The 72,089-nt window shown below is 35.3% G+C and overlaps 2 protein-coding genes and 1 pseudogene across 2 annotated transcripts; all 3 read left to right on the top strand.

Annotated features, from left to right (window-relative positions):
• Window positions 1–30,710: 30,710 nt before the first annotated feature.
• Window positions 30,711–31,684, top strand: LOC120223761 (annotated as a pseudogene).
• Window positions 31,685–38,696: 7,012 nt separating this feature from the next.
• On the top strand, window positions 38,697–45,302 carry LOC120223760 (olfactory receptor 5AC1-like). Its single transcript, XM_039221985.1, has 3 exons — window positions 38,697–38,771; window positions 39,489–39,585; window positions 44,362–45,302. The coding sequence occupies exons 1-3, from the start codon at window positions 38,697–38,699 to the stop codon at window positions 45,300–45,302; spliced, it is 1,113 nt and encodes a 370-aa protein (XP_039077916.1).
• A 20,028-nt stretch (window positions 45,303–65,330) lies between these two features.
• On the top strand, window positions 65,331–66,260 carry LOC120223764 (olfactory receptor 5H2-like). Its single transcript, XM_039221990.1, has one exon. It carries the CDS (start codon window positions 65,331–65,333, stop codon window positions 66,258–66,260), a length of 930 nt encoding a protein of 309 aa, XP_039077921.1.
• The last annotated feature ends 5,829 nt before the right edge of the window (window positions 66,261–72,089 follow it).

Below are 72,089 nucleotides of genomic sequence, written 5' to 3'. Positions count from 1 at the left end.
TTTCAATTTCAGAAAAATTTTAAAAATCAAACAATTCTCTTTCATTTGACAAAGGCTCCAATACATATTTGAGATAATCACTCCAGTGTAGCCATATACTTGGTTAGATAAGATATAGATTTAGGGGTGGCTGGGTGGCTCAGTTGGTTAAGCGTCCAACTTCAGCTCAGGTCATGATCTCACCACTCTTGGGTTCAAGCCCCGCATCGGGTTCTGTGCTGACAACTAGCTCAGAGCCTGGAGGCTGCTTCAGATTCTGTGTCTCCCTCTCTCTCTGCCCCTCCCCTGCTCACACTGTCTCTTTCTCCTTCAAAACTGAATAAATGTTCAAAAAATTAAAAAAAATATATAGATTTAATCCCTATAAAGAGGATACTAGTTCATTACTTTGAAAATACATTCTATCATAATTTATCTCTGAGAAAAAGAAGACACATAGGCATTAAGAATTGTGGTGACACATATGACTAATCTGAAATGGTTAATCTATCCAGCTCAAACATAAGGCCTTGACCAATCCATAAAATTTGGGAGAATAACTTGAACTGGGACCACAACAGACTTTACAGATAGTATGGAATAAATTACAGTCATTTCAGACCCTCTAGATAAGAAGAGGGCTATTTACATGTTGGTGAGTGTGTATTCTGCACTTGAGCATTTTATTAAGCCCTAGATTGAGTTACTAAAAGACATATGAATTTTAATGGAGTTTGGGGGGGGGAAGCTTTTAGAGACTTATAAACTGAGCCCAAACAATCTCTCTGAAATCATATCATCCTAAGTCACAAGTGATTTCAGAGGTGTCTGTTATGCAATTGAAGTCTCTGGCAAACATCAACAGTACCGCACAAATGGCATCCATTGGGGATATTGTAAATTACTTGATGTGCAATAAGGAACAGCCCTTTTGAAATCTAAGTACAGATCTGTTATTAGGCTCTGGTGGAAATAGTTCCCTCAATGGAAAGACAGCAGATAATTGTAAAACTTGAGATAACCACTGTATATGAGCAAAGCCAAAGAAATGTCCCCTAGAATGAGACAATTCAACAAAGCTTACTAATTAAATAAAAAGAGTACGTATAGGAATAGCCACTGGTGCTGGTTTAGTAAAGTTGAGGACACCTTTGTCAGGTTGCTGAGATATAAAGATAGGAATGAGAGGTGAAGATTTTCTATGCTTAAAAAAATAACATATATATATGTGTGTGTGTGTATATATATATATATATAAAATAATTTCCACAATAAGCTTATTTAACATCCAATACCACGTATAGTTACAATTTTTTTCTTGTGGTGACAATTTTTAAGCTATACTCTCTTAGCAACTTTCAATTATACAATACAATATTGTTAACTATAGTCACCATGCTGTACACCACATCTCAGGACTTCTTTATTTTATAACCAGAAGTTTATACCTTTTGCCTCCCCTCACTCATTCTGTCCATAAATTTGTGATTTTTTAAAGGAATCTCCATACAGTTTTCTGTAGTGCTACACTAACTTACATTTCCATCAGAAGTGCCGTGTTCTTTTTTCTCCACATCTTCGCCAACACTTGTTTTTTGGATAATCACCATTCCAACAGATCTGAGATGACATTGCATGTGGCCTTGATTTGCATATCTCTGGATGATTAATGATGCTGAGCATCTTTTCATGTAGGTATTGGCCATTTGTATGTCTTCTTTGGATCAATGTATATGTTCTCTGTCCATTTTTAAATTGAATTATTTGGGTTTTTTTGCTACTGAGTTATATGAGCTTTAAAAATATATTTTGGATATTAATCCCTTATCAGATATACGATTTGCAAATATCTTTGTTTTTGAATATCGCCTTTGCTATTATAGTCAACAATAAAATCATTGTTAAGACTGATGTCAAGGGGCCTGCCCTCTATGTTTTCTTCTAGGAGTTTTATGGTCTTAGGTCTTACATTCAAGTCTTCATTCTGTTTTGAGCTAATTTTTGTGTATGGCATGAGATAGTGGTCTTGTTTCATTCTTTTGCACATGGATGTTCAGTTTTCCCCATACCATTTATTGAAGAGACTGTCCTTCTCCTATTGCATATTCTTGGCTCCCTTATTTTAAATTAATTGACTGTAAATGCATGGTTCTTAATACTTTTTAATATGCCAACTTCTACAATATTGATGGACAATAACAGACATACTAAAAGTCCAACAAACACCAGGACCTATATCATCCTTTACCCCCATTATTCATTATTACTTATAATTCTTGTAGATGGTGACTAGAAGCAATCAACTGTGTATATAATTTTTACTATGCTAAATTTACCTTTTCCTCTGGTCAGTCCATTTCCAGATGTATTATATAAATTAGACAGTTTAGGGACAATTTCCCAAAGTATCTCTTCATCCAGAGGTTAATGTCTAGATAATTTACATTTTAATTTAGGTTTATATGTGAGTCGACAAATCCTGAATTAGTGTGGAAATGAGGTTAAAATAATGTTTAACAAACAGTTAATATTATGTCAGTCAATATTATGATGCCATAGTTAATATTGAATTCCAGTTAATATTCTTAATGCTATAAAAGTTTCCATTTTGTTAAAATCCCATGTATTGTTTTTTCATTTTTTATTTACTATTATTATATTTTTTGAAGAGACAGAGTTTCAGTGGGGGACAAGGGCAGAAGGAGAAAGATAGAATCTTAAACAGGCTCCACACTCAGTATGGAGCCTGACATAGGGCTCAATCCCACAATCCTGGGATCATGGCCTAAGCCAGTATTAAGAGTCAGATGCTGGAGCGCCAGGGTGGCTCAGTTGGTTAAGCATCCGGCTTCTGCTCAAGTCATGATCTCACGGTTCGTGGGTTCCAGCCCCGTGCTGGGCGCTGTGCTGACAGCTAGCTCGAAGCCTGAAGCCTGCTTCAGATTCTCTGTCTCCCTCTCTCTTTGACCCTCCCCTGCTCATGCTGTCTCTCTCTCTCTCTCTCAGAAATAAATAAAACATTAAAAAAAAAAAAAGAGTCAGATACTCAATTGACTGAGCCACCCAGGTTTCCTTTATATATCATTTTTTTTAAGTGGTCACTGCATATTATTCCACTGGAGACACCTATGCCTTACTCTAACGTCAGGGAGATTTTGTTCTGTGTTTTTTCCTAGAAGTTTTAGTTTTAACATTCACCTGTAAGAGTTAATCCAATTTACTTTTTGTTTATGGGATGAGTTAGTGTTGAGGTGTTTTTTTTTTTTAATATATAGATATCCATGTTTAAAAGTTCTATTTTTTAAAACTATCTCTTCTTCCATTGAGTTATATTGGTACTCTTGAAAAAAAAATCAACTGACCATATAATATCAGAGTTCTCCAGAGAAGCAAAGCAAATAAAGTAATTTATTTTAAGGAACTGGCTTATGTAATTGTGGCGTTTATCAAGTTTGAAACTCATAGGGCAGGCCGCCATGCTGGACACTCAGGCAGTATTTCTACATTACAGTCTTGATAAGAATTTATCTCCAGGAAACTGCAGTTTCTGCCCTTAAGGGCTTCAACTGACTGGATGAGTCTCATTCACATCATTGAGAGTAATCTTCTTTACTTAAAAGTCAGCTGATTGCAAAAGTTAATTACATCTGCAAAATACTTTCATAGCAACATCTAGACTAACATTTACCTGACCATCACGGGGCTCACCACATATGTTCTTCTGTACCTCAGCGGCTGTGTGCGGCCTACTGTCTGCTGTCTGCAACAGCTGTTTCATATATGTGTCCAGGTTTCTATCTGTGCATTAGTGGAAGTGAAAGTCCTACCTCTTCACTGAGGAAAAACCGAAATACAAGACTCTGTTTTCTATCATGTCTTATCTCTGACTAAAATCTCCTGGTACTTCTTTTCTGCCTACATAATAGAATCTACATTCCTTAGCAGAGTGTGGAGATATGTAAAGTAACTAAGCAAATATTCTGCATTCTTGCATTAAACAGATAATTTACTTGTTTCTATGACTTTGCTCCTATTGATCCCTTCTTTCTCAAATGGAAAGCCTTTTTCATCTTTCATTTCTAAAGTGTAGCCTTTAGAATTTAAGAAGCTTTACCATCCCAATCAGTTGCTACTTGCAGCTTTAATCTTTTTTACTTATGCCAATCTATGAGTTCATTCAATCATTCATGTATTTTTTAAGAAAACTTAATAAATATCTAATAAATAAATTTAACCATAGTTATTATTTTCAAAGAGCTGACAGTCTAGAGAAAGAAATGCATTTGTAAAATGTTGACTGTATTAGAGAATGAAAGTACCATAAAAGAAGTACTAAGAATAGAGCTGGTATAAAGGAGATACTATTCAAGTCTATTTTATGGTAATAATGGAGGAGATCAGAGAGAACCTTCTAGAAGAGTTGGCACTGATACAGGACTAGAAGCATCAGAGTTAGCAGGAATTCGCAAGGGACTCATGCCAGAGTGAGAGAGCATAATATATAAAAAAATGCTTCAAGTTTGAATCTTGTGTATAAATCTAAATGGAAAATAAGGTGGTGGAGGATGGTGGTACCATAGATAGAACTGGAAATGTAAGAAGGGATTACACAATGGAAAACCACTTATGTCATGATAATGAGTTGGGCTTTATTATAGGTAAAGGGGGTACTAATGAAAGGTGATGAGAAAAATAAAGATATTATATTTTGCAAGTTTAATTCTGGTGACAGCATGAAAAACAGATTGAAAACATGGCAAGATTAAACACAAAGAGAAAAATAAGGTTATAATAATAAATTATTAAAAATTTATTTTCCTGAATTTCTAGAAATATTGTTCAACTGCATATATCTATATCTATATATTGCTATTGAAAAGATCTGATGCTAACCTGATTTTCTTTCTTTTATCTGGAAGCCCAGAGGTTATTCCCTTTACTTTAAAATTTAATAGTTTTAATATGCTATGTCTCAAATAGATCATCTAATTTTCCAAGGCATATAATAAGCTAATTAATAATATATGAATATATTTTCATTTCTGTAAAGTTTCCTTAGAATATAATTTTCATAATTCTATTTAATTGATTTTTTTCTTCTTCAGGGACTCATTATATATATGTTGGATTTTATTTGAATATCAGCTATATCAATAATTTTTTTCTCTGATCATTTTTCTTTCTTTTTACTTTTACTTTTCTCTCTTGGCTTTTTTCACAAGTTTTCTGAATGTTTCTCTTATACATTTATGTGTAAAAACTGACCAAAATTTAGTGACTACCAACAATCTAATTACTATCTCTCACAATTCTGTGGTTTGAGAAGGCTCAAATGGGTAGTTATATGGCTCCATATAATGTCAGCTGTTCTGCAGTAATCTATAGGCGTAATTGCTCTGGATTTTCCAGCGTGGCTCATTCATAAATCTGGTCCATTGGTGAAGATGGCTAGAACTCTGGGCTCAGCTAATGTACTAGAGTCTTTGGGCCTCTGTCTCTCCATGTGATCTCTCAGGATCCAAAAGTGAAAGCAACTTCTTAAGCTTGAAATGGCACAGCATTACTTTTGCCACACTTTACTGTTTAAAGAGCATCATCAGGTCAGCCCAGATTTAGTGTAGGTGGGACTACACAAGAGTATGAATACCAGGACATGTAGAACATTAGAGGCTGTCTTTGGAAACTGGTTTCCATATTCAATGTTCTACAATATGTTTTCAAAAAAGTCTATTTGTCTGAGGTGCCTGGGTGGCTCAGTTGGTTAAGCCTTCAACTCCTGATTTAGGCTCAGCTCATAATCTCATAGTTGTGAGATCGAGCCCCCTGTCAGGCTCTGCACTGAGCATGGAGCATGCTTGGGATTTTCTCTTTCCCTTTCTCCCTCTCCTTGCTCACACATGCACACAAGCCCACACACTCTCTCTCTCAAAATAAATAAACTGAAAACAATACATTAAAAAATCTATTTTTCCTTGGCACTTTATAGGTAAGTCTTTATCTAACAATTTTTTTCGTCTTTAATTCTTTCCTGAATCCAATCAACTTCTTTCACATTTTAATTTTGGTCCATATCTGTTCTTAGTTTTAGAATTTTTATTTGAATGTTTTCTTATGTATCTGCATATTTAAGGAAGTTTAATTTGAGTTTGGTATCCTGTGATTCTATGTTATAATCATGTCTTGCTCTACCAGTGTTTTTAGGGGTAAATATAGGAATGCACTAGTTTTTTGTTGTTGTTGTTTTTGTTTTTTTTTTAATCTTATAATAGCTTGCTATGGATATTGTCAAATGCTTTCTGGTCTTTTGAAATGTTATTTTCCAAGACCATCAATTATAGGTATAGACAGACCTGTAGAAGAGGTTTGGATAGTTTACTAGATTTTAGTAGTTCACCACGCCAGTCTTCTATTGGTCTACACTAAAATGAAAGTTTCAAATATCTAGGACCTTTCTTGGAGGAGAGTTTGAAGTATCTTCTGATTTTGTGATTCTCTTTTGTTCCTTTGGGACCCTTTATTCCTTTCTGTCTCCTTTACTATGAGCATGACAGGGCTTCCTCCATCTTCCATATTCCGCCTTCCACAGAGGCGATGCTTTCACTGAGACTGCTTATTTTACTCTTGTACACTTCCAGATACTCTCCCTTTGATACCTCATAGCCTTTGCTCTTACCTCCCAAGTTTCAGGCTGGTTCTTGGAATTTTCATCACTTAGGCTGGATTTTTCAGGCCTCAATTCTGCTTTATTTTTCCCCCTGGCGTCTCCATTTTTTCTATAGTCAGGTCCAGGCTCCAGAGTGGGTTTTGGGTATAATTTACTGCCTACTGTAAATTAAAGTTCATAGGTTTTTTTTTTTCTCTTTCCTAGGCATACTGAAGAAGTGTTTTATGGATATGTTTGTTTTCTTTATTCATTAGTATTTTTTTAAATTTGAGGATGTGTGGCAAGATTTGGATTCTTTCAGTTTCCATTATCTTATTACAACTGTATGGATAAGAAGAATTAAATTATTTTTTAGGAGTCAACCCATTAATTAATTTTAGATGACACAGGGTACAAATAAATCAACTAAATCTATTGTATACCTTTTCCAAAAATTGTCTGCATGAGGTGGTACTATATAAAGGTAAGTCAGATCTACTTTCAGGGTTCAGGAAAGAAACCACTATATTCTGAAAGATAATGATGTTTGGGACATTTTGACCTTCACAGATCCACATATCTTAATATATATCCTTTATAGCAAAATAAAGAGCACCATGAATTTTTTTTATAAAAAACCAAGAAGCATTTATTGAGCACATGCTAAGTCATGATAAATAAAACTTTTTAAAAAATATTATTTATTGTCAAATTGGCTAACATACAGTGTGTACAGTGTGCTTTTGGTTTTGGGGATGGTCTCCTGTGATTCATTGCTTACATGTAACACCCAGTGCTCATCCCAACATGTGCCCTTCTCAATGCACATCACCCATTTTCTCCCCCCCACCCCAATCAACCATCAGTTTATCCTCTATATTTAAGAAACTTTTATGGTTTGCCTCCCTCCCTCTCTGTCTGAAACTATTTTTCTCCCTTCCCTTCCCCCATGGTCTTCTGTTAAGTTTCTCAAGTTCCACATATGAGTGAAAACATATGATGTTTATTTGTCTCTGACTTATTTCACTTAGCATAATACCCTCCAGTTCCATCCATGTTGTTGCAAATGACATGATTTCATTCTTTCTCATTGCCAAGTAGTATTACATTGTATATATAAACCACATCTTCTTTATTCATTCATAAGTGGATGGACATTTAGGCCCTTTCCATAACTTGGCTATTGTTGAAAGTGCTGCTATAAACATCAGGATACATGTGCCCCTATGAATCAGCACTCCTGCATCCTTTGGATAAATTCCTAGTAGTGCTATTGCTGGATCATAGGGTAATTCTATTTTTAATTTTTTGAGGAAACTCCACACTGTTTTCCAGAGGGGCTGCACCAGTTTGCATTCCCACCAAGAGTGCAAGAGAGTTCTCATTTCTCCACATCCTTACCAGAGTCTGTTGTTTCCTGAGTTGTTAATTTTAGCCACTCTGAGGTGTGAGGTGGTATCTCATTGTGATTTTGATTTGTATTTCCCTGAGGATGAGTGATGTTGAGCATCTTTTCATGTGTCTGTTTCATCCTCTGGGGTCTCCATCTTTTCTGTAGTCAGGTCCAGACTCCAGAGTGGGTTTTGGGTATAATTTACTGTCTACTATAAATTAAAGTTCATAGTTTTTTCTCACACTTGCCATCTGGATGTCTTCTTTGGAAAAGTGTCTATTCATGTCTTCTGCCCATTTCTTCACTGCATTATTTGTTTTCTGGGTGTTGTGTTTGGTGTATTCTGTATAGATTTTGGATACTAACCCTTTCTCTGACATGTCATTTGCAAATATTTTTTCCCATTCTGACAGTTGCCTTTTAGTTTTGCTGATTGTTTCCTTTGCAGTGCAGAAGCTTTTTATCTTTATGAAGTCCCAATAGGTCATTTTTGCTTTAAATTCCCTTGCCTTTAGAGACACGTTGAGGGAGAAATTACTGTGGCTGAGGTCAAGGAGGTTGTTGCCTGTCTTCTCTAGGGTTTTGGTGGTTTCCTGTCTCACATTTAAGTCTTTCACCCATTTTGAGTTTATTTTTGTGTATGGTGTAAGAAAGCGGTCTAGTTTCATTTTTCTGCATGTTGCTGTCCAGTTCTCCCAGCAATGTTTGCTAAAGAAACTGTCTTTTTCCCATTGGATATTCTTTCCTGCTTTGTCAAAGATTAGTTGGCCATAAATTTCTGGGTCCAGTTCTGAGTTCTCTTTTCTATTCCGTTGGTCTATGTGTCTGCTTTAGTGCCAATACCACACTGTCTTGATGACTGTAGCTTTGTAGTAGAGGCTAAAGTCTGGGATTGTGATGCCTCCCATTTTGTTTGTCTTTTTCAACATTATTTTGGCTATTCGGGGTCTTTTGCGGTTCCATACAAATTTTAGGATTCTTTGTTCTAGCTTTGAGAGAATGCTGGTGCAATTTTGATTGGGATTGTACTGAACGTGTAGATTGCTTTGGGTAGTATTGACATTTTAACAATATTTATTTTTCCAATCCATGAGCATGGAATGTTTTTCCATTTCTTTGTGTCTTCTTCAATTTTGCTCATAAGTTTTCTTTAGTTTTCAGCATACAGATCTTTTACATCTTTGTAAAAGGTTTATTACTAGGTTTATTCTTAGGTATTTTATGGTTCTTGGTGCAATTGTAAATGGGATCAATTTTTTGATTTCCTTTCTGTTGCTTCACTATTGGTGTAGAGAAATGCAACCAATTTCTATACATTGATTTTGTATCCTGCGACTTTGCTGAATTCCATGAATTCTTTACTGTCTGAACAGAAACGGTGCTAAGCCCAGGGTTTATAATTTCTCACACTTGTGCCAACCATATTCCATTCATAAGGGCCATGGCCAGGGTATAGTACCTTAGCTTTTCTAGGACTTTCCTCTTCATCAGTGGAAACTCGATTAAGAAGTTGTTGAAATACTGTTGCTATATTGAGAGAATTCTGCACACTTTTTGACTAGTATATGTTAATCTAGCTTTGAATTCAAAAGAAATTAAACTTAGATAGTATAATATTAAATACGTCAGGCGCTGTTAAAAAAAAAACAGAACTAAATCACTATGGTGATACTGCTCTTATTGGAGTGGTTAATGGTAAATAAATATAACCTGGTGTCTGTATGATATTAAAGTCAAAATGAAGGACAAAGAAGTCAAACATGTAATCTCTAAGACCACAAAAGTTGAACCTTCAGACAATATAATACTTGGATTCTGCAGCAAGATTGGTCCATGTCATCAATAAGTTCCATAACTATTTATTCACACAAAACAACATATAGGGATATCACTAGCCAGACAACATGTTTGTGTTGGTTATCACTTTGTAACCACAGAGGACTGGTCACCATAAAAGACCCAGGCAATCATGGCTCTTATTTCGGGTAACTTGAAAAGGTGTAAACAAAGAAAGGGAGGATACATGGAATACTTGAAAATTGGCAAATGTAAATACTTTAGGACATATTTCAGATTTCGAGCTACCTAATTAGCTATTAATTGTATGTCATTTTAAAAAATGAATTCCCAGTTAGCTATTTAGTTGTCAATGTGTATGTCTTTTTAGAAATGAATTCTTGGAGCATCAAAGACTATAAATTATCATGTATCTAATGAGGGGACTCAAAGTAAATTTGGAATAAAAGGTAAAACACCTTATATTTCCTAGTTGGGTAAAATATAAAGCTGAATTGTTAAGCCTATTTTTTAAATGGCTCAGAAAATGTTGGAGCAAGTCTTTTGGGATAGTTAACTGCGCTTTGAAGAGGTAACCTTAGCTCAATATCCAAGGTGGGTAATTATGAGAGAAGAGACTAGCTCAGGGAAAAGTCACTTGGTCTTGACCTGAGGAGATACTGGCACAAGGGAGCTTACTTTCAATGTAAATTTACTTAGGACTTTTAGAGAGTAAGGATGAAGCCAACTATCATGATTGAAACACAGCTTATGTTCAAACCTTCTGTTATACCAGTCTTGAGAATGATTACCTTTGCTTCTATGGGGAAAAAGCACTTAACAGGGTGCCATGAGAATGGTAATTATTTCAAATAATGAGAAACTACCCAAGGGAAATTTATAAAAGTTTGGTGACAGGAAATTAGATCACAGTTTCACTAAATAACTTTCCAATTCTCATGTGAGGAGCAATGGGCATGATTAGCAGACATTTCCATCAGTACCCAAATATCTCCTCTAAATGAGTGCTCGGCTGATAATGAAAGATTTGAAGTTTTGAGATTCAAATTACATAGGGTACTGATTAATACAATCCTTATTAATTTCAACTCTTATTAACCCTGATTCAAATAGGTCCTTGTCAGCTACAGATTCTCAATTGCTTCTTCCTTTCTGAGCTCCATCAGTGTCAGGATCCCTGGCCCTTTACAACTGGCTTCTACAGTATATTTAGAAATGACCAGTTCTCAAGTTTTAATATGCACATATTATCAAATTCTTACTGAATTCAGAAACTTTCTCAATTCTTTTGACACACCAGTGTGACTTCCTTTAAATTTTCAAAAATGAACGTCTTTGGAAGATATTTCTGGGAAGCAAGAAAGCAAAACAGCATTTAAAATGGATAGAGTTGGAGGCTCCTGGGTGACTCAGTTTGTGATTCCAAGACTTGATTTCAGCTCAGGTCATGATCTCCCATTCGTGGGATTGAGCTCTGTGTCAGGTTCTGTGCTGACAGCGTGGAGCCTGCCTGGGATTCTCTCTCCTCTCCCTCTCTGCCCCTCCCCAGCTCGCTCTCTCTCAAAATAAATAAATAAACATTTAAAAATGGATACATTTGTAACTTGTTCTGTCAACTCGGAGGAACTACTGTTATTATGTTTTTCTTTATTTCTGCAACTTTCAACAGAGAACAGAGAGAAGAAAAATTAATGAAATATATCACATCACACTTATTCTAGACTGCTGTACATTAACAAAAATCCCTGTGGTGTTGCTTTATTTGATCTTGCTTGCTTTCTATATATTGATTGCTCTGCAACACTTTTAGTTCACATATCTTCTCCCAGGTATACCTAAGAAAAAAGCAAAATCTTGTTCCAAATTTCTCAATTCCTGCTTAGGTAAGTAGTTAAATAAAGCATCCTGCATCCACCCTCCTACCTCCAAAGATGTTTGCCTAATTTATTCTGCCTTGAAATTCTCCTTATTATCTTCCTAGTAGCTTTCTAACATTCCATGAAAATTTTGCTATCTTCATACTTTAATTATCCAATCTATTTTTCTTGCTTTCCATAATGTTCTTTCTTTTTCCTTTGTGGAAAATTTTTTATCTTGAGCATTTTACATTTTTTCCATTCAAGTGAGCATCATTCTATTCAAATTACTTTTCTTTGTACTTCACATTAACTTTAAATTTCTTCAAAAAACATTACATGATGGTAATGGCTTCCTGTGCCACTCATCAGTGCAGAATCCTTAGTAAACACTTTTTTAGGTTCTACTGATATCCAGCATTTTAAGCTCTCTCCCTCTCCCAGAGGGTGTATTTCCCAGAACACTGAAAAGTAGACTTAAAGATTCTTTCTAAATTACTTACATCTATGCATGTTGTTACTCTAACTATATTTATTAGTATTGTATTGGCTAGCTTATTAGCAGAATGAGTAAAAGGACATAAAACTATTCAGTGATGTTTGAAAAATGATTTGTAAATTCTTCTTCTATTTCTTTCTCTCCTTCCATAGACTGGATACAATGTTTCACTGGAAGGAGCATGATGTCAAAATTAGTTTCTAGGGAATTACTTTATAAGAATTTATGGAGGTATTTTTTCTTTCAGTAGTCACTAATAGGATTGAGTTGAATATTCTCATGTGGCACAGCTTAGCATAAGTCCCAGAATACAGAAGACTCATACATATATATTTGGTAAAGAGTACATATGTTCTGATTTGATTTTAAAATATAAATATAAAATTTACATATCTTAAAAACATTTTTTACCATATGGGATATACTATATACAGATTTATTTATTTAGCAAACATTTATATGACACAGTTTAAGGCAGCGTTCCAAATATAATGTTACCTAATTTAATCTTCATAGAACCTTATAAAGTAGGAACTATCTCATCTTAATTTTACATATTAGGAAACTGGTGTATGAAGAGATTAAGTAATTCATCTTAAGAAGTGGCTGAAAATGATTAAAATCTGGCTCCAAGGTCTCTGCCCTTAACCACCATACTATATGTTAATAGGTGTCTAAGAAGTTCATGGTATGAGAAAGAAGAAAATGGGCAAGAAAAAAGAAGCAGAGTCTGAATAAAAGTCCAATAGTGCTCAGGAGGGTAAAGTGGGAGGAAATAATAAAGTAAAAAGAAACTTATAGATGGAGATCAGTCACTTCCTTCCATTCCCCTGCTTCTGTCCTTCAACAGGGTTAGAACTGAGGGGGTAAAGGTCAGGCCCTGTCTATACTTTCTGGATTCCTCTTCTTTTTTTCCCCAAAAGGTTGGGGAGCATTTGCTGGATTTTCTGTAAAATCCCATAAGCTCTTTGCATACATTGTTATTCTTTCCTATTTTATATTTTATGGTGTAAGATGAGTTGGATGCTACCTTGTTTCTATATCACCCATGTGAGTAGGAGCGTTTCAAGAGTTGCTAGTTTACAGGATATGTTACAGCTAGATTATCAGATCCTGATGATAAGCAGTAATACAATTAATGAACAGTCATTCATTGCTAGATTTTGTCTTGTTTGCTTTCTTTTACCACATCTTCCTCTAAAAGAGATAGATCAGTGGTTCTCATTCTTATTTGCAAGAAGAATCACCTGGAGGGGTGTCTGGGTGACTCAGTCGATTAAGTGTCCGACTTCGGCTCAGGTCATGATCTCACAGTTCTGGGTTCGAGTCCCTCAAGATTTAGAGCTAGCTCAGAGCCTGGAGCCTGTTTAGGATTCTGTGTCTCCCTCTCTCTTTGACCTCCCCTGCTCATGCTGTCTCTGTCTCTCAGAAATAAATAAAACATTAAAAAAAAAAAAAAAGAAGAAGAATCACCTGGAGCAACTATAAGAAACAGTAATATCAGGACCCACACCGGTCAAATAAAATCAGAATTGTTAAGGGTTAGGCCCAGTATTGTTTCAAAGTTCACAGGATGGTTCTAATGTCCATCCAGGATTAAGAATTATCCATAATGATCATTTGAGCATAATTTTCCATGGGCCTTTCATTTTTATGACTGCCTTACAAGCACAGGCACTGACCATCTCTGTACTGGACTACCTCTTCATGGATGTTTGCCAAGAAAACAATTTTGGAATACAATGTGATTATGTGTGGAGACTGTGTCTTCATCCAGGGCAAAAAGCAGGCTGACTTACTGCTGATCATAAAAGATTCAGGTTTCCTGAATGCACAAATAATGGTGTAACTGGTCCACTTAACATAGGCCATGAGAACTGAGTTTTGAGGGACTGGTGCAAAGACTGACCATCATACTACTACTGCTGTTGTGAGTAATAAAGCCCTTTGTCTTTTACCTGTTGCCTCATATCTTCTGGAAGCATCCATAAAAATGTAGCTAACTAATCTCAGTTTCTGACAATAGTTACTTCTTGAAGCTTGACAAACCAGTTACTAAATATTGGGTGATTATAATTAAGTCAGAATTTTTCCTGTTTGATGACTTACCCCAAAGTGGAAATTTCACGGGGGATTTATCTAAGTTCCCATGGTACTAGTCTTCATTGTTCTGGATTTTGATGAGTAAAGAGACATAGAATATTCTTTTCTCTTAAAAACAAATAATATTCTTTTATCTGAGGGGAGGAGAAAGTATTCAAGTAGTTGTTAATAGTGAAAATTTACACAAAAGTTGGTGTTCTTGAAAGAAATACATCTATAAAAATGGGTGACACTACCACAACCATCAGAGTCACAGACTATATAAAGCAAGTATGCTTCTTTCTGGTTTGATTATTAGGCCTTCTCAGAGTTCCACATTGTAGCAGGTGTTTCATTTGTTAGACAGTTCTCTATTTTTATTTATATTACAGTGCAGTAAATTAATTCACTGAGTATCACTTAAGGTCTTAAAATGTGTCTATTCTGTACTCTGTTTATCTACAACTAGGCAACATTTGCAATTATTTTCTAATATTTATTTCTTTTTTGGGGGGGGAGAGGGAGAGAGGGAGGGAGACACAGAATATGAACCAGGCTCCAGGCTCTTAGCTTTCAGCACAGAGCCCGACATGGGGCTCAAACTCACAAACCACAAGATCATGATCTGAGCCGATGTCTCACACTCAACTGACTGAGCCACCAAAGTACCCCTGCAATTATTTTATATAACATTGGCAACCATGAGCTTAAGGCAAAAATGACAAATGATAGAGTTTATTCATCTGAGAATGTTCTCATATTTTAGTATGTACATGCTCAGACTCATTTAATTCACCAGATCTTTGATGGGGTTAGAGTTAACATGGCAGAGTAGTATAGTGACCTTGAGCTTGTCTCATTCCTGAAATGCAGATAGATCAACCTCAAACCACTTTGAACACTTAGGAAATTGATCTGAAGAGTAACACAACAATCCGCATAATTTGAATGAGAGATCTTGGTAAGTACATGTTGCAGAGATGTGAACTGGGGGAGAGAAAAGTCAAGGTGCCATGGAGGGTAAGGAGCTGTTTTTGTGGAGGGAGGACAGAGAGAGAAAGAGAAATGAGCTTGTTGGGATCATACAAGGAAAGCACTGCCCCTGAAGGTAGCTGGAGAGAAAGAGTGAAAACACTTGCAAGGGACTGGATAAAAAAATCTGTTCCCCCAACACTGACAGGGAAACTGGAGAGTTTCAATACTGCCAGTTTTCTATGAACAGTGGGTCCAGAGTCTGAAGTTTTGGAGCTCAGTGTCTGGCAATGCTCCAGTGAGGAAGCAGGGTGAATCCCTGGGAATGCGGCATGGTCTGAAGGGACTATGTGTAGCACGGGAGAAATGGTGCCCCTGCTTGGAGTATTTGGCAGAGGCAACACAGCCTCTCAGCAGGCAAAAGTCCAGCGAGCCACAGAGAGCTGCCACATTTACTGATATAGGAACAAAGATGCCAGGTGAGATCAGCAAAACTTGGCGCTGGCTTTGTGTTGTCATTTACCATAAACTCTGAGCCTCTGGCTTTGCACATCATGCAAATGTTTTCTGGGACAAGTTGCTACCCAGCCATTGATCAGCAGGACCCTCATCTGGAGGATCAGGGTGGGGGTGGGGTGGAGCCACAGGGTTCTCTGAAGTGTGGGGTTTTGAAACACAACTCTGTCTGGGATAAAACTCTGGAGGTAGGAGCTGCCTGGCAGACAGACAGCTTGGATAAAGATAGTAAAGGCAGGGAGCAGACAGAAATCTAAGACAAAGAAGGGGTGACTGATCAAACATTTCTGAAGGTGTGAAATCCCTATTCCTAAAACTAGAGAGCAGGGGCGGGAAGAGTAATTTTCACCTTAGCCCATCTGGACTGATCAAATCCAGTGAGTGAAGCAGCACCACCAAGTGGAGAACTGAGTCGTTACACCAAACCCCACCCACCTGTGCCCTCCAGGCACATCTCCCAGAAGACCAGCACAAATTTCTTCCACCCACTTATTCTATGGATCATAGTGTGCTGCACAGTTTCAATTCTAGGGAAAACTGGATCTAGCTTTATCCAGGTTTCTTTTTGTTTGCTTGTTTTCTTTGCTTCTGTATGTGTTTATGTTGGTTTTTTTTTTTTTCTTTTCTATTTCTTTCTTGGATACAGAAGGAGCAAATGTTTAAATTCTATTTTAGTTTTTAAATTTTATTATTAAAAATGTTTTATTTTCATTTCTTTAATTTTTACATTTTGTTCTTTTTTTTTATCAAGCTTTTCTTAACAAGCAAACTGAAACACACCTAGGATCTAGCTTCCTTTATTTGATTTTGTTTTGTGTTGTTTTTAATTTTTTGAGTTTGATTTTTTATTTTATTTTATTAAGTTTTTTCTTCCTCCAAAATGAAAAGATGGAGCAATTCATCCCAAATGAAATAACAAGAAGAAATGATGGCCTGGGATTTAGTCGACACTGATATAGATAAGATGTCTAAACTAGAATTAAACACTACAATTATAATAATACTAGCTGGGGCTGAGAAAAGCATAGGAGACATCAAAGAATCCCTTTCTTCAGAGATAAAACCACTAAAATCTGAGGCTGAAATTAAAAATGCTATAACTGAGATGCAATCTTCAATGGATGCTTGATGGTGAGGATGGATGAAGCAGAACAGCAAATTAGTCATATAGAAGATAAAATTATGGAAAATAATAAAGCTGAAAAAAAAGAGAGAAACAAAAGCAAAAGACCATGGTATGAGACTTAGAGAAATCAGTGACTTATTGAAGAGGAATAACCTTCATATCAGCAGCTCCAGAAGACGAAGAGAGATAAAAAGGGGCAGAAGCTAAAAAAGGAGCTAATTAGCACTGAAAATTTCCCTAATTTGGGGAAGGACACAGGCATCAAAATCCAAGAAGCAAGGAGAAACTCCCATTAACTTCAACAAAAAGCCATCACAAAGGTATATCATAATCAAATTCACAAAATACGCAGATATTCCTGAAAGCAGCAAGGGGAAAAAAGTCATTAACCTACAAGGGAAGCCATATCAGGTTCTCAGCATATGTGTTCACAGAAACTTGGCAGGCAAGACAGGAATTGTGGGATATATTCAACATGCTGAATAGGAAAAAACAGGCAGCCAAGAATCATTTATTTAGCAAGGCTGTCATTCAGAACAGAAGGAGAGACAGTTTCCCAGACAAAAGAAAACTAAAGGAATTTGTGACCACTAAAGAGGCCCTGCAAGAAATTTTAGGGAGGACTCTTTGAGGGAGAAAAAAACAGAACAGAAAAAGACTAAAAGAAACAGAGTAGAAAGACCAGGGAACATCACCAGAAACACCAATTCTATAGGCAACACAATGTTACTAGATTCACATCTTTTAGTAATCACTCCGAATGTAATTGAACTAAATGCTCCAATCAAAAGACATACGGTATCAGAATGGATAAACAGCAACAGCAGCAAGATCCTTCTATATGCCTCCTACAAGGGAGACTCATTATAGACCTAAAGACACCTGCAAACTAAAAGTGAAGGGATGGAGAACTATCTATCATGCTAATGGATGTCAAAAGAAAACTGGAGTAGCCATACTTATACCAGACAAACTAGATTTTAAAACAAGACTATAACTAGAGATGAATAAGGGCGCTTTATCATAATTAAGGGGTCTATCCACCAAGAAGGTCTAACAATTGTGAATATTTATGCCCCCAACATGAAAGCACACAAATATATAAATCAATTAATAACAAACATAAAGAAAAACTCATTAATAATAATTCAGTAATAATAGAGGACTTTAACAACCCACTTACAGCAATGGACAGATCATCTAAGCAGAAAATCAACAAGAAAACAGTGACTTTGAATGACACATTGGACTAGATGAACTTAACAGATATACTCAGAACACTTCATCCTAAATCAGCAAAATACACATTCTTCTTGAGTGCACATGGAACATTCTCCAGAACAGATCACACACTGGGTCACAAATCAGACCTCAACAAGCATAAAAAGATCAGGATAATACCATGCATATTTTCAGATGACAATGCTGTGATACCTGAAATCAACCACAAGAAAAACTTTGGAAAGACCACAAATATTTGGAGATTAAAGAACATCCTACTAACGAATGAATGAATTAACCAAGAAATTAGAGTGAATAAAAAATACATGGAGGCCAATAAAAATGAAAACATGACAGTCCAAAACCTTTGGGGGTGTGGCAAAAGCAGTCATAAGAAGGAAGTATGTACCAATCCAGGCCTTCTTCCTAAAAAAGGAAGAAATGTCTCAAATACTCAACTAACCTTACACTTAAAGGCAGTGGAAAAAGAACAGCAAATTAAGCTCAAAACCAGCAGAAGAAGGGAAATAATAAAGATTAGAACAGAAAACAATAATACTGAAATTTTAAAAAAGAAGAAAAGATCAACAAAACTAGGAGCTGGTTCTTTGAAACATTTAACAAAATTGATAAACTCCTCACCAGACTTACCAAAAATAAAAGTGAAAGGACCCAAATATATATAAAATCATGAATGAAAGAGATCACAACTAACACAGCAGAAATACAAATAATAGTAAGATAATATGAGCAATTATATGCCAACAAATTGGCAATCTGGAAGAAATGGATAAATTCTTAAAAACATATAAAGTACCAAAACTGAAAAAGAAGAAAGAGATAATTTGAGCATACCCATAACAGTAAGGAGATTGAAACAGAAATAAAACATTCTCAAAAAAGAGTCCAGGGTCAGATGGCTTCCCAGGGGAATTCTACTAAACATTGAAAGAAGATGAATACCTATTCTTTTGAACTGCTCCAAAAAAACAGATATGGAAGAACTTCCAAACTCATTCTATGAAACTAGCATTACCTTGATTCCAAAACCAGACAAAGACCACACTAAAAAGGAGAACTACAGACCAAATTCCCTGATGAACATGGATGCAAAAATTCTCAACAAGACACTAGCAAATCAAATCCAATAGTACATTAAAAAATTATTCAACATGATCAAGTGGGATTTATTCCTGGGCTGCAGGAGTGGTTCAATATCCACAAATCAATCAATGTGACATACCACAATAAAAGAAAGGATAAGAACCGTATGAATAGACGGAGAAAAAGCATTTTACAAAATATAGCATCCTTTCTTGATAAAACCCTCAAGAAATTAGGGATAGAAGGAACATACCTCAACATCATACAGGCCAAATAAAAGACCCACAGCTAATATCATCCTCAATGAGGAAAAACTCAGGGCTTCTATCCTAAGATCAGGAACACAACAGGGATATCCACTCTCACCCCTATTGTTTAACATAGTACTGGAAGTCCTAGCCTCAGCAATAAGACAACAAAAAGAAATAAAATACATCCAATTGGCAAGGAAGAAGTCAAACTTTCAGTCTTTGCAGACAACATGATACTCTATGGGGAAACCTGAAAGACTCCACCAAAAAACTGCTAGAGCTGATACCTGAATTCCTCAAAGTCTCTGGATAAAAAATCAATGTACATAAATCTGTTTCATTTCTATACACCAACAATGAGGCAACAGAAAGAAATCAAGGAATTGATTCCATTTACAACTGCACAAAAAACCATAAGATTCTTAGGAATAAGCCTAATCAAAGAGGTAAAAGATTTGTACGCTGAAAACTTTAGAATGCTTTTGAAAGAAACAGAAGAAGACACAAGGAAATGGAAATACATTCCTTATCATGGATTGGAAGAACAAATATTGTTAAAATTCTTATACTACCCAAAGCAACCTGCACATTCAGTGCAATCCCTATTAAAATAACACCAGCATTCTTCACAGAGATGGAACAATTCTAAAATTTGTATTGAACCAGAAGAGACCCTGAGTAGCTAAAGTAATCTTGAAAAAGAAAATCAAAGCTGGAGGAATCACAATTCCAGATGTCAAACTCTATTACACAGGTGTAATAATCAAGACAGTATTGTACTGGACCAAAAATAGACACCTATATCAATGTAACAGAAGAGAGAACCCGGAAATGAACCCACAAATATATGGCCAACTAATCTTGACAAAGCAGGAAAGAATATCCTATAAAAAACAAAGACAGTGTCTTCAGCAAATGGGGCTGGGAAAATTGGACAGTGACATGTAGAAAAATTAAACTGGACTACTTTCTTACACCATACACAAATATAAATTCAAAATGGATGATAGATCTAAATGTAGAAGAGAAAACCATCAAAATCATAGAGGAGAAAACAGGCAGCAACATCTTTGACCTTGGTTGTAGCAACTTCTTATGAGACATGTCTCCTGAGGCAAGGGAGACAAAAAGCAAAAATGAACTATTGGGACCTCATCAAGATAAAAAGCCTCTGCACAGTGAACGAAACTGAAACAAAACTAAAATCAATCTATGGAAGGAGAGAAGATTTACCCATCATAGTTAAAACACTGAAAGCCATACATTAAGAGGAAATATTGAAAGTAGAAAGAGAAGAATACTTCTTCATGTATAAGAGAACCACAAAGATTAGCAGCTGACTCTCATCAGAAACAAAGACTAGAATGCAGTAGGATTACTTACGTAAAATGCCAAGACAAAACCATATATAACTTTCAACCAACTAGCTTCTACCCAGCAAAACTATCTTGTAAAAATTAAGGTAAGATAGAAATATCCATAATAAACAAAAAACGATGGAATTCTTACCTAGTACACCTGCCTTAATAAAGGAAATTGCTGGAGGCCGGCTCTGGCAGGTCCAGGGGTGCCTGAAGGATGGACGGTGTCGGCGAGAGAGAGGGAGAGTGAGAGAGCCCCGAGATTCTTTCTAATCCCCAGGCAGGCATCTCTGTCCTGTTGGTTTTGGTGTCTTTATTTAAAGGTTCAGCAACAACATGAAGTCAGAGAAAGGAATTTCTTACTATGGGAGGCCTTTTGTGCTATCAATTGCAGAATTATCCTGACCAAGGAAATAACAGGATGTTCTTAGTGAAAAACAATAACATAGGTTAAATTGTATATAGATAAGCTAGGAGTCATTCTGTCTGGCTCTCAAGAGGATGAATGTTTCTGAATTGGTTTGTTTGTGGAAACTACCATGGGGGCCCTAAATGTGTCAGTCTTCGCACCTGGGTTTATGTTTTAGCTACTCATATCTATCTTCATCCCAGCTGCCAGTGTAAGGGAGGGTGTTTGTGGAATGTAGGCCTTGAGGAAGGGACTGCTATGCTTCACCAATTAGCAAAGATATATGTAGTAACTATGTTTTGCCCTTATCTATACCTTTAACTTTAAATTAGGCTCTTTGTCTCGGGGCCAGGCTCAATTGTAACTCTTGTGTTCTTAACCCCCTTTATCATCTAAGTCTTGGACCTGCAAGGCCCATAGGAAGAGCCTTTTGACAATCATCCACAGAGCTTTCATCTAAAATCTCTTTTGTAAAGGCAGGAATATGCTCTTCCTTATGAGGTATCTGTGTTCAGAATATTGGTCTCATACGGAATATTGTGAGGCCTGGTCAAAACCAGCAGGCTCATTTCCAACATGAGCCAGTAGAAGCAGAAAGAGATACCAGTTTTTGTTTCTCATGGCAGGAGCTTTGCAAACACTGCCATTTCCTTGCTGTGACTGCCATCCAGAGAGGCCAGTGTGGCTCCCGGCAGGAAATTCTCTAGGATGAAAATAAATAACACCAGACAGTAACTTAAATCCACACAAAATAACAGAGTGACACTTAAGATAACTATGCAGTCATTTCAAAAAGGCAGTATAATTACATTTTTCTTTCCCATTCTTCTGTGAGCTGATTTAAAAAGCAATTTCATAAAATGATATGAATGAAATTGAATTACTGGGACATAACATATAAATGTATTATATTTGACAATAAGAACACAAAGGAATCATGTGGGAACACAGGTGTACTAGAAAAAGGAAATTACACCATACGCTAAACGAAGACAACCAGAAATGGTAGTTAAGAAGGTTAATATAACAAATTCTATAAACATATATTTTTTCTTTCCTTTTTATGTCCTAACATAAGAGTGAGAACATCATATTAAGCAATCATTGTAACAACAGGTCTGTAACATATAGATATGACAGTATGAGTCTTACTTATTTTTTTGGCCTTAAATTAGTAGAAGTCTGAAGTTGATTATGATAAAAGATGAATATTATAAGCCCTAAACCAACCACTAAGAAAATAACTCAAAATATGCTGAAAACCATTAGAGGTATTAAAATGATACATTAGAAAATATCCACTTAATATCAAAAAAATGCAACAAAAGAGGAATAGAGAAAAACAAACACATATCAAAACTAAAAGCAAATGGCAGAAGTAAATCCAACTATATAAATATAACATTAAATGTGAATAGATTAAACAATCTACAAAAGGCAAAGATTGTTGAACATCATCGTCACTATCATCATTATCATAAAAACAATATACAACCACATGCTGTCTATGGGAGATGTACTTTAGATTCAAAGACAGAAATAGTTTCCATTCCTGTAAATAGAGAGAGTAATACTATGCAAATAGCAATAATAAGAAAGCCTGAGTGGCTATACTAATATCAGACCAAAGAGACTTCAAGAGATAAATTAGAAAGATAAATTAGGAGATAGAGTTAAATTAGAAAATATTTTGAGATAAATGAAACAAGAACACATCAAAAGTATGGGATGTAGCTATAAGTAGTACTTAAAGGTGAATTTATAGCTATAAAAGTAGAAAAAAACCTTTTGAAACAAACAGCCTAAACTTCCATCTCAAGAAACTAGAGAAAGGAAAACAAGATAAATCCAAAACAAGCATAAAAAGAGAAATAACAGAGAGAAGACTAGGCATTAATGAAACAGAGAACAGAAAAACAATAGAAAAAAAACCTAGCAAAACTAGGAGTTTGATTCTTTGAAAAGATTTTTTTTTAAAAAGGACATTTCTTAAGTTGGACTTCACCAAGAATAAAAGAGAAGTTAAAAAAAACTAAGATCAGATTATAGTCAGTGATTATTGTAATATAGATGTAACAAGACAGATGGTAGTTACACATGTGGTAAACGTGTATGATACAAGAAGATAGGATTCAGTAGAGAAGGAAAGATTAGGGCCTGAGGTCCCTGGGTGGGAAAAACACCTATTTTGGAACTATGCTGGGAATGTCTTAACCACAGCAAACCCTCTCAGGTGTAAGGTCCCTCTTAAGAATGTAACAGACTCCACCTACTCCCCCTCAGGTTTCCCCTCAGGAATCTGACAAAAGACCTAAGTATGGGCATAGACCACCCCTCATACAATGGAAATTAGCCAATCAGTAATGGACAAACCAGCACCGAGAGCCATCAAGCCAATAAGAGTAGAACCTGAGAAGGAAAAGAGCCAGAGGAAGGGGTGAGGGGCAACCAGAACCTTATAAAACAAGGACCCTTGCCTATAGTCCTTGGGCACTCACTTTCAAATGTCCCCTCTCTGTAAAGAGAGCTTTCCTACTATTCTTCCTTTCAGATCTTATACTCTAATAAACTTTGGCCTGGTGCTCATTTTGTGTACACCTCTTCATTCTTCAAAATGAGACAACGAATCCTGGGTATTGTGGTAAAAAACCCTGCAACAGTAGCATAATGTATAAACTTGTCAAATCACTAAGTTGTACACCTGAAACTAATTTAATATTGTGTGTCAACTATACTCACATTAAAAAAAAGAAGAATACACATTGCAAATGCATAATTATATACAAAAGAGAATATGTATTTGAGAGAAAGAATAAGAAATTAAGATAAATCACAAATACTGATATTATATCTTTGTGGGAGACAGAATAATGGCCCCCAAAGATATCTACAACCCAATTATCAGTAACATATGAATATATTTCTTTATATGGCTAGTGCTCTTTGCATATGTGATTAAAGAGACAGACTCTGAAATAGAGAGATTATCCAGAATTACCCAGAGAGCCCAATCTAATTACATAAATCCTTAAAATCAGAGAAACTTTCCTGGATCTGCTCAGTGAAAGTGATGTGAAAATGGAGAAGTGGTTGGTCATATGCTATACTGCTGACTTTGAAGATGGAGGAAGGGGCCATGAGCCAAGGAATACAGACTTCAGAAGCTAGAAAAGGCAAGGAAACAGATTCTCCCCTAGCACTTCCTGAAGGCACCAGGGGTGACACCCTGATTTTACCCCAGTGATACTGATTTTGTACTTCTGAATCCAGAACCATAGAGAATACATTTGTATTGTATAAGCCATCAAGTTTGTGTTAACACTACAGGAACAATAGAAAACAAGGTATTCTTCTTATATAACAATGATTTTGTAATGTCATTTTTTATAGAAAGAATAGAAAGATAATAAAGTGTTTCTGCTAGCAAAACAACAACAGCAACAACAAAACTAAGATCAGTTATCAAGAAGGGGATATCATTATTGACTGTGCAGAAATAAAAAGAATTATAGAGGAATACTATAACAACTCCATACCTGTAGGTTTGGGTTCCAGCTTTGTCCAGCAAAGCCAAGGACCACAGAAAGGTTTACTCAAGACTCTACAAGTTAAGAGATGTGAGAGGGAGTCTAAGGTAAGTCTCCCTGAGCTGTTCTTATGCTCCTGTACTTATTAGGCATACACTATAGGGAAAACATCGTACCATCTCAGTGGCTACATGCCAGCAAGAAGGTATAGAAAACATACAAAAAAACAAGGCATTCCCAAGATTGCAAAAGAGCATATGCAGAAAGCAGCGTGAAGAACAAGATAAGATATTCCACAGATAACATGGTCTAAGGAATTCATGAGCACAGGCACAGGAATTAACTAGATACTGGTCAGCCATTTTCAGCATGGCCAGAAAGCAGTGTAATTTGTTCCCTATAACCTCCCTAACCAGGACATAGATATTTGATTTCCCATACATACTAATAAATTAGATAATTTAGAGGAAATGGATAAATTCCTAGGAAGTAACAAACTACCAAAACTAACTAAAAAAACAATAGAAAATCTGAATAAACCCTAGCAAGAGAATGAATTGGTAACTTAAAAACTTTCCACAAAGAAAAACTCAGATGACTTCATTGGTGAATTCTACCATATAGTTAAAGAAAAATTAAAACTGATTCCCCACAGATTCTTCCAAATATAGAAGAAGAAACATTTCCTAACTCATTCTATAGGGTCAATACTATAGACTGAATGTTTGTGTACCCCCAATTTATATGTTAAAATGGAATCCTCAAGGTGATGGTATTTGGAGGTGGGGCTTTCTGAAGGTAATTAGGATTTGATGAAGCCATAAAGGTGGAGCCCTTTTGAATGGGATTAGTACCATTTAGAGTCACAAGAGAGCTTGCTTCCTCTTCTCTGCTTTTCACTTTGTGAGAATACAACTAGAAGTCAGTTGTTTGCAAACAGAAAGGGCTGGTACCAGAACTCAACTATGTTGGACTCACCTCTAATCTTAGATTTATCAGAAATGTGAGAAATAAATTTCTGTTGTTTGTAAAGTCAGTCTATGGCTGGGCTATAGAAACCAAAACTGACCGTGACAACCAGTACTGTCCTGATAACAAAAGCAAAGACATCACAAGAAAAGAAAACTAAAAATACCTTATGATCTTAGAATTAGGCAAGTCAAAGAAATAAAAGTCACCCAGACTGGAAGAAGGAAGGAAGGAAAGAAGGAAGGAAAGAAAGGGAAGGAAGGAAGGAAGGAAGGAAGGAAGGAAGGAAGGAAGGAAGGAAGGAAGGAAGGAAGGAAGGAAGGAAGGAAGGGAGGGAGAAAAAACTGTATTTCTAGATGACATGATCTTTTATTTAGAAAATCCTAAGGAGGGGCGCCTGGGTGGCTTAGTCGGTTAAGCGTCGGACTTTCACTTAGGTCATGATCTCGCGGTTCGTGGGTTCGAGCCCCGCGTTGGGTTTGTGCTGACTGCCAGCTCAGAGCCTGGAGCCTGTTTCTGAGTCTGTGACTCCCTCTCTCTCTGACCCTCCCCTGCTCACGCTGTCTCTCTCTCTCCTAGAAATAAATAAAAATATTAAAAAAAAAAAAAAGAAAATCCTAAGGAATCTACTAAAGAACAAATAGAACTTAATGAATTCAGCATTGTTGCAGGATACAATATACACATGAATTTCTGTGCACTAGCAATCAAAAAATAAAGAAAATCATTCTGTTTATAATAGCATCAAAAGAAACTGAAACGTATGTCCAAACAAAAACTCTTGTACATGAATGTTTATAGTAGCATTATTCATAAGAGACAGAAAGTGGTTGGGGCACCTGGGTGGCTCAGTCAGTTAAGCGTGTGACTTTAGCTTAGGTCAAGATCTCACAATTAATGAGTTTGAGCCCGCTGTCGGGCTCTGTGCTGACAGCTCTGAGCCTGGACTGCTTGAGTCTGTGTCTCCCTCTCTCTCTGTCCCTTCCTCACCTGTGTCGTGTCTCTCTCTCAAAAATAAGCAAATGTTAAAAAAAAAAAAAAAGCCAGAAAGTGGAAACCCATGATCATCAACTGATGAATGGGTAAACAAAATGTTGAATAGCCATACAATGAAGTATTGTTCAGCAGTGTAGAGGAATGAAGTGTTGTTAAATGCTACAATATAAAAACCTTATAAGACATTATGCTAAGTGAAAGAATCAGTAAAACCATATATTATATACCAAATTTTTACAAAATATCCAGAACAGGTAAATCTATAGAGACAGAAAGTAGAGTAGTGGTTGCCTATGACTGAAAGAGGTAGAATTGGGGCTTGACTACTAACAGGTATGAGGTATAATAGGTATAATTCATCTATGACTGGGAGTGGGATAACACAAGATCTTGATTTCAAACTTGAACATGTACTCTAAGGTACCTTTGAGACTTCCAAAGGAACATGTAAAGTATTTGGATGATGATATCATTGAAAGAAACAAGAGAAAGGAAAACAAATAGTACCTAAAGCCTGTTCATTGATGTTCTGTATAGATGTCCCATAGTAATTCCTGTGGATTACAGAGGCAGTTTTTAATTGTTACAGCTAGTTTTAGGGGTGAATAATGATTACCTCAACAAAACCAAGTAGAATGAATATGACTTCATCCTACAGGGAATCCTTTGGAAGCATAGGGGAAATATCTTTCCTTCATTTTCCTTTTGTTTTTTAAATAACAAGTTTCAAAATAGATGTAATATATATTATCTTCATTCATTTTGGAGTTACTGATGAAAATCAGTGTGCCAGCAATCATTGCCTCATTTCTGCATTTTCTACATTGCTTCTGGAAAATTATCACTTTCTAAATTTCCAATCTATTGTGGGAACTGGATAAGATTAGAGCGATTTATACATTTTCTATTTTTCAATTTGTCTTTAGATAACACATATATATGTAAGATATCTGTGTAAGAACTTAAAATTAATTCTAGTAAGGCATTGAGATTTTTCTCAACCAGTGATCAAAATTTGATGGATGGGAGAGGATGACTGACTGTAGAGGAGACATTTACCATAAAAATTCATAATTAATTAATAGAAAAATGAATTAAATAGGAAAAATTAATGAAAGAATGATTCAACAGCCTTAAGTTTTATTTTTTAATGCAGTGAGTTTAGATTTGAGACAGCCATGTAGTTTGTATCTATATTTATAATTTTGTAGAATGAAGATAATCCTAAACTTGAGTTTGATCGCTGGTCTTTAATATATAGCTCTTAAAATTTCATGGAATCATGAGAAAATAAAGTCTGTAATATAGCCCTTGTATTACATAATATACAATATATATAGCTAGCACTATCTCCTTTATTTTAACATCATGTTTCTTTCACATTCCTCTTAAGGAAAAAAAACCCAAAGCTTGCTATTTCTTGGCTTATTATGCTGAATCAATGAAGTGACATTAGAAATATCTATTATTTGGTGATTTGGGTTGCAAATAAAGCAAGGCCATTTTAGGACAAAATTTCCCTTTTGGAAAGAAAATGACCTTTCCTTAATATTTACATAGTTGATTTTTAGTAAATGTACTCCAGTGAATCTTTTTGGATTTATATGTTATAAAAGGTATCTCTGTGGTATGTGTTTAGTAATTTAAACTTACTAATTTTTTTTGGTTAGTGAAGGTAGAGAGTAACAACTTGTCATTCTCCCTGTTGGTTAAATAAGCCCAGTTTTTAAAATGTGTTCTCGGGCACCCTCCTACACTGTTGGTGGGAATGTAAACTGGTACAGCCCCTCTGGAAAAGTGTGGAGGTTCCTCAGGAAACTAACAATAGAACTCCCCTATGACCCAGCAATAGCACTGCTAGAAATTTACCCAAGGGATACAGAAATGCTGAGGCATAGGAGTCCATGTACCCCAATGTTCATAGCAGCACTCTCCACAATAGCTAAAACATGGAAAGAGCCTAAGTGTCCATCAACGGATGAATGGATAAAATTGATTTTTAAATGAGTAACCTATTAGTAATCCAACTGTTATTATTATGGTGAATATATTTTTGTTTCTTTTTCAAAGAAGATTACACATTCATTCTAAATGTAAAATTATTCTTTAATGTAAAATTAGAAGTAAATAATCTGTAAGTATTTCTATGAAATACATATTAGTTATATTTAATTCTTAAAAATACTTTCCATGTAAATATTTGGTAACAGACAATTGAGAAAATTCTATTTTCAAATTCCTTCAAATGTCATTTAAAAGTCACAGAATGAAGTCAAGCTTGTTACTTTATGAAAATATCATATGTTATATTCATAATAGCAGGTTTTTCTGAAAGTACTGAAACTGTATGGAGTAAACTATAAAAATGACTCCTATACTAAGACATCATCTTTTACAATTTCCAAATATCTTTGACTATTTCAAAAACTCATTCTTGCTCTTGTCAAAAGCCTATTACCAAATATTTACATGAAAAGTGTCCTTAAGAATTAAATATAACAAATATTTCATAAAAATACTTACAGATTATTTATTCCTAATTTTACATTAGAGTTTTCAGTGCCAAATACTCTTCTTTAAAGGTTACAATAGCATTTTCTTTTTCTTTTCTATTAACATACTTGTGACCATCCTATTATATATCTTCCTAGGTGCACACATGCACACAGACACACAGATGCAAACACACACACATACTTAACAAGATTACACAGAAAGGGGCTTATGATATATATTATGCTTTTATCATAAACTTTTGTGTGTGTGGAGCGGTGGTGACGAGGTATCTCTCTCCTCTGCTTTCTCAATGCCTAGTGCTATATCTAGAAAGAAAATCTGTTATAAAGTTGGTATACTTTTCCACATCTTTATCCACACACATACCATCGTATTTATTTATATGTGTAAATTTTTTAAATTACATAAATTGGTCCATAAAATTTAAATTTCTTTATATTTTGATTCCCTCACTTAATACATTGATAAAACCTCCCATTATTTACTGGTATACCTCAAACATGTTTCTTTTCTGTTTGAATAGTACTCCACAGTAAGACTGTACCATAATTTATTCAACTATTCAATTTGCAATTTTTTAATTGTGAGTTTTCTTTGTTTCTAGTCCTTGTCCTCATGTACTAAAACATTAAGTATAATGTTTGTACTTTATTCTTGTATATGAATGATATTATTTCTAGAATATATATCCATTACAAAGATTCTAATTTTGACAGATAATATCAGATGTAAGAGGCTTTTACAATTTACATTTTTTACCGGTATTTACAATAGGAAATGCTTCTTTTCTCACTTTCCTGTTATCAGATATTATTTCTCATTTTGCTTTATAATTTATCTCTTTTCTGACAAGTGAAAATGATGTATAAATTTAAAAAATATTTCCAACTTTATGGAGGATGAGCATTGTTTTGTATATTTACTGGTCATGTTGACTTACTTTTCCATAAACAGGTCTGCTTATGTTTTCTTTCCCTTCATTCCACTGGGTTATTCAACTTGCACGCACCTAGCTGTAAGAGGTTGTGTGTATATATATCTTATCTCCATGTGTGTATATATCTTATCTCCATAGATGCATAATATATTCCAGATATTTTCCCAACATATTTTGTCCTTTCCCTTTGTTTATGGATTTTTCTTTGCAATAAAATTACATGGTTAAACCTACGTTAAATTATTAGTCTATTTCTCTCCTGCATGCAATGGTTTTGCATTTGCATCTCTTCCACTTGCAATGGTCCTTCACATGGTTTTAATATTGACTCAAAATTTGCCTTTATGTCAGGTTTTTCCAATTTTAGGATCAGATACTAAGAATTTGTAAACAGATTTAGTATAGGCTGAAAGTTAAACTTTCAAAACTACTAATTAAGTGGAAAACAACACTAAGGTACAATTTAATTTGCAAATAAAATAACACACTACTTTATGCTTTCTTTAGTGCTGATCTTAGATACCTATTTTCTTATTACAGTGATCCAGTGTGGATATGTCAGAAGGAAACAACACTCTGGTCACTGAGTTTGTTCTCACAGGACTTACAGAGCTGTGATCTGCGATCATGGCTGCAGTTCCTCTTTTTCTTCATGTTCTTGGTCATCTACCTCATCACTATGGTAGGAAACCTTGGACTGATGGCTCTTATTTGGAAGGATGGCCATCTTCACATGCCTATGTACTTGTTTCTTGGTGGTTTAGCCTTTGCCGATGCTTATACTTCACACCTCTGTAACTCCCAGGATGCTGGTCAATTTCTTAGACAAGACTACAATAATATCTCTAGTCAAGTGCATCACCTAATTTTACTTTTTTTGCCTCCAGTGAAACTACAGAATGTTTCCTTCTGGTAGTGAAGGCCTATGGCTGCTATGTAGCCTTGCTTTATCCAGTGATAATGTCCAATAGACTCTGTACTCAGTTGACAATTATTTCATATGTAATTGGTTTTTGCATCCCCTGATTCATTTGAGTTTGTTATTAAGATTAACTTTCTGCAGGTCTAACATAATACATTACTTCTACTGTGAAATTTTACAACTATTCAAAATTTCATGTAATGACATATCTATTAATGCACTAATGATATTTATTTTTGCAGCTTTAATACAAATATCCACATTAATGACCATCATAATCTCTTTTACTTGTATGCTCTTTGACTTTCTGAAAAAGAAGTCTGAAAAGGGCTGAAGCAAAGCCTTCTCCACATGCAGTGCCCACTTACTCTCTGTTTCCTTGTACTATGGCACTCTCATCTATATGTATGGGTGTCCTGCATCCAGTTTAGCTGAAGATCAGGACAAATTATATTCCCTATTTTACACTATTATAATTCCCCTGCTAAACCCATTTATCTACAGCTTGAGAAATAAAGAGGGTATAGGTGCCTTGAGACAGGCTACAAAGAAGAAAACAGTTGTCAAGGGAAATTTCAAATTGTTTCTTTTTTCACCCTTTGCATAAACGAGTTCTTAAATCTTGCAGATTAGCCATGGTTCTGCCCTTTCACTAAAGAGTTAGTGTCAGGGTGGTCACTAAGCAATGGAAGGAACCCAGCTTCGCACAATGTTTACTTGGATATGTGTCCAATTAAATTTATTATGACAGTTGAAATGACTCATACTACTAATAGTTGATTTACTTAAAAATATTGAAATTTTTTATGTGAACATTTAGTCTTCGAAAATTTGATACCTGCAAGGGACTCCTCCCCTAAATTCCATTTAATAATTGACAGTAACTGAGGCTGATGTGTAAATGGGAGTCATTTAGTTCATGACTGATTCTAGCTCACTGAGCTTGACCTGCATGTTAATAAATCTCGGTGATGTTTTGCCACACTATGATAAAACGATAACAACTTAGATTATTGGCAGAAAAATGTTTCTGAAATAGAGGGGAGGAAAATTAAGAAAAACGAAGATGTTTAAAAAATTGGTGCTTTTTAATAACAATTAAAAGAAGTTGGCTTGAATTCAATAATGGATCATCAAAATTTAAAACTTCTCATATCTAGAAGCCCACATACTAACTTTCATACAGGACATTATAATTATAATACCGTGGTACTTAGGAATTTGCAGATTTGGAAATACCTCAAGGTATAGCTTTCTTAAATATTATAGATCTCCTGTACTCTATTTACAAGAATATTTTGTTTGCAATAGTAAGACAGAGCATACAGGAGAGTGCACACATATGGGGGGGGGGATGGGCAGAGAGAGGCAGAGATAATTCCAAGTAGGCCCTGTGCTATATCAGAGCAGAGCCCAACACTGGGCTAGAACTTACAAACTGTGAAATCATGACCTGAGCCGAAATCAAGAGTTGTATATGCTTAACTGACTGAAACACCCAGGCACCCCTAGACTAATTTATTTTAGTATACTACAATTGACATAGATTCCTTTATCATTTCTTTTTTTTTCTTTTCTTTTCTTTTTTCCCCTTTCCTTTTCTTTTCTTTTTGTGAAGACTTAATTATGTTCCTTGAGCAATCTATGTGTTCAAGCACTACGTTTAGAAAAAAAGAATTCATAGAAAACAAAAATTAAATTCAAGTTGTTAAAGCAGGAATGAAAATGGTCCTCTTGTTGAAGTATGTTAAAAGTTATATTTAGAGTTTTTTTTTCTTTAATTCCAACAAACATCAAAATACTTATCTAAAATGAAGACATAGTATGTATCATAAATTCATCAATTATTTGACTTATGAATATAAATGAAAATATCAATTCATTTTTATAGGTCTACAGTTTTATTGCCATAGGTCCCACTGGCAAATGGCTTTTTAAAAAGTTAGACAACCAAGGGGCACCTGGGTGGCTCAGTCGGTTAAGCATCCAACTTCAGCTCAGGTCATGATCACATGGTTCGTGGGTTCAAGCCCCTCATCGGGCACTGTGCTCACAGCTAGCCAAGAGCCTGGAGGAATATGTATATTCCTCTCTCTCTGACCCTCCCCTGCTCACTCTCTTTCTCTCTCTCTCTCTCTCTCTCTCTCTCTCTCTCAGAAATAAATAAAATATTTTTTAAAAAGTTAGACAACTGAATACAATCTTTTGAAAAGTACTATTAACTGCACAAAATTCTGACTAGTTTTACTGTTTTGGTGGCTAACAATGACACAGGATATTTTTATTTGTAGGTTAGGATTGATTTTGCATTACATTATCTTTATTTTTGATTAGGGCCCTGTTCCAATAACTTACCACTATGTGCTGTTACAATCTTTTAAATTCTTGTTATCATTTTGACACAAATAAATGTTTCCATGAATCCGAACAGTTGTTTTTTTGTTTGTTTTTTGCTTTTTGTTTTTTAGTTTGAGTGCATGGTACACATAATGTTTCTAATTTCTGCAATGATATTTCATGACTGAATTGTTAAAGGTAGAACCAATTATTAAAAATTTGTTAACCTTTGAGTATATGTAATGCTAACAAATGAAGACTTTGTTTTGTAACTACAGTGAAATTATTATACATAACAAAATTAATTGCTTACCATTATTTAATATCAATCTGTGTTCAGTACTCCTAGTTTGTCTTAAAAATTTGTTGTTTCTTTGTTGAATCAGGATTTAAACAAAGTATAATTGCATTTTGATGATGTTTCTTAAATTTCTTTTAATCTATAATAGTTTTCCTTCTTTTATCATATCATCTGTTGAAGAAACTGGTTTATTTGTCTTATAGAATTTTTCACATTTTGGATCTGGCTGATACTATCTTTGTGATAAAGGTAACATATTCTTAGTGAACTGATGATAGAATTAGATCTACAAGCTTGCTTAAATCCAGAACATAGTAACTTTAGTTTTAGTTATTAGCTATGGATAGCCTATTGTGTGCTATTAAGAATAAAATTCTGTGGTATAGATAAACCACATCTTCTGGCCATGTGTAGCAACATGGATGGACCTTGAGGGTATTATGCTGAGCGAAATAAGTCAGGCAGAGAAGGACAAATATCATTATGTTTGCACGTATAGGAGGATTAGGAGGAACTTGACGGAGGAACAAGGGGGAGAAGAAGGGCGGAAATGGTGGGGGAAAAGGAGAGAGGCAAACCATGAGAGACTCTTGAATGCTGACAAAAACTGAGGACTCATGGATGTGGGAGGGAGGGGGGATGGGCATGGAGGAGGGCACTTTGGGGATGAGCACTGAGTGTTATGTGGAAAATAATTTGAAAAAAAAAAAAAAAAAAGAAAGAAAATAATTTGACAATAAACTATTTGTAAAAAAATAAAAAAAAGCAAAAAAAAAGAATAAAATTCTGATTTTATTCTTAATAAAATTATTCACTTCATCTAGATTTTATAATTTAGTTATCTAGAACTTGACAAAGACTCACATAGTGGTTTTTACATTTATGGGTTTGGAAGGTTATTTCCCTTTTATCATTTTTTTCTCTCAGGAAAATGTAGGTTACCTAGTAATTTTTCTATTTTGTCAATAATTTAAAAGAACTAGTTTATAATTTTTAAAATTACACCTTAGTTTGCTCTTATCTAATTCATTAATTTCTCCTATCTTAAAATTTTTTCCATTGGCTCTCCTGCCTTGTAATATTTTGTTTTTCTTCTAGCTTTTATATTTAGAGTTGAATTTATAGATTTCATTATAGTTTTATTTTTGGTATTATCTGTATCCTTTTTAAAAATCCTTTTTTAAAAAGTATTTATTATTTTTGAGACACAGAAAGACAGAACATGAGCAGGAGAGGAGCGGAGAGACAGAGAAACACAGAATCTAAAGCAGGCTCCAGGCTCCAAGCTGTCAGCACCGAGCCTGATGCAGGACTCCAACTCACAAACCATGAGATCATGACCTGAGCTGAAGTCAGTTGCTTAACTGACTGAGCCACTCAGCCACCTTGAAATTGTTTGTATTATATTACGGATTTTCTTCCAAGTTGAATTTAGTTGCTGAGTGCTTTGCATGTTTTTGGCTTCCCACCTCTTATTGTTCATATGGAATTTCCATTTATGTTAACTTTCTATGGGTCCAACATAAAAACATCAGTTCTATTTTGAATTTTTGTTGCCATATAAAATTTCCAAACAGATAAATCTATTAATGCACTGACCCTTTTGTTTTCTCAGTCTTTATTCAAACTGCCCTCCTATGAACAATTAAATTAAGTCTCTTACACCCATGTCGTCTTTGCCATACTGAAAAAGAATTATGAAAAAGGCTAAAGTAATGCCTTCTCCCCAGCAGTGGCCATTTGCTCACTGCTCTCTTGTTCTCTTACAACATTCTTTTTTTCAGATATGTGAGTCCTGAATCTGGCCCACATGAAGAACAGGGCAAAATGCATTCTTTGTTGCACACTATTGGAATTCTCTGCTAAATCTCTTCTTATACAGCAAAAGAAACAAATTTAAGGTGGACTAATAAGATGATAAAAAAAAGTACATGTTTCTCAAATAAAATGTCCTTATCATTTTTCAGTTTTTATTTAAATAAGCACAAAACCCAATAGGTCATCTTGCACATTGATAATAATGCATTTTTAATTGAAAAAAATAGAAAATGTGTAAACTTTACATGACTATGTTATAAAAATATAGTTGATGACTTTATGCAATTAAGTCTTTTAAGCACCCAGCCAATTTGTCAGAATGTAAGATTTGTTTTTCATCTATAGGCAAGAGTGAAGCAATGTTTCAATTGCATTTACTCTTATATCATCATCTTAGTAGATGATTATTGAATGAGTAAATGCATGAGAGCTCTACCTCCAATGATAGCCCATTTTGGAAACAGTTTGAAGCACATGTAGTCTTCTAAAAGCCTCCCATAAAACCAAACAATTCCAGCTGCCTTATTCTCACTTTGTAAGATTTTATATATAAGAAATTTTTTGTAATTAAGTAGTATTAAGTTCATGAGTTTTTAAAAAAAAAAAGTGACTGTACACATCATCTTTAAGCATTTTAAGGTAATTATAGTCACTTAGAAAAGTAGTTCTTAGTAAGTACCCTCCTTGCTGACATTATAATATTTGTCTAAGCATAGAGACAAATACCTAGCAATAATTTTCATAATAAGTAGAGTTAAAAATTTCTGATAAGTATGAATTGCCCTTTACATTCTGATAGATAGTATCAATGAAAAAAATCATTATTAGTAGTACTATTTATATAAAATTAATTTTTAGTAATTAAAAACCACTTGAAAGTTTTCAATGTTTCTAATTAGTCTTCCAATAATGGTTTTTCCATTTTAGATGGACTGATTAAGTTAAAACTTTATTATATCCTCATATCTCCTTATACACTTTTTCCCTCTAGCATGGTAACCATTGTAAATTTGTATTCTTGTATTTTTGTGAAGAATAAAACAAAAATATTTATCTAAATAAATGAGCAATGACTTTCTGTTTCTGCTATATTTCTTTCCTGATGTAAGATTCTTAGACAACAATACCAAGTCTTTCTAAGTTGCTTAACATATATTTTTACAGAAAATTCTGTATATAAGCTAGCATTGTACTGAAGGATAGTCTATTAAACTCTAAGTGCCTCCTACACTTACACCACTGCTTCTACCGAACCTAAAGTAGGTCTGTGGGCCTACGTATACAGTTGGTATTATGTGTGGGTACCACCCTGACAACAGTGGATTAGAGAAGTCACATTATTCTTTTCAATTTACAGGCCTCTCATAGTTTTTCTAATGTTTCCGTTTTTTCCATCTTCATGTACATCCATTCTATGGTTAATGATGTCTGGTGTCAGGCCATGTGAATACGGTTTCCAATGGAAATATTGCACAGTAAGTTTATGCCAATATGTTAAATATTAATTAATTAGTGTCCTAGGCTACAGGAAGGGGAATAAAATTCCTTAAGTTGCTGCTGTTTCACTTTCTCACTATTCCAAGGTCTGAAGAAAAGCATTACAATTTCTCAATATGAAGCACATATGGGTCACTCAGAAGGATAACTTCTTTCTATCCCATAAATTTCCACCTCCCCAATCTCAGTGATAAATTTTTAAAAAAGGTGGGGGGTTCTGAGTTACAACCAAACCAAGAAAGAAAGAATATTTTCTTCTCAATTTTTACAAGTGAGGAGTGTTAGTATTATACTACACGGAATTAACAGAGGCAGTTCCTTGTAACTGTAATTCTCATTTGAATATGTAAAGCTTCCTCTCATACATTCAACAAGCTACTACCTGAGAAGAAAAGACATCAGCAATTAACTGAGTTCAAGAGTCTGTTGCAGTCATGAGGCCAGGATTTGTGTTGTATGAAATGGCAAAACAAGTCAACCATAGCAAAAATCAAAAGTTGGAATGAAGGCCCTGACACTAGTTGAGTTAGAGAGTATCAGACTGATCTGAAGGACAGTGAAGGCAATGAAACTTCCAGAATAAAGAAGCCAAGAGCAAAACATAATGCAATGTTTAAAAGTTACTGCTCTGATGAGGAACCACAAAGCCTTTGGTATTACATTTGCATGATCCACAAAGCTACTCACAGACAGCATCATTTTCCCTTTCACTGAGTGAAGCTCACAGTATACACAACCTGTATTTCTCAGAGAAGGCCTTTGCAGCTCAAGAGAACTGAGACACAAATCCTATTATCTGTCAGAAATTTGGAGTTTTACTATCCCCAAACTATATCAAATTTTTGTTGTATGCTTTACTATGTCCAAGACAGTAAAATGATAATTTCTGAATTCTTGTTTGTCATTTTCTTATGACCTATTCATATTACTACAGAGAACATAGTACTAACCAGTGGCACTCTCAGGCTTCTACTCTGGCTCCTGAGCCCTGTTAGCCTCATCACAAAAGCGTGTATGTGCTGCTCACACAGAGGGAGGCATGTCACATAGATTCTGACAGGCATGGAGAAATGCTGGTTGCTTAGCCACTGTTTAAGGAGAACTCTTTACATTCTTACACTAAGATTAGAAAAACAAAAGGATAAACTCTGATTTTTTTTTTCTCATCAACACTGCATACAAAAGTCATACAAATGATTTTTAACTTTTTAATTTACTATAATTTTGATTTTTAATTTTTTTAAAAGTTTTATTTATTTCTGAGAGAGAGAGATAGCACGAGCAGGAGAGGGTCAGAGAGAGAGGGAGACACAGAGTCTGAAACAGGATCCAGGCTCTGAGCTAGCTGTCAGCATAGAGCCCGACGTGGGGCTCAAACCCACAAACTGCAAGATTATGACCTGAGCCAAAGCCAGACACCCAACCGACTGAGCCACCCAGGCACCCCTGTAATTTTGATTTTTAACTTCAGCTCCAAGATTCTGTTGTCAAAGAAACAGACTCAGTCACTGTAAAGAGTTTATTAGCTACACTGCACAAAAGGTTGATACAGAGAATGATTAGATAGGTTTTAGGATAAGGAAAAGGATGCATAGGCTTAAGGATTTTTATGTTTCTTCTAAGAGGATCCTAAGTTATACTTAAGGGTTTAAATGGAATCTCATCGATGGCTGTGAGAACTGTGCTGATCTCAGTAGCTTGGCATTTTATAAAGATGACTTTGGCCCAAATGCAGAGAATGGTAGGAGAAAATACTGAAAAATACACCTAGATTATTAAAAGGTTATGTCAGTATTCTAGGCAGGAGATGGAATTTTCTTAAATTTTGAGAAAAGTGGGTGGTTTCAACAGATATTAAAGAGATAAAAGCCATGGGTTCAAGGGGGAAGTCAGTGTCAAGGATGACTCTCAGGTTTCTTTCTTTAAAAATGGGGTAGGGATGATGTCATTAACTGAGAATGGGAAAGCAGGATGGGGGCCATACTGGGTGATAGTGTTTACAAAGACTCTGAATTTGGATCTGTACATTCTGAGTTTTCATGAGTTTTTGAGATGTTTGAAGAAACTATCAGGTGGTTGGAATGTGGCAACATCAAAGAGCAATAAGAAAAAAGAAATTAATATGACCTAAAAACTGCTCAGGGGTAGTTTGTCAAGTTGCCCTCACAGTGAACTCTAATGACACAAAGCATGCTTCTAATTGTTACCCCAGCTCGTCCTGGGTTACTCCCCAAGTAGCTCTCAATGCCCAGTAGAACAGCTTTGCCTCCATCCTACAGGGAATCAATCTACTGGTAACTTTTACTGAGGAAATTTCAATTTACTTTTCTCTTTCATGAACAGATTTGAAAAAGAGTACAAATAAATATCATCTTCCTGCAGTTGAGGTTTCCAAGGAAAATGTTTGCACAAGTAATCACTGTTTCATTCTGTACCTTCCACTTTTCTTCATTTAAAGATTTTAGGAGGAAGTACTGACGTGGATGTGAAAGCAGCTAGAAGCTTCATCAGTTTGGCGATTCATAAAGATGACTCTGGTCGCAGTGTAAAGCACGGTAGAGGGAAATTTACAATTTTTTTTCTTTAGAAACCCACCATCTTTCCTTCAGGAAATCCATCATCTCTCAATCTTGAAAAGACTTTAAGAAACTGTGTGAGGACACTAAAATCCATCTAATTTTTATTAGTTGTAGTTTCTCCATTTTTTATTTGATAATGAAATATCCAGGTGAGAAATGAAAATCCTGGTAACCCTATGAGATATTTTGTTTCTCTTCAGGATAGACAATTCTGGATGCCTGTTATAAATACTAAGTGTTGGACTGTTGAGTAGACACATATTATAAGATTTCTTTTTAATAGGAAACTTGAGATAATAAAAAAAGAAGACATGATAAAATGATGATAATAACTCAAAAGTTTCAGACATTATTTCATAGTATAGAAACTTTTCCTTGTCAGGCTAAGAAGAACTAAATTATGCTGCTTAAACTTCCTTAGTTTGTTCATGGAATCATAACAAGATGAGCTAAAGTCACCACTGATAACATTTTTAATCCCCTTGATTCCAATGGATATATGTGTGTGCATTATGTTTGTGTGTGTATATATATGGTATATACCATAAATATCTATATGGTATAGAGATATAGATATTGAAAAGTTCTAAGCACTTAATAGCTCTTGACCTAATTATAAAAAGGTTGTATCAATTATGGGTTCAAAGTTCGCAAGAAACCTAGATAGGCTCACTCAGGACAAAACCTTCACCTTGTAAATTAAATGACTTGCTCTCAGTGTCGATTAAGGGTAATTTTTAGGAGATATTTCAGTCAGCCCTCTTGCTGCTTGTGTTGTGCTTCCAGGGCTTCTCATGGGTTTATCCACTAAAAGAGAAACTTTTTTAATGTTTTTTTTTTTTGAGCGGGGGGAGGGGCAAAGAGGAGGGGGGCGACAAGGGATCCAAAGTGGGCTCTGTGCTGACAGCAGAGAGCCTGGTGCGAGGCTTGAATCCATGAACTGTGAGATCATGACCTGAGCTGAAGTCGGACACTTAAGTGACTGAGCAACCCCGGCACCCAAAAGATAAATTTTTAAAACTAATTTTATTTGTTCTATTCTTGAGGAATATGGAAATAACTCCCCATTCTCTCTAGTGTTGAACCATTAAGAAAAATATTGTCAACAGACCTATTTTAAAGTTAAACAATACAATTTGGGTAAATGGTAAATTTTAAATGTATTTTAATCAGCAAGAACTGTGTGTATAAGATTGTTATTGATTTTATTTTGGGAAACAATGAATTTACACATCAAAGCATAGGCAGGTTTTTCTCCTTCTAGGTGATCTAAAAGTCTGTGCATTCACCTCTAAATACCTTGAGATCTCTTCTTTTGGATTTGCTTTTAGATGACATTTATAGGTGATAGAACAAAATCAAACAAAGTATTTCAGGGCTGCATCAAATATAAAGAAAGGAACCTGAAAATGAATAAAACCATTTAAGAAAAATATTGTGCTTGTATATCTAACTTTGTTTACAAAAAACCTTTTGTCTGAGAGAGAGACAGAGAGAAATCACTCTCTATGGATGAATTCAGATACTGCTGAAAATATTCAAAAGCAAATGCTACACAATCCAAAAACTTTTCTGTATTTTAAAATACAGAAAATCTGTAAAATAAAATTTACTTATGATTAATTCCTAATTTTTCATTAAAATATTTATTGCCACCTACTAAATGCAATAGTATTATTATTCCTGTTGCTCTTCCTTGCTCTTCTTCACTTATTAAAACTTAAGACTATCCTTAATTATATGTCTGTAATTGTATAAAATAGGATGACTGTGTATTGTGTTTTTATCACAAAAGCAGTTTTGGAGGTACTGTGTATTTCTCTCCTCTCACCTACACCAGGGAATAAATATTAACAAGCTAGGTCTACCATTTCATAATATCTTTATGTTCTTATGGTTTTTGCAAATATATGTGTATGTGTATTCAAAGATCTGCAGAGTGGAAATTTTAAGACTTTATTGTCTATTGGTTTAATGGAATAATGTTAAATACATTTCTCTGTATCTTACTTTTCTCACATTCTTAACAATTGTGGAAATTTCTTTCAGACTACTGGTAGAGCAATAGTTCATTTTAAACGACTGCCATCCATAATACTGATTAGTCTGATTATACCAAGATCTGTTCAACCATGGTTTCACCCTGTTGGTTTACATATTACTTCTAGTCTTTTGCCACCATGAAGAATGCTGCTGCAGATTTCTCTCCCTATGAAATGATATGTTATTGCTAGAGAATGGACAGAAGACATGGGTCATTGAGTTCAAAAGTATGTGTATTTTTATTTTTTAATTATTAAAAATATTTTAAATGATTATTTATTTTTGAGAGAGAGACAGAGCACAAGCTGGGGAGGGGCAGAGACAGATAGAGGAAGACACAGAATCTGAAGCAGGCTCCAGGCTCTGAGCTGTCAGCACAGAGCCTGACGTGGGGCTCAAATTCACGAACTGTAAAGTCATGACCTGGGCTGAAATTGGATGCTTAACAGACCGAACCGCCAAGGTGCTCCTGTGTATTTTTATTTCTTAAAAATATTCCCAGATTGTTTTTCAGTCTTAATAATTTACATTTTTACTAATAAGTGTGAGTGGCCTTTTCTAAATTCTAACAATCAGGAGATTTTGCTAATCTGAGGAATGAAAAATAATGTCTTATTTTATTTGCACATCTTGAGTACTGGGGAAGGTGAGCATCTTTTCTCACAGCTGAATATGTTGACCTGTTCTGTGAGTTTCCCATTTAATTCCGTTTTGTTTATCTGTTGAATTACTTGACTTTTCTTACCAATTAGTAATATTTCTTGGCATGTGATAGGTACTAATATTTAGCCTATTATATTATACATATTTTTCCAACATTTTATTCTTCGTTTACCTAGTCAAATATTACGTACATACTCCATTTTCATGCATTTAAACATTATTTTAAATATACTTATTCCTTCTTTATAATTCATGCATTTCTTAGTCAGAGATTATTGTAATATATTTAAATTATATTTCATGAATTTTCTTAGAATGTTTAAGTTGGTTTTTTAAATTTTTTACTTTTAAGTCCTTGATCCAGCAGCAATTTTATTTTATTTTATTTTATTTTTAATGTTTTATTTATTTCTAGGAGAGAGAGAGAGAGACAGCGTGAGCAGGGGAGGGTCAGAGAGAGAGGGAGTCACAGACTGAAACAGGCTCCAGGCTCTGAGCTGGCAGTCAGCACAGAGCCCATCGCGGGGCCGAACCCACGAACCGTGAGATCATGACCTAGGCGAAAGTCGGACGCTTAACCGACTAAGCCACCCAGGCGCCCCCAGCAGCAATTTTAAAACAAGCATAGGAAACAAAGCCATTCTTACTTTTTTTTCCCAAATTGGCAAATGTAGCCACAATATTTATTGAAGAAACCAACATGTTTCTCAATTGAAAAATCACCCATGTACTATATTAAATTCTAATATGTGAATCAGTCTTTGGAGTCTTTACTTGGTTTTACTCTAATATTTCTTTATTTTCACACCATATTGCCTTCTATTAAATGGCTTTATATTGTAACTTAACACTGCGCATTTTGCTACTGTTCATATTTTCCTTGTCTCTTCAAAATAAGTTTATTTTATAAGAACTTCATGCTTATGCTTTCATATTAAAAAGCAATTAGGATTCAGGGGCACCTGGGTGGCTTAGCCAGTTAAGTGACCGACTTCTAATTTTGGCTCAGGTTATGATCTTGCAGTTTGTGGGATAGAGCCCCACATCAAAACCTATGAAGCCTGCTTGGGATTCTCTCTCTTTCTCTTTCCCTCTCCTGCTCGTGCTCTCTCTCTCTCAAAATAAATAAATAAAAATCAATAAATAATGTTAAAAAACAACTAACTGAATTTAATTTCTAACTGAAATTAAATTGAATTCTACTGACATATTTATAATACTGTCTTCTTATCTGATAATATATTTTGGCTATTTCTTTAGAAATTGTATAATACTTTTTGGTATGATTTTACAATTTTATTCACTATGATCTTATATATTTTAAAAATATTTCAATGTATTTTAAAGTGTATCTATGGCTATTATAATTGATATATTTCCCTTTTATTTCTCTTGCTTGCTTGCATTGAAAAAAAAATCTAGTGATTATTTATGTATTCATCTTTCATCTGGTACCTATTTAAGTCATAATATTATTTCTTTAATTATAACAATATAACATTAGCAAAATTATGAATTTATCTCCTATACTTTTTATGACATTTCATTATTTATTATATTATTTTGTTTTCATATCTTAGACATATTGAAGTTTCTAAAAAATACTGTACAATAATGGTCAGAGTGAGCATTTCAATCTGTCCTTAATTTGAGGGAAATACTATATTATTTAGAATGTATGCTATTGGTTTTGATAACTCATCTTTAGCATTTTTCAAAAGCTTACTTCTATTTTTAATGATTTTAAAATTAGAAGATGATTATTAAATTGCAATTAATTTTTTCCAAATTAAAAAATAAGCCCACTTCTCTTATACAAGTAATAAATTATATATATATATGTATGTATAATATATATATATATACCCTAAATTTTAGGAACAGTGGCCCAAATACATTTTGTTTGTAAAGAATACTCCAGTATAAAGATAAATGTTCGGGTTAAAAGAAACATGTAAATGAGGAAGATACATTTATTTTCAAATAAAATGTGATTTTTTCCATGGTTTTTTATTACTGTGTTCTTCATTTATTCTTTAATTTCAGTGATCAGCTTGACTGAATCTGATGGAAACAAGACACAGGTGATGGAGTTTGTTCTCATGGGACTGACAGATAGTCCAGGGATGCAGGTCCCCCTTTTCCTGATGTTCTTGGTCATCTACCTCACCACCATGGTGGGCAACCTGGGACTGATTTTCCTCATCTGGAAGGACCCTCATCTTCACATCCCCATGTACTTATTCCTTGGCAGTTTGGCCCTTGCAGATGCTTGTTCCTCCTCCTCTGTGACTCCCAAAATGTTGATGAATTTCTTATCTCACAATCACATGATATCCCTGGTTGAATGCATCACCCAATTTTATATTTTTGCTTCCAGCGCAAACACAGAATGTTTCCTTCTGGTAGTGATGGCTTATGACCGTTACGTCGCCATATGTAACCCTTTGCTTTATCCAGTGGTGATGTCCAATACCTTTTGCATTCAGTTATTAGGAGTTTCGTATATGATAGGGTTTCTTCATCCTATGATGCACACTGGTTTGTTATTTAGATTAACTTTCTGCAAGTCCAATGTAATACATTATTTCTACTGTGAAATTTTACAACTGTTTAAGATTTCCTGTACAGACCCTAGAATTAATATGCTCTTGATTTTTATATTTTCAGTCTTTATACAATCTTTCACCTTTATGACCATTATCATCTCTTACTCCTATGTCCTCCTTGCCATCCTGAAAAAGAAGTCTGAAAAGGGCAGGAGCAAAGCCTTCTCCACGTGCAGCGCCCACCTGCTCTCTGTTTCCTTGTTCTATGGCACTCTCTTCTTCATGTATGTGCGTCCTGCGTCTGGACCAGCTGAAAATCAAGATAAAATGTATTCTGTATTTTACACAATCATAATTCCCCTGCTAAATCCTTTTATTTACAGTTTGAGAAACAAAGAGGTTATAAATGCCTTGAGGAGAATAATAAAATATAAATAGTTCTTAAGGCAAATTTTAAACTTGGTCATTTCAAACTTTGCAAAATACAAGGGATCTGAAGTTAGGAAAATTAGCCTTGGCTTAAATAACTTTAACAGAAGGCAGTATCTAGAGCACTTTCTCAGTGCTGTGATGAAAGACAGCTTCATTTGGGTTTTTTTTTTTTTCAATGTAAGGAGATCTTAATATCACACCAAACTGAATCACTGATGAAAAATAGACCACCTTTTAAAAACTAAGCATTTAAAATTTGTGATTTTTTACTCTTTGTAAATTTCCTCAAAAATTCGGTACAAAAATAGTTTGTAATTTGAACATAGCATATATTTGCATGTTTCTTTGCTTGAGGCTGGTACAACTGTCCAGAGCCTGCATATCAAAATTTTGCTGCTTTTCCAGTTTGCATTCCCATCAACAGTGTAAGAGGGTTCCCCTTTCTCCTCATCCTCACCAACACCTGTTGTTTCCCTGTGTTGTTAATTTTAGCCATTCTTACAGGTGTGAGGTAATATCTCTTTGTGGTTTTGATTTGTATACCCCTGATGATGAGTGGTGTAGAGCATCTTTTCATATTTCTGTTGGTCATCTAGATGCCTTCTTTATAAAAATGTCTATTCATGTCTTCTGCTCATTTTTAACTTAGATTGTTTCTCCCATGTTGTGTTGTACAATTTCTTTATATATTTTGGATATTAACCCTTTATCAGATATGTCATTTGCAGATACCTTCTTCCATTCCAAAGATTGACTTTTAGTTTTGTTGATTGTTTCCTTCACTGTGTAAAAGTTTTTATCTTCTTTTTAAATGTTTATTAATTTTTGAGAGAAAGAAAGCATAAGCAGGGGAAGGGAAGAGAGAGAGGGAGACAGAGAATCTGAAGCAGGCTCTGCACTGTCAGCACAGAGCCAATGTGGGGCTTGAACCCACAAACAGTGAAATCGTGACCTAAGCTGAAGTCAGACTTCAACAGAAGCTTTCTATCTTGATGAAATTCCAATAGTTGATTTTTGCTTTTGTTTTCCTTGCCTCTGGCAACATGTTTAGTAAGAAGTTGATATGGCTGAGGTCAAAGGGGTGGCTGCCTGTGTTCTCCTCTAGGATTTTGATGGTTTTCTGTCTCACATTTAGGTCTTTCATTCATTTGGAATTTATTTTTGTGTATGGTATAAGAAATTATCCAGCAATGCACTACTAGGTGTTTCCCCAAAGGGTATAAAAATACAGATGCACCCCAATGTTTATAGCAGCATTATCAACAACAGCCAAATTATAGAAAGAGCCCAAATGTCCATCAGTTGATGAATGGATAAAGAAGATGTGGAGTGTGTGTGTGTGTGTGTGTAATGGAAAGTTACTCAGTCATCAAAAAGAATGGAATCTTGTCATTTGCAATGACATGGACAGAGCTAGAGAGTATTATGCTAAGAAAAATAAGTCAGGAAAAGACAAATATCATATGATTTCACTTATATGTGGAATTTAAGAAACAAAACAGATGGACATAGTGGTGAAATAAAAGAGAGGCAAAACAGGAAACAGACCCTTAACTATAAAGAACAAATTAAGGGTTGTTGGAGGGGAGGTCGGCAGGGGGATGGGTTAAATAAGTGATGGGTTTTAGGAGGCCACTTGTGATGAGCACTGGGTGTTGTATGTAAATGATGAATTACTAAATTCTACATGTGAAACTAATATTACACTGTATATTAATGAAACTGGAATTTAAATAAAAACTTGAAAGAAAAAAAAGTCTTGCTGCTTTTCAATTGTTCAGAGACTCAGATGAAGTGATTTCTTGGAGGAAACTGTCCCTGAAGAGAAAACTTTCTTTCTACTGAAGAAAATATTTTAAAAAGCATAGAATATAAGAGATTGGTGGATTTTAATGATAGGAATCTTAATTGGGATATAATAAAAAGTAGACAATTGAATAAAAGTATGGCTTAACTGTGTGAAAATACACAGTACATTTTATCAGGGAAATTATAGGCAATATTGGTATTCAAGAATCTGCAGATACTGAAAGATTTTAGGATATATCTCTTCAGATATTAGGAGTATGCTGTATTTATCGTTTTGTGATTAATAATGCAGAAACACAAATTTTCATAGTTACTGCTCTTATAATCTCTTACATGTTGACTACTACTCAAGTAAAACTAATTTACGTCTTTAGTTAGACAATGCAACATATCTTAATTTGAGTAAGTGCCACTATGGAATGTCTTTTATTTCTGAAATGACTCTAAAAACTTTCAATGTAATACTTATTTTTCCTTCATTGGCTATCCTAAGGAAGGTGTAGTGTCTTTCTCCATTGGACATCTAAATTTAAAGGAAATCTGAAGTGGTAAGTGTATAATTTGTTTGAATCTGTAATAACTTTGGCTACCTGCTGCTGTTGCAAAATCTCCAGGTGGTGGCCTGATATTTATTGCGGAGCAGTAGGGAAGAATTAAGAGGAAGAATCATGTATTCAGAAAATCTAATGTATAGACTTAACAGGAATACAAGGGAGGAAGATACAAGGCTGAGGAGTGAAGCCAGCACTGCACAGGTCCTCCAGCATGTTTTAGGCAAGCTTTGACTTTTTACAGGGCACAGAGTACATGAATGTAAAATGATTACATCAATGTATTTGCAATCTAAACAGGGAGGGACAAGAAGAATGTATACACTGAAGTGAACTGAATTCACAATTTCTACAAATCTAATACATTATTAGGATAAAATGGTCCTTGTCAGAGAAATGGAGGGACTTAATAGAGGCATCTTGGTGCTGATGGAGATTTAAATGACTTTTCTGCAAGGTCCTCTGTCCTCTCTTCAACTAGGCAGGGGAAAAGGTTTAGATTTGTGAATAAGGACACAATTATTTCAAAATACAAGTGCCGTGAAACCATATAATGTTTAATCTAATCAGAAAATTTCACATATCAGAGTATTTATCTTTTAAGAGTATTTTAGGAAAGAACCTCCTACTAAAGATAGCCTATGGTGAATTTATAACTTTTCAGCTGATGACTCTAGAAGGGGCAAGTCAGGATCAATCTGATATACAGATCATCAAGCCCTTTCTTAGAAACAAAGGAAATCTTGGAATCCCAAGCTAAATAATCCTCAATGGATAGCATTTATCCACATCCACAAGGATTTGTTCCTGGTGAACAGTCTCAGACTCTAGGGGTGAAGAGAGTATCTACAAGCTTCTAGACAGAGAGACTGGGTTACTACTAAAGGAAAGATATGTATGGTTACATTTTGTCCGTTGCACTGAGAATACAAAGACAATGGGACAACATTTATAAACTATTGAGGGAAAAATAAGGGGCTCCATGAATAGTACTGTGACAAACTGTACCCAGAGGAACTGTGAAAGGCTGCACAGGCTGAGGGCACTGGTTAACTCAGGGGCAGTATTCATGACACAATATTGTGTGGCAGACTGCCTTGTGCATAAGATGCTATAAGCAATGAACAAATAAATGATGATAATGTGACTGATAACTACATTACAAGCATATAGTTAAGAGTTTAAAGACTAAAAATAAATTAAATAATATCCCATCACACTTTTAGCAGTATTTTGGCAAACATCAGAAGATACTCTCTTTAAATTAAGAGGCTCTGGGGTGCCTGGGGGGCTCAGTCAGTTGAGTGCCTGACTTCGGCTCAGGTCATGATCTTTTGATTTGCGAGTTTGAGCCCCGCATTAGGCTTTGTGCTGACAGCTCAGAGCCTGGAGCTTGCTTCAGATTCTGTGTCTCCCTCTCTCTCTGCCCCTCCCACATTCATGGTCTGTGTATCTCTCTCTCATCAATAAATAAACATAAGAAATTTTAAAAACAATGAATTGAGAGGTCTTGTGCTAAGTGTAATATAGTATAAACTGTATGCTATGACTGACTATGAGACAGTGTTTTCTGCTTTTTCTAAGCCTACAAAAGAAAGTTTCATCATTTCTTTGCTTATTTGTGGACAAACCACAACTTTAGGTTTTTGAGAATGGGTTGCTTGAGAGATATTCTGATCTAGTGCTGAATGGCTCATTCACTGTCAATCACAGACCACACTGCCCATTGATTCCCTGTCATAGATACTGTTGATACTTGCTTATATCTTTTCTAGCTGTACATCTGCATCTGAGGGCTTTCTCACATGGCCAGCTATTCTACCCTCACTTAATGTAGAATAGAAGGATTGAGAAGTAAATATTCCTTTTAGAATCTCCTCCAGATCCTCTATCAGCCAATGACTAATGGGAGTTGGTGAGTAAATACCCCCAATCCTTTGTCCTTTGGTTGATATAAATTTTTTGAAATTCATGCCCAATGATTTTTCCAAAAAATATTAGCTTGATTGCCCACAGTTGTAATTTTTTAAAAATAAATTACCTCTTATTGGCTACATTCCTTTTCCTGTCTCACTTTCTCACTCATCAACTATTCTTAAATAAATTACTTGCACTCAAATCACGTCTCAGGGTCTGGCAGAACATGAAGATGTCCTTGTTGTCTTAAGGTAGTGGTGTATATTTTATATAGGAACTAGATCTACCTATACCACTTATTTCAATATGGCACAATTATTACTTGTTATAACATTATTTAAAGATAGCTTGTGAATAATTAAAGTGATATACTGTATACACTAAAGGAACCACCAAAAAAATAGACAATATATAAATAATAAGCCAAATATGGATATAAAGTGAAATCACAAAAAGTCTCTATTAATCTAAAAGCAGTCAGGACAAGAAGGAGAATGAAGAACAGATGGAATGGACAGAAAAATATCTATCATGTTAGCGAAAATGATAGCTTTTAATCCAACCACATCAATAATCTCACTGAATATAAATGGTAAAAGAAACACATCAAATATAAAGCCTTAGATAAATCAGAAGTAAAATGATGGAAAACAGATCCACCATGCAAACACAAATCAAAAAAAAAAAGTACTATCAAGCAAAGCAGACCTTAAATCAAGGAATATTACTAGACATAAAGAGGGAGGGACATTTCAAAACTATATAGGGTGCAATTAATTAAGAAAACAAAATAAGACTAAATATGTAAACACTGAACAATGGAGCTTCAAAATACTTGAAAAAAACTGATAAAGCAGAAATGAGAACTAGACAAATTCACAATTATAGGTTAAGTCTATTGTACTTCTTTTTCAATAATTGATAAAACAAGTAGAGAGACTATCAGTAAGAGTAGAGAAGACTTGAAAAATACTAACATGATTTTTATAGAATAATCCACCAAGTAGCAGCAGAATACACAGCTTTTCTTTTTATTTTTTGTTGATGTCCCTTTATTTTTTTAATTTATTTTTTAATAGTTTATTGTCAAGTTGGTTTCCATATAACATATATATACATATATATATATAGCTTTTTTATGTGCACACTGAACATTCAGTAAGATAAATCTTAAATATTTAAATTTAAATATTTAAAATAAATATCTAAATATATTTAAAATAATGCAATTAATGCAACAAATAAACCATAACAGAATTAAACTTGAAATAAATAAGGCAAAGATATCCCTAAATCTTTATATATTTGGCAATTAAAAACCATTCTTCTAGGAGCACCTGGCTGGTTCAGTCAATGGAGCATGTGACTCTTGATTTCAGGGTTGTAAGTTTGAGATCCATGTTCAGTGTAGAGATTACTTAAAAATAAAATCTTAAAAAAAAGCCATCTTTCCTAATACCCATAGATCAAAGAGATAGTAACAAGGGAAAGAAGAATATATTTTAAATAAAGTAAATATAAAAATACAAATGTGTAAGTATGTGGGATACAGCTAAAATAGGGCTTAAAGAGAAATTTATATCATTGGATGCTTATATTAGAAAATAAAGATGATTGAATTAAGGTTAAAACTTCTACATTAAGACACTATAAAAAACCAAATGAATCCAAAGCAAGAAAAAATAAATTTATAAATTAAAAGCATAAATCAATTAAATTGAAATAAAATTGATAGAGAAATATAAATAAAATGAAAAGCCTGGTTCTTTAAAAAAGATCAATAAAACTGATAAACTTTTAGCCAAACTGGCCAAGAAGAAAAAAAGATTTAAGTTATTAAATGACTGAAAATGCAAATATAAGAAGATGCATCATTACAGATGCTATAATGTTTGAAAGACAAAAATGAAATATCTTGAATAGCTTTATGCACAAAAATTGTCAACTAGATAAAATGAACAAATTCCTTGAAAATATACAAACTACCAAAGCTTATTTAAGAAACAATAGACAACCTTAATACTTGCACTTTTTTTAATTAGAATTTTTACTTAAAATCTTCAAAGAAAAGCCCAAGTCTGTGTATTTTATATAAAACAGATAAGCAGAAGTAGCTAAATCATCTTCTAGGAGTTTTGAGGAGAAGTATGTAAGATGTTTTAGATGTTCTGGAAAAAGATGTAAGTTCAGTAAAAGGAAGCAAAAATATATTTTTATTTGAGCTTTGGTAAAATAACATATTCTGTAAGTCTTCCTCAACATACAGAAATCCTTTTAGAGACTTCCTTTATCTCCACCTCATCCAAATAAAAAGTATATAATCAAATGCTCCTCACAACTATAGTGAGGCTCTTTCTGCTCATCGGTCATATCCTCCTGCTATAATAAAAGAACCAAAAACCCCCAGAAAACAAAAAACTAAAAAACTCCACAGGAAATTACTGCCTATACTAGAGGTCCAAGGGGCTTTTTCCTTATAAGTACAATTTGAATCTTGATTTCCAGTGTGAAAGAAACAGAGCCAAAGAAGAACATGTTACCTGTGATGCACTTGGCTGGCATGGGTTGGCCAAGACTAAAGCTTGGTGACCTGTCTGAAGAAGAAGTGAAATAAAGCTGGCCATGTTTAGAAGGAAAAGTCCATGAGTAAGTTTATTTCTCTGGTCAGGAAGGAGAGAGAGATGACTGGGCCTGTTTTAGGGGAGCATGTGTTGGGGGATTACTTGCATTTCTGCTAAGAGGGGAGAATAGTAATGGTAAGTAAAAGCTACAGGCCAACCTGGAACACAGCTCGATCAATATCAAATCATTTTGAGCACCCAAGAAATTGATCTGAGGACTGAGAAAACAAAACTGCACGTCTGCAAGTAGAAAATAACCATCTCATGGAAGGTAGGAGCTGCAGAGAGATGATCTGGGGGAGAAAAGAGTCATGAGTGCTATGGACAGGAGGGAGCCCTGATCACAGAGAGAGAAGCAAGAGAGAAAGAGTGAAAAAACAGTGAAAAAAACATGTGCAGGGGATTGCAAAAGAAAACTCTTCCCTACGGCCACTGACTGGGAAAACAAGAGGGATTAAATCGCAGGGTTTTTATAAGCAGTAAAGTGCAAAGTCTGAAGTTTTAGAGGTCTGTCCCCTTGACGGGGCATGCTTAGCGGTGCTGCACTCGGGAAGGAGGATGGACACCTCGAGCAGACAGTATGCTCTGAGGATCCCCTGGGTCAAACAAGGAGAAACAGTTCCCCTTTGTGGAGTACATTTGGGAGGGGGCACTACTCTCCATAGACAAAAGACCCTGAGGGCACCATAGAGATGCCCCATGCAGCAGCATAAAACAAAGATGCCAGCTGAAGGCAACAAATCTTGGTGCTAGCTTTCTTCTGTGCTTTATCATAATCTCTGAGTTGCTGCCCGATTGCAGGGGCAAGCCAGCACTGGCCACAGCAGTGTAAGACACCCCCCCTCCCCCAGAGGATCAGTGATGGTTCACACCGTGGATGAGTCTCTGAAGTTTGGAGTTTTGAAACATAACTGTGACTGAGATAAAACACAGATTGCTTTGTAGCCTGGCAGGTGGACAGCTTGGTCAACAGACAGGGTGAAAGCAGGGGTCTTTAGAAGGCCAGGACCCAGGAGAGGTGGTTGTTCTTTTGTGAGGGCTTTCTAAGGAATGGCACACATGAGCTCCCTGCTCTGGAGATAAGAGAGCAGGGGACTCTGTTTCCCCCCATCCATCAGCGTTGACCAACTTCAGTGAGAAACAGTGTCTCCCAGTGGAGGCTGGAGTTGATTGCACTGAGCCACTCCCCACTGCATTCTGGAGGTGCATCTTTACTAGGGCAAGTGTGCCTGAGAAGAAACACCACAGGCCCCATGCCCAGAAGACCAACATAAACCCCTTGCACAGATCAAGTCTATTAGTGATACAGTGCTTCAAATCTTCAACTCTATGGGAAACTCTAGATCCTTCTAGCTTCCTTTGTTTTTTATTATTGGCTGTTTTTTTTTATCAGAAAAAGGAATTTTTAAAATTTAAAAATTTTTAAATTTTTGACCTCCAAAATGACAAGATGAAGGGATTCACGCCAAAAGAAAGAATAGGAAGAAATCACCATTAGGGACTTAATGCAGGTATAAGTAAGATGTCTGAACCACAATTTAAAACAACAATTATGACGATACTAGATGGGCTTGAAAAAAGCATAGAAGACACTAGAGAATCCCTTATAGCTGAGATAAGAGAACTACAAACCAGTCAGGTCAAAATTAAAATGCTTTAACTGAAATGCAAACCCAAATGAATGCCATGACAATGAGGATAGATGAAGTGGAGGAACAAATTAGTGAATCCTTAAAGCACAATAACATTCATATCATAGGAGTCTCAGAAGATAAAGAAAGAGAGAGGGAGAAAGATAGGTTATATGAACAAACTACAGTTAAAAACTTCCCAATTTGGGGAAGGAAACAGACATCAAAATCCAAGAGGCACAGAGAACTCCCACTATATTCAACAAAAACCAACCATCACCCTGGCATATCATAGTCAAATTCACAGAATACACAAGCAAGGAAAGAATCCTGAAAACACAAGGGAAAAAAGGTCCTTAACTTACAAGGGAAGACATATCAGGTTGGCAGCATATTTATATAGAGAAATCTGATGGGCCAGAGGGACTGGCAAGATATATTCAATGTGCCTGAATGGGAAAAGTATGCAACCAAGAATATGCAGCAAGGCTATCATTCAGAATAGATGGAGAGATAAAGACTTATCCATAAAAGCAAAAAATAAAGGAATTTGTGACCACTAAACCACCTATGAAAGAAATATCACAGGGGACTCTTTGAGACAGGGGAAAAAGACCAAAAGCAACAAAGACTGGAAAGGAAAAGAGAACATCAACAGAAACACCAACTTTACAGGTAACACAATGGCACTAAATTAATATCTATCAATAATCACTCTGAATGTAAATGGACTAAATGCTCCAATCAAAAGAAATAGGTATCAGAATGGATAAAAATAACAAGACCCATCTCCATGCTGCCTACAAGAAACTCATTTTAGACCTAAAGACACTTGCAAACTAAAAGTGAGGGAATGGAGAACCACCTATCATGCTAAAGGATGTCAAAATAAAGCCAGAGATAGCCATAATTACATGAAACTAAGATTTAAACCAAAGACTGTAACAAAAGATGAAAAAGGACATTACATCATAATTAAGGGATCTGTTCAAGATCTAACAATTTTAAATATATTTTTTTAACGTTTTAATGTGTTATTTATTTCTGAGAGAGAGAAGGAGACACAGCATGAGCAGCGGAGGGTCAGAGAGAGAGGGAGATACAGAATTTGAAGCAGGCTCTGAGCTAGCTGTCAGCACAGAGCCCGATGCGGGGCTCAAACCCATGAACCGTGAGATCATGACCTGAGCCGAAGTCAGACGCTTAACTGACTGAGCCACCCAGGTGCCCCGACAATTTTAAATATTTTATGCCCCCAATTTGCAGCACCCAAATATATAAATCAATTAATGACAAACATAAAGAAGCTTATTAATAAAACACAATAATAGGAGGGGACTTTAAGATCCCGCTTACAGCAATGGACAGATCACCTAAGGAGAAAATCAAGGAATAATGGCTTTGAATGACACACTGAACCAGATGGATTTAACAGATAATTCAGAACGTTTCATCCTAAAGAAAAGAGTACACATTCTTTTTGAGTGCATATGGAATATCCTGAATAGATCACTTACTGGGTCACAAATCATCCCTCAACAAGTACAAAAAATTGAGATCATACCATGTGTATTTTCATATCACAACACTATGAAACTTGAAGTCAACCAAAAGAAAAAATTTGGAATGTTTATGAATACTTGGAGATTAAAGAACATCATTCTAAAGAATGAATGGGTTAACCAGGAAATTAAAAAAGAAATAAAGTATATGGAAGCAAATAAAAATGAAAACATGATAGTCCAAATCTTTGGGATGCAGCAAAGGCAGTCATAAGAGGGAAGTATATTGAAGAGCCAAAAATTAAGTCCTCCATTAAGAGAAACCTCGGGCTGCACGTAGCCCCAGTCCCAGTCCCAGGGAAAGCCTCAGACTGTTCAAGGCTAAAGCCATCCTCAGACCGCCCTCAGTTCAGCTAATCAAAAAGAAAAAATGGAAACATTCCTATAGTCTGAGTCAAGGCCGGAAACTGCAGATACAAACTAGCTCCTTCCGCTTCTGTACCTTTGCTTAAGGCTTGAGTTTCAGCCTCCCTGGAACTATCAGGCAGCTGCACACTGCCCATGGCCGAAGAAACTGGCCACCACATCACTCCACCACACTATCTTGGCAACACCTAATCAGGAAAGGCCAGCAGCCACCCTCTGCCTTAGTGAAGGAAGAGCCTAAGGAGAGAGAAGTTAACCTGTTAGTCGTCGAACAAGACTCTAGACTCGCTCTATGATTGGCTAAATTCAAAGGTATCCTAAATGTTGTAATTGGATCCCGCCAAAAACCTGATAGCGGGAACCAATCAAATATGGTATATATTCACATTTAAATATTAACCAATGACAAACCTGTAACCATAGAGATCTCCTGTCCCTCCCCACGACTTGTTTACTCCTGTCTATAAAAAGGCTACAAAGGCTTTGTTCAGGGCCTCTCAGCGTCACCGGCAACGAGTGCGCAGAGGTCCGGGTTCGAACCTGCAAATAAACAACACTTGCCGATTGGCTTTGACTCTGGTCTCTGGTGGTCTGTTTTCGGGGGTTTCTCGAACTCTGGGCGTTTCAATATTACAATACAGGACTACTTCAAGAAGCAAAAAAAAGTAGCAAATACATACCCTACCTTACACCTAAAGGAGCTAGAAAAGGAACAGCAAAATAAATCCTAAAGCCAGCAGAAAAGGAGAAATAAAAGATTAGAGCAGAAATCAATGATACAGAAGCAAAAAAAAAAAAAATCCATTAAAACAGATCAATGAAACCAAGAATTGATTCTTTGAAAGAATTAATAAAATTGATAAACCCCTAGCCAGACTTACCAAAAAGAAGAGAGAAAGGACCCATATCAATAAAATGACAAATGAAAGAGGATTGATCATTAACACCACCACAGGAATATAAACAATTATAAGAGAATCTGAGGCAAAATTATATGCCAACAAACTGAGCAATCTGGAAGAAATGGAAAAATTTCTACAAACATACGAACTACCAAAACTGAAACAGGAAAAAAATAAAATGTGAACAGACCCATAACCAGCAAAGAAACTGAAACAGTAATTAAAAATATCCCAATAAACAAAAGTCCAGGGCCAGATGGCTTCCAGGGGAATCCCACTGAACATTTAAAGAATAGTTATTATCTATTCTTGTCAAACTGATCCCAAAAAATATAAATGGAAGTAAAACATCCAAACTCATTCTATGAGACCAGCATTACCTTGATTCTAAAATCAAACAAAGACCTCACTAAAAAGAGAATTATAGGCCAATATCCCTGATGATCATGGATGCAAAGATTCTCAACAAGATACCAGCAAATTGAATTCAAAACTACATTAAAAGAATTATTTACCATGTTCAAGTAGGATTTATTCTTGTGCTGAAGGCCTGGTTCAATATTTGCAAACCAATCAATGTGATATACCACATTAATAAAAGAAAGGATATGGGGCACCTGAGTGGCTCAGTCTGTTATGTGTCTCACTCTTGATTTTGGCTCAGGCCATAATCTCATGGGTTGTGAGATCAAGCCCTGCACTGGGCTCTGTGCTGACAGTGTAGAACCTGCTTGAAATTTTCTCTCTCTCTCACTCTCTCTCTCTCTTTTGGAATTTTCTCTCTCTCTCTCTGCTCATCCTCTGCTCACATTCGCTCCCTCTCAAAAATAAATAAATAAATTTTAAGAAAATAAAAAGAAGGATAAAAATCATATGATCCTTTTCATAGACACAGAAAAAAACATTTAAGAAAACACAGCATCCATTCTTGAAAAAAACTGTCAACAGAGTAAGGAAAGATGGAACAAACCTCAACATCATAAAGGCCACATACAAAAGACCCACAGCTAGTATCATCCTCAATGGGGAAAAACTGAGAGCTTTTCCTCTATGGTCAGGAACAAGACAGGGTCCAATTTCACCATTACTATTTAACATACTTACTGGAAGTCTTAGCCTCAGCAATCAGAAAACATGAAAAAAAGGCATCCATATGAGCAAGGAAGATGTCAAACTTTCATTATTTGCAGATGACATGATATGCTATGTAGTAAACTCAAATGACTCCACCAATAATTTGCTAGAACCAATACATGAATTCAGGAAAGTTGCCAGTTATATAATCAGCATACAGAAATACACTGCATTTCCATATAGCAATAATGAAGCAGCAGAAAAAAAAATCAAGGAATCAACCCCATTGACAATTACACCAAAAACCATAAAATGCTTAGGAATAAACCTACCAAAAAGATAAATGATCTATAAAACACTTATGTAAGAAATTGAAGAGGACATAAAGAAATGGAAAAATATTCCATGCTCATGGATTTGAAGAACAAACATTGTTAAAATGTCTATACTTCCCAAATCAATCTACACATTTAATGCAATCCCTATCAAAGTACCAGCAGCATTTTTCACAGAGTTACAACAAAGAATACTAAAATTTGCATGGAACCACAAAAGACCCAAAAGAGCCAAAGAAATCCTGAAAAAGAAAGTAAAACTGTAGGCATCACTATTCCAGACTTCAAGCTACATAACAAAGCTATAGTCATCAAGATAGTATGGTACTGTCACAAAAACAGACACATAGATCAATGGAACAGAATAGAAAACTCAGAAGACCCACAATTATATGATCAACTAATCTTTGACAAAACAGGAATGAATATCCAATGGAAAAAAGACAGTCTCTTCAACAGATCATGCTGGGAAAACTGGATAGCAACATGCATAAGAATGAACCTGGACCACTTTCTTATACCATATATAAAGAGCAGATTCTTATACCATATACAAAAGAAAAAAACCTGATAACTTCATTAAAAGACTTTATGTTCAAAAACATTTCTAAAATAAAATGACAAACCAGAGAATTTCAGAATGGATGAAATACCTAAATGTGAGAAAGGAACCATTCAAAATCCTAGAAAACAGGCAACTACCTCTTTGACCTCAGCTCTAGCAACTTCTTACTTGACATGTCTCAGAAGAAAAGGGAAATAAAAGCAAAAATTGGGACCTCATCAAGATAGAAAGCTTCTGCACAGCAAAGGAAACAATCAACCAAACTAAAAGGCCACTAACAGAATGGGAAAAGATATTTGCAAATGACATATCTGATAAATGGTTAGTATCCAAAATCTGTAAACAACTTATCAAACTCAACACCAAAGAAACAAACAATCAAGTTAAGAAATGGGCAGAAGTCATGAACAGATATTTTTTAAAAGAAGACATCCAGGTGTCTGAGAGATACATGAAAAGATGCTCAATATCACTCATCATCAGAGAAATACAAATCAAAACCACAATGAGATACAACCTCACACTTGTCAGAAAGCCTAACAATAGAAACACAAAAACCAACAGGTGTTGGTGAGTATGCAGAAATAGGGGAATTCTTGCACTGTTGGTGGTAATGCAAACAGTATGAAGGTTGCTCAAAAAGTGAAAAATAGAACTACCCTATGATTCAGCAATTGTACTACTAAGTATTTACCCAAAGGATACAAAAGGACAGATGTGAAAGTGTACATGCATCCTAATGTTTATAGAAGTATTTTCAACAATAGCTAAACTATGGAAACAATGCAAGTGCCCATTGCCTGAAAAAGGGATAAAGAAGATGTGGTAGATATATACAATAGACTATTACTCAGCCATCATAAAGAATGAAATCTTGACATTTGCAATGATGTGGATGGAGCTAGACTACTTATGTTAAGCAAAATAAGTCAGTCAGAGAAAGATAAATACCATATGATTTCACTCATATGTGGATTTTAACAAACAAAACAGATGAACATAGGGAAGGGGAGAAAAAGAGAGAGATGGTTCCTGGGTGTCTCAGTTGGTTAAGTGTGTTAACTCTTGATTTAGGGTCAGGTCATGACCTCATAATTTGTGAACTCGAAACCTGTATTGGCCTCTGCACTGACAGTGCAATGTCTGCTTCGGATTCTCACTCTACCCCTCTCTTTGCCCCTCCCCTACTGTCTCTCTCTCTCTCTCAAAATAAATACACAAATATATTAAAAAAGGAAGAGAGAGAAAAACAAACTATAAGAGACTCTTAATAATAGCGAACAAATTGAGGGTTGATGGAAGGAGGTATGTGGAGAATGGGCTAGATGGGTGATGGGTACTAAAGAGGGCACTTGTGATGAGCACTAGCTATTGTATGTAAGTGATGAATCACTGAGTTTTATTCCTGAAACCAATATTGCATTGTATGTTAACTAACAAGAATTTAAATAAAAATTCAAAGAAAGAAATACAACACCAAAAGACACCATCCATAAAAGAAAACAAACTGATAAATTCATTAAAAGACTTTATGTTCAAAAACATTTCTAAAATAAAATGACAAACCAGAAAATTTCAGAAAATATGTATAAATCATATAGCTCATTAAAAACTGATATTCAGATATATGGAGAACTATCAAAACTCAAAAACTGAAAAAAATAATGTAATTAAAAACTGGCAAAAATTTGAATAGACTCTTTACTGAAGATGGCATACTGATGTCAAGGGCACAAAATGGTGCTAGCCATCATCAAAATGCAGATTAAAACAACAATGAAATATTACAATCTACTTATTAAAGTAACTAAAATTGAAAAGACAATTCACACAAGAAGCTGCAATAAAGACCATTTATACTCACAGAAAAGCAACAAAATGAGTTAGGAGATAATGGCACAAAATGTAAGTGGGTAGGAAATTTCAGTCAAGTTTTGGTTATGTTAAAAGCTACCTCCACACATCATTCTGTTCACCCAACCCTTCTGCAAAATTTTCACAGTGAATCCGCTTTTATCTTTATTGTTTTTTCACTTTGTCTTTCACTATCAGCATTCTAAAGAAGTCTTTCACTATTAGCATTCTAAAGAATGTTGGAAATCCAGGAAAACAGATTAATGAACCTTTCAGAAAATAAGTATATTTTTCCCTGACTATGCTGCTAGCCACAATGTAACTGGAGGTTAAATATTTTTTTAAGATATCAAATCAAATTGTCATAAATAAGTAAATTAAGTTTTATTTTTCTGAATGAATGTTCAAGGGCAACATTAACTCTGTTAATACACAAGAAACAAATCTAAGCCAAGTTTTAAATGCTCAACAGTTTTCCATTAAGCTGGGATAAAGAATAAAGTCCCTGACATAGCCTCCAAAGTCCCTTGTGATCCACATATGTGGTCCCCCTAACCCCAACTTGTTCCTGCCTGCTTCTCTCTTAACATTACAGTTACTTTTACAACTTAATGCTTCTCCCATGATCTAGGCTCTCTGATAATCTAGGCCTTCCAATGATGAAGGCCCTGTGTCCCAGGCAGCAACCACCATGGTAGAAATGAAGATCCTTAGGCCTCACCCAGATCTACTGGCACAGAATCTGCATTTTACCAAGATCTCCAGGAGATTCACAGGTCTAAGGACAAAGTTTGAGAAGCACTGATCTATGGCACCTTTCACCGTGGTTCCTTATCTTTGAATTTTCTTTGCACCCCCTTGACCTTTGCCTAAGATTTCTCATCATATTTCATCTTAAAGTGTGGAGGTAGGTAAGTCTGGGATGTGAGCTACAGATTGCATGAGAAGGACAACTTTCCTTGGGGTTGGGTCTTGAAGGGATTCTAGAACTTTGGCCTCAATAAAATCATGTATGATTAGCTCAGACAAGAACATATTAATCAAAGCACTCAGAGCAACACATTTTGTAAACTTTTTTGCATAAACATGTCAGAAGTGTCATCTGTGGTAGAAAGTAGAGGCATAAAGTGCAACTTCAACTGTTAAAACTAGAACTATATACCATCCCTTGATGTTTATGATTTCACGGACTGTAATGCCCTATGGGACACCTGGACTTCTCATACAAATTCAGATCTCCAATACCCAGATGAACAGCTTAGTTTTTCCTAAAGGGAACCCTTGGGCACTATTAGGGGAATTTTAGTTCTTCACTCCTTCCCCCTCTGGCCTAAACCCACAGTTCTACAATTGGTTGATTCTTGTGTTCAAAACAAATTGATATAAACAACATTTCCCTGAGGTTGGTAAAATGAATCAGTATGCAAAGAATTACTGCCTATGCTAGTCTCATTCTTGTGCAACTGTATTTTTATATTTCTACTTTAGAAAGCCTAACACTGCAAGGATCACTATAATTTTTTTAACAGATATTGGTAAGATAGATTGATTTTTGTAATATTTCTTATTTTTTATAGTAAGTTAAAAATACTGTTAAGTTTATAAAAACTTTGATTTGGTTTATACAATACCCAAATAGCCAGTTGGAAATGGAAAACAAATAATGAATAATCTGTATATTTTACGATTGTGAGGAAAATCTGGGTAAGCAAAATAGCTCTAAGACTATTGTACTTTTTAATGATTTAATTATCTTATTAGCAAAATTATAATGACTCCACAGGATATTTCTGGTGAGCTAGAATGTTAAACAATTTAAAAGAGGGTTTAAGGATTCAGGTTATAATATTTCCTATGTAAGAAATCTTTCTGGTAATTCTGTTAAAAATATTTATTCCATTTAATTAAAATTCTACGATTAAACTTTTATGTTAAATCACTTAAATATTAACCTATATATACTTTCACCCACTTCTGACAATAACTTGAGTATGAAAATGCAGAAAATGTCTCTCCAGTGTTATTTCCAGTTTCTGACTTAATAAGGGCCCACAGATTGGATTTAAGATTTTCAATTATTTATTGATTTTAGATTTCATGGAAGGAAATCCATTTCAAATAAATATACATTAACAATTACAATTATTGGCATTGGTTATTTATATTGCATGCACTAGGTTCCCATTTTTGCCTCAATTTTATTTTGTAAAAAAATTGGTGGAGAAGAAAGGGCTCTCAAGTAAATGAGAAAGCCAGTTCTATTCACAGTAAAAACAAAGATAAAGCAACTTTTAAGTATGGAAAGAATTTTCAGCAGTGCTAGTATATTTGTTAATCATATCAAGTTTCTAGCATAAAATTAAAATAACAGTCTCTATTTCATATACATTTTCCATGGGATAATAAAGTTGGAATTGTGAATAAATGAAAAAGAACGTATTCCCAGTATTGACAACTTTTAATAAAAAACAGAATTAAGACAAAAATGTACCCCCAATCTCTGAGCTTTTTCCCCCATTTCATCTTCAGCCTGTCTCTAATACTTCCTCTTTCCCTCTTCACTGCCTAGTCTTTCTTACACCTATCCATCTATGAATACACTACGGATGCTCATAGTGGGCAGCAGACAAATGCCATCTGCTCTCCACATTCCTTGGAATATTTATTTCATTCTCCTCGCTCTTGTCCCATTTGTTTCCCATTCACTACTCATTACTCTCTGACTTCAACTCTATCTCAAAATAGAAACTGTTCTCACTAAAGCCACTGCTATTCTCTTAATTCCCACACTTAATGATCACTGATCACTCCTTATCCTACCAGAGCACTTACTTCACTTTTGGCACTATACTTCACTCTTTTTAATTCCACAACACTCAGCTTTCCAATTCCTTTATGCTTCTAAGATCACTCTGCTCAGTATCCTTTTCTGGTCTTTCCTTTTCTCCTGTTGTATAAGCCAGAGATCTTGCAGGATCCAATCTTGCAAGATGGAATGAGCTAATTGAATGGAAATTGGCTTTAACATAGAAATTCTAGAGAAATTGGAGAAATCCACTGGAGAAATGGATAGGATCATAAAGAAAGAAAGACAGATCGTCAACAGCCAAAATTATGTCCCTCTTCTATCTAGCTCAAAAAGAGCTGTTGTCCTTGCTGCTGAATGTGGAATGCAATAGCTCACACTGATAATGTCATTGATGTGGGTGTAGGATACATTTTCTGAGGTCTTGGTATTTCTTGATATTGCTCCCTTGTTTGGTTTAGCAATGAAAATTATTTTTTCAACTCTGACCTTTGGTCTCTTTGTCTCCATATTCCAAATCCAGGGTAGTGTTTCACTGGCCAAACCTACATCAAGTCCCCTCATTCTGTGTGCAAGGAGATGGGAAAGTTAGTTTCTAGAACTTTTGGCTTCTAGGCTGGATGACAGCTTTGTCTGCAACCAAGACTCATGTGTGTCATATCACACATGGAGAATAGAGGATCAAATACTATCCATCTAATATATGATGTACATCCATTCCATAATCTAATATAACATCTTGAAGTCACTTTTTATGCCCTCCTTGTTTTTCCTTTATGTATGCTCTCTAATGGATGGGTCATACATAACTATGCTTTCAGTCACCCCAATGACTCCCAAGTCATTATTTCTATTAAAATCTTATAGAACAATACTGCTGAGTACATCTCACCTGGATGTTCCCAAAATCCTCTTTGCAAAAATCTCAGTTTTTGATGACCATCTATCCAGGTACCAAACGTATTCTTCCTTCACTGACCACCTCTCCTCACATGTAATATAGGTTACCAAGTCCTAGTGACTATAGTCTGGCTTATTTTGATCTATCTCTCTGTACCACTTATCACTCCCAATGTCATATCACACATGGACTAAGAACTTCACATGCTGTTTAATCAACTGGGGAGCATTTATATAATGCATATTATTACAACCAATCCATGACCTACCAAATTAATCTCTACAGTAATATCTCAGAATCTGTATTTTGTACAAAAAACTACTTTAGACAATTCTAATGTATAATGTGGTTTGGGAATCACTGGACATTAGTGACAGCTTACTGATTAGTATCCTTAACTCTAATTTCCCCTTCCTTCATCCTATTTCCTACTACTGAACATTTAATTTAACAAATATCTGATGATGTCATTCCGTCTTTTTTAAAAAATTTTTTGTTTGTTTTATTTATTTTTGAGACAGAGAGAGACAGAGCACGAGTGGGGGAGGGGCAGAGAGAGAGGGAGACATAGAATCTGAAGCAGGCTCCAGGCTCTGAGCTGTCAGCACAGAGCCTGATATGGAGCTCGAACTCACGAACCGTGAGATCATGACCTGAGCCGAAGTCAGATGCTTAACCGACTGAGCCACCCAGGTGCCCCTGTCATTCCCTGTCTTAAAAGTTTTCAGTTCATGCCTATTGTCTGAATAATAAAATTGAAGATGTTTCACACGGCATTCAACTCTGTATAATCCAGGCCATTCTAACATCTTTACTTTTGTTGCTGCATCAATGTCCTACATACATAATTTCTCTACCTTATTCAATTGTTACCCCATACGTCTGCTCATGTTCAGAATGTTTTTCTTGTCTTCTAAATCTGTTTAATCTGTACATATTTTAAACTGAAATAATTGCATTTTTTCTAACATAACAATTTCCCCAAATAGTTTCCATATAAGAGTAAATAAAATTAAAGGGCCTTCAGGTTAGTGTATGGTTTTATTTCAGTTACCCTCACCAAATTTTTCCTTTATAAATCTTAATGAATGTTATTTTTACATTTACTGCATTTAATTTCAGATGCCATCTATTAAACATATGGAAAACAAAAATGCCACAGAGCTACAAGAATTTGTTCTCATGGGACTTACATACCAACCAGAGTGGCAAATTCCTTTGTTCCTGATATTCCTGGTTATATATCTCATCACCATTGTGGGGAACTTTGGTCTGGTTGGACTCATATGCAATGAGCCTCAGCTTCACATCCCCATGTACTTATTTCTTGGGAATCTGGCATTTGTAGATGCTTGGCTATCATCCACAGTTACCCCCAATATGTTGGTCAACTTCTTTGCCAAGGGCAAGATGATCTCTCTCTCTGAATGCATGATACAATTTTTTTCCTTTGTACTCAGTGCAACCACAGAATGTTTTCTGCTGGCAACAATGGCATATGATCGATATGTGGCCATATGCAAGCCCTTGCTTTATCCAGTAATTATGACCAATAGACTATCCATGCAGCTATTAGTTGCATCATTTGTAGGTGGCCTTCTTCATGCCATAATTCATGTAGGCTTTTTATTCAGATTAACTTTCTGTAATTCTAACATAATATATCACTTTTACTGTGACATCATGCCATTACTTAAAATTTCTTGTACTGATCCTTCTATTAATATTCTGGTAGTATATATTTTTTCTGGATCAATTCAGATGTTCACCATACTGATTGTTCTTGTCTCTTACACATCAGTTCTCTTTACAATCTTAAAAAAGAAGTCTCTAGAAGGCATAAGGAAAGCCTTCTCCACCTGTGGAACCCATCTCTTATCTGTTTCTTTGTACTATGGTCCTCTTCTCTTCATGTATGTGCGCCCTAGATCTGCACAAGCAGATGATCAAGATATGATGGGTTCTCTATTTTACTCTGTCATAATTCCTTTCTTAAATCCAATTATCTATAGCTTGAGAAATAAGAAAGTCATAGATTCACTGAGAAAAATGTTAAAGAGAAATGCTTAGATCTCATACTAATATCTATTCTCCTTTCATTAAAATGACAAGATTGTGCAGATTAGATATTGCCATGTGTTGATTAGTATTGAAAAATATTCTTGCAGGTATAATTGCCCTAATATCTTATTTACTTATTTTTAAATGTTTACTTATTTATTTTGAGAAAGAGTGTGGCTGCATGCACAAGAGCAGGGGAGAGACAGAGAGGGAGGGAGAGAGAGAATCACAAGCAGGATCATGCTGTCAGTACAGAGCCTGACATGCGGCTTGCTTGATCTCACAAACCGTGAGATCATGACCTGAGCCAAAATCAAGAGTCAGACGCTTAACTGACTGAGCTTCCCCAGAGCCCCATTTGCCCTACTGTTTTAATGACTTAAGGTGGGAGAACCTAATAATCTACTTCAAATATCTGTATCTGCTATTCAAAATCACACAAGGAATTTTAATCATTCATATCATATTTAAATAATTAAAGTAGAAAACAAAAATGAAAACATTTCACAGGCTTGTACATTCTTTAGTGTGACTTTATAAATGCATTAAGTACTAAAATAGCACAGTGCCTCTGAGCAGAACTTGATTACCATGTCTTTGATACTTATACAGCTCTACAGCCTGGAGACCCAGAGTGCATTTAGCTTGATAGTGGGGGCAGATTTGTGTTTGAGTAAACAGAGGCAAATGCTAGGAACTCTGGCAACCATCAAAGGGTTTTTCCTTCCGCTTTACTTGAAGCCTGGTGAATTGCTTCTTGTGGGGATTCAACTCTCATATCACAGAGGGAAATTAAATAGGAGAAATAGGGGGAAATGACAAGTATGTTAAGACAATGAAAACAGGGCCAAATAAGAGATACTTAACTTACTGTGCTTCTTTTTTTTTTTTTTTAAATGTTTTATTTATTTCTAGGAGAGGAGAGAGAGAGACAGCGTGAGCAGGGGAGGGTCAGAGACAGAGGGAGTCACAGACTCTGAAACAGGCTCCAGGCTCTGAGCTGGCAGTCAGCACATGCCCGGCGCGGGGCTCGAATCCACGAACCGCGAGACCATGACCTAAGCGAAAGGCAGACGCTTAACCGACTAAGCCACCCAGGCGCCCCTTAGTGCGCTTCTTAGAGGGAGGCAAAGGCAAGCTGCCTCTCACTGTCTATGATGCCTTCTACAGGTCCTTTCTAACTATGTTTGTAGGTGGTTGGCAATCTGGAAAACTTCACTAATAACCAAAGTTAATAGATTTAACTGAGGATTTAACTTGGGGTGGACACAGAGAAGAAGAGAAAAGTGACTGAATAGGAAGGAAATGGTCTCAATTTTGCTAGAATTAAAAAAATGAAGCCAGCCCCTCCCCGCTTGTGCTCTGTCTCTGTCTCAAAAATAAATAAACTTTTAAAAAAAATGAAGCCAGAAAGATTAAGAAATCAATACTATGTAGTTTATTGGAATGTGTTGCTGACAACAAGGGGCTTCAAATGTACATTACCAGTCCAAATAATGTTAAGATGATAGAATGTCATAGCGTGCAGTAAGTGGCCAGAGAGACATGAAAATCAACAAGAGTTTAGACGTTTTGTGCCTCAAAATCCACGAATGTTAGTTTTTATTACACTTCATTTGCTAAATATAACGAGTGATTCATCTTCAAGTCCACCCCACCCTCCCTCTCTCAACACTGATTCCATACACTGTTCTACTGATACCACTAAGTCTCTCACCCCCATAATTACCTACCTGGGTGATTTGTGAAACTCTATAGTTACTTAAGCCATTCCTCTTGCTGATTTTCTATTAATTCCAAAACACAGGTGTCAGATTATTCTTTGTAAGCATATCTCAGATTAAATGATATACCTTTTCAATAACATTTATTAGAATGTCTTTGCTACTAGGTTATGTGGATATATGTATCTAGATCTATGTACATATGTATGCATATATTTGTTTGCTCATGTCTAAGTCCAGATTATATGATATATAGCTACATCTATATCTGTATCTATACATCTACCAGTATCTTTTTTACACTGCATTTGTTTACCCTGGCGTTGAGGCTTTAAAAATTTTTTTAATGTTTATTCATTTTTTAAGGAGAGAGCTACAGAGCATCAGTGGGGAAGGGGCAAAGAGAGAGGGAGACACAGAATCTGAAGCAGGCTCCAGGCTCTGAGCTGTCAGCACAAAGCCCAATGCAGGGGTCGAACTCATGAGCTATGAGATTATGACCTGGGCAAAAGTCAGGTGCCTAACTGACTTAGCCAACCAGGTGCCTCATTTTTTAAACCTGGCCTTAATTCTGAAGTCCCTTCCCTCCTAATTCTCCTAACAGACCCTGTGTTAAATCCATACAGAGTTACTGAAAGCTTTTTGGACATACCTCACTCTCTCAGGTTCAACCTTTTTCTTATATGCATCCCTCCATGGAGAATAAAATCCTCCACCCCATGCCACAACTATTATTTTTTATTTGCAACTGAAGTGATGTCTTTTCTTCAAGTTCTATCTTCAATGTTACAGCTTCCTTGATGTATTTTCAGATTACCTTAAAGAGGATAGGAATGCATATTCATTTGAAGCATTGTTAGTTTATTTATCCTTAGATCACAGCTGGTCTTCAATAGTGCTTATTTTTGGTCTACACACTTAGACAACAACTTAGAAGTCCTAGAACTCTTCCTATCTTGTGCAGTGGATAGGACATGACTTATGCACAAGGTTCATAAGTATTTGAAATACTTATGAAATTTTAAAATCTTACAGCTTAAATACATAGAATACAGTAGACTGTGTCACTCTTTTTCAATATGGTCATGAGCTCAGGGAGATTACTAGGTTTGGGATCGCTGATACAGGCCAGCTCCCCTGCCTCTTTCTTTCATAACAATCTCAACCATTATAAACCAACAGTGAATTCTTCTTCTTAACAATGGATTTAGTACCCGGAATGGAAAAACAAAGTATCAAGGAGAAGCCCTTTAATCAGATTTTTTTAAAAAGATATAAAGCATATGAATATTTAAAACAAAAGTCATTATTAAGTATTTCTGAAAGTGCAAGTCAGAAGATTAGAATAGATGATCTGCCCTCTTTTTGTTTCCCTGAGAGATGCCCTCAAGCCCTTGGGAAGGAAGTGAATGGATCACAGTCCAACTGCTTTTACTCTTTAAATCTGGAGAATTCATATTATTTCATATGTCTGTAGCTATATTGATTTTTGCTGCTATATAATATTCCCATTGTTCTGATTTTTCTTGTCAATTGTCTGGATTTTTCTTCTTCATTTACTGTTATGACCCCTAGGCTAAAATAATATGAACTACTACTGTGTATTTCTTTAGCCATCAGAAAGGTCTGTTTTCCTAATTGATTTTTTCTTTGAATGAGAAGTTTGACATTCAGCTGTGACTCTATGAGGATGATGTATTACCTGTCAAGTCTTACTTGAGGCTGGATGGTATGGGACAGACAGTTGGGGGCCTTTCAGGAGCTCAGATTTCCTCTATAGCCACCTGTTATGTATGACAGGTCTATAGATTCCTTTGCTCTAGTTTGAACTTCAGTAAAATACCAACTACTTTATTCCTTCTAGAAATTTACCAAAAGGCTTTGTCCACTGATGTAATTCCACTACCATTTATGTTATAGATATATTCATTTTGTAAGTTATTTTTGTCATATAGTAGCATGTTAGGAAAGAGGTAAAATATACATCTGTGTAAAGCCCATATTTTAATTCTGCTGATTCTCTTAAAAAGAAACCATGAAATTATATATGTATTATTTCATAGATATTTAGATATAAAGGATGATATCACAATGCTAAATTCACCTAGTTGTCTGGAACAACCACTGCTAATGTGGGATTAAACCATTCCTTGGAAATATAAACAACACACTTGAAATGCTCTTTATTATGAAGGTGCATTCATTTTCTTAATCTGTAGATTTAAAAGAACTCACTGCTCCCATAAAAAGCTTCTGCACAGTGAAGAACACCATCAACAAAACAAAAAGGCAACTTAGTGAAAGGGAGAAGATAATTGCAAAGGATATATCTGATAAGTAGTTAATATCCAAAATACATAAAGAATTTATACAACTGAACACCAGGAAACCCAAACAATCTGACTAAAAACAAGCAGAAGACCTAAATAGCCATTTCTCCAAGGAAGGCATACAGATGGCCAAGAGACACATGAAAAAATGCTCAACATTACTAGTTATCAGGGAAATGCAAATCAAAATGACAATTAGATACCACCTTACACCTGTCAAAATGTCTAAAATCAAGCCACAAGAAATAACAAAGGAAAATTGGAACTCTCATGCATTTGGTGGGAATGCAAACTGGTGTAGCCACTGTAAAAACCAGTATGGAGGTTTCTCAAAAAAATTAAACCGAATTACCATATGATACAGTAATTACCCTACTGAGTATTTACTCAAAGAAAATGAAAGCACTAATTCAGAAAGATATATGCAACCCTAAGTTTTGCAGCTATTGTTATCACAATAGCCAAGATATGGGAATGACCCAAGTGCCTATCCGTAAATGAATGGATAAAGAAGAAATTATAATAGTGGAATATTACTCAGTCATACAAAGAATGAAATCTTGACATTTGCAACAACATTGAAGGACCTAAAGAGTACCATACTAAGTGAAATAAGTCAGTTGGAGAAAAACAAATACCATATGATTTCACTCATATGTAGAATTTAGGAAACGAAACAAATTAACAAAACAAAGAAAAAAAAGAGAAACATAATAAGCAGACTTAAATACAGAGAACAAACTGGTGGTTACCAGAGGGAAGGATGAGTGAAACACATAAAGGAGATTAAGAGTACATTTATCGTGATGAGCAGTGAGAAATGTATAGAATTGTTGAATCACTATATTGTACACCCAAAACTAATATAACACTGTATGTTAATTAACTTGAAAAAATTTAAATATAAAATAACTCATAGTTTCTACCTCTTTAAGTTTCCATTAAATATTTTTTTACTTTTTTTTTTTAACATTTATTTATCCATGAGACAGAGACAGAGAGAGAGCACAAGTGGGGGAGAAGCAGAGAGAGGGAAACACAGAATCCGAAGCAGGCCCCAGGCTCTGATCTGTCAGCCCAGAGCCCGACACGGGGCTTGAACTCACAAACCATAAGATCGTGACCTGAGCCAAAGTTGGATGCTCAACCGACTAAGCCACCCAGGCGCCCCAGTTCCTACCTCTTTAAACACATATAGTATATACATTTTTTTCATCACAATACTTTCTATTGTTCAGAAGACTGTTGAAAATAGTATCTTAGATTATATTCAAGAAACAATACAATTACATTAAGACAAAAATAAACACCAATCAACACCAGTACAGTATTTCTCAATATCTGGGTTGCGGACTAGCTATGGCAAAATTTCTCCTGAGTATGTGTATTAGGTGTATGTCAAAAGCTCTCTGGAATATTGTTGTTCTTTTTAAATGGTGGTCTTTAAACTTTAATGAACCTTAAGATCATGTGGAGAGTTTGTGAAAACATTAACAGGCTCCACTATCAGTGTTTCTGATTCTGCAATGTTAATTCTGTTGGTTTGAAACCATGCTTAGGAAACACTGTTTTAAAATAATCAGTGAAGCAAAATTTTTGTAGTATTTAGAGACCAGTCAAAATAGAGTTTCTACGTATCCTCTACCTCCTACTTAAACACAATATGCGAATACGCTAAAGGTTTCTACCCTCTAGTTTGTACTTTCCTCCTTGCTATAGGAGGGTGGGACCAGATTTCATTTAGGTTTCTGTTTCAAAGGATGAAGAATTGTGGACCTTTTTGT

The sequence above is a fragment of the Hyaena hyaena genome, unplaced genomic scaffold (genome assembly GCF_003009895.1).
Source record: "Hyaena hyaena isolate Hyena2069 unplaced genomic scaffold, ASM300989v1 scaffold_1040, whole genome shotgun sequence".
In the NCBI taxonomy this organism is placed as follows: domain Eukaryota; kingdom Metazoa; phylum Chordata; class Mammalia; order Carnivora; family Hyaenidae; genus Hyaena; species Hyaena hyaena.
The sequence above is the reverse complement of the archived record's forward strand: the minus strand, read 5'-3'. Positions and strand labels throughout refer to the sequence as shown.

Excerpts from the sequence above, each read along its gene's own strand:
- LOC120223760 (XM_039221985.1), top strand. The coding sequence starts at position 38,697 with ATGGCTGTGAGAACTGTGCTGATCTCAGTAGCTTGGCATTTTATAAAG. Across the intron at positions 38,772-39,488 it reads TGGCCCAAATGCAGAGAATG|ATTTTAGGAGGAAGTACTGA; the intron begins GTAGGAGAAAAT and ends CTTCATTTAAAG. Across the intron at positions 39,586-44,361 it reads TGGTCGCAGTGTAAAGCACG|TGATCAGCTTGACTGAATCT; the intron begins GTAGAGGGAAAT and ends CTTTAATTTCAG.
- LOC120223764 (XM_039221990.1), top strand. The coding sequence starts at position 65,331 with ATGGAAAACAAAAATGCCACAGAGCTACAAGAATTTGTTCTCATGGGA.